Consider the following 71943-nt stretch of genomic DNA (forward strand, 5'->3'; position numbering starts at 1 on the left):
AGCAGCAGCACATGCCTCAAAGGGTGCAGATCAGTGCCACCACGCCAGCCCCCACCTCATTACTCCCCACCTCATTACCCCCCTCCATGGCAGGACCCACAGCAGCTTTGCTTTGTTTTTGCTTCTTCTAAATCTGCCCAAGTGCCCATTTGTGTGCTACACACCCCATCCACATCCTAAGCAGCGTCCTTGGCCCCAGGAGCCGTGCACGGGAAGCCCCCTGCCCCGCAGCACCGGCTGGGGCTGGACCCTGCCCACAGCGGGGCTGCCGTGTGCACCGTTTCTCCCCTGTCTTATCGGCGGTGGGGAGGAGGCAGCACCCAGGGAGCCAACCCCGGCAGCCCCAATGGGGCTGGGGAGGGCGCTGGGGCAGGGCTGGGTCACGCGTGAGCTGGGGTGACTGGTGGACCCAGGTCCAGCCCCAGCTGTTTCCTAGGGCATGCACATGGCAGACACCTGGAGGAACACGTGTGCCAGGTACCTGCTGGGATGTCCACCCCAAAAGTAGCACCACCGCCACGTGTGGCCAATACGAACAAGGGGCAGAAAGGACAGCGCTCTTCTAACAAGTCTTCCCTGCACCAGGGCATCAAAACAACAAAAGAAAAAAAGAAGATTGAAGGAAAACATTTTACTCATTCTAGAGAGCAAATCCCTGCCTTGCTCAGAAATACGAACTCGTTAGCTGCTGACTACGTGTCGGGGCAGCCTCCACCGTGGCAGCAGCAGGGAGCACCACAAACGTGCTGGAAAACATGCTTCAGTTCCCCATTTAGAACAAGGCAGTCGGGGGCGAATGCAGCCCCACTGAAATAGCGCTTCCAAGGGGAGCTAGCCCGGGCAGCCACAGTTTAAAAAAAAAAAAGGCCTTGAACAGAATGTCACCACCGTGAAGGCATTTTCTCCGGTCTTGCATGAAAAGCATGGCACACCTTTAAATGGACATAAAATGTGCCATTGGTGGGGTGGGATCTATTTTTAACCCTTTGGAGTCTGCAGATATGCACATCCCGTGTGTGCAGGTCTCGGCAGCTAGTGAGAGGTGTGCAATGAGCCATTTGGCTATTGGACTGGGAAGCGTCTGTGCAGTCCGAGGCGCCCCGGGGAGGGTGAGTTGCATGCTGGCGACCCGCTGGCAGCTGCCGGCGGCAGGACAGTGCTGCCACGGAGGCTCAGCCCGTCTGTTAGCACCGCTGCGAAGCCAGCAGAGCTGGATGCTGGCCATCCTGGCCTGTGGTCTGCATTGCCCTGCGCCCCACTGCCCCTTCTGCACGGGCAGCAAGCGACATGCACCCGCCAGCCTGGGCCTCCTACATTACTGTAATTAAACCGCTGGCTTACCTAGGGTGGGGGGGTTGTCTGCAGCCCTTCACGCCGTCCAGCATTTTGTGGAATTTTTCCCATCCTGTTTTAAGGGCTTCCTTATCACTTCCTCGGAGAAAGCCTAGCTGTTCAGCAAAACACAGTACCAATTTAAAATACAGAAAAACAAACTCTACAGCCTTTTCCCCAGGCCCCTCCAGATTAAAATTTTAATACACTTGTCTCCAGACACCTGTTTGTCCCCTCTGGTACTCTGCATCCTAAAATACTCCAGCAAAACAGCCTCCCCACAAGGACAGTCACCGAAAAGGCCATCCGCTCTCCAACGGCAGCTACGGACCCTGCGGCGTCCTTACGAAAAACATACCTCAAATCTGCCGTCACATGGCTCAGCGCCTGGATTTCGGTTCTTGGGGGAAGGGGAACAAGTGCAACCTGTGCCCAGCAGGAAAAGCCCCAGCTTGAAACACTGCATCCCCCCTGGGCACCAGAAATTATCTCGAGAATGGTTTTGACAAATGGATGCCCTTGAAAAAAACCTGTGCACCACTTGTGAGTGGCTCCCCTAGAGAGTGCTGACATCTGTGTATATTGTTTATAATGAATTATCTACTCAGCACGGGGAACCTGTTGGCTCTGGAGAGTGGTGTTAGGCTGACTTTCATCTCCCCAGCTTGCTGGTGTGAATCCAGCCTGAGCCGCCCATGAACCAGACCTCCCTCCCTGCACAGCCCACCATGGTGCCCTGAGCCCACGGTGGCACGGTGGGGGGAAGGCAGCTGGACCCCCGTTGTCCCATCGCCCCATGCAAAACAAACCGTCGGTGATCCAGAAACACCGCTGTGAGTGTCAGCTGGGCTGCATGTGGAAAATTACATGTTGGTTTCCTCTCTAAGCGGACCAAGGGTGCAGCGGTGGGCTGGTTTTGGACCAGCAAAGGAGCTGGCTGCGCAGCTTACCGGCTCCTGCCCCAGCACCGACACTCGCCTGCCACCCTAGTGGGAAAGAAATGATTCCCGCTGCACCCACCGCTGGCCCTGGATCAGGGCTGATGGACAACACGAGGAAATTCAGGGGATACAGAACTAAAAAATCTGTGCTGAGCTGAGCTCGCCGGAGAAGCTCAGTACCCGCTATGTGCTCGCTGAGAGGAAACGCGAGTGTTATCTACGAGCAAACTTGAGCTGTGTGTTTTGCTAGCAGCGGCTGACGAGGTGGGTGGCTTTATTCCTGAGAGAGGAGACTGGGAATCTGGGACTCTGGGTTGTGCTCCTGGCACTCCCACAGCCGGGCAGGCGTCCCTGCCCTCCCCACGGTCCCACTCCCCGACCCTGCGCAAGGGCAGAGCAGCATCTTCCTCTGGCTGTGAAATACTAATGCACTTGTAGTTGTACTGTTGTCTGCAGTACGGCAGTATGTGATTGCTGCCTTACACTGTCCCCATGGTGCTCAGACTGACTGCCTGCCCCGAGACCTCTGCGGAAGAAGGTGCTCAGCAAAGCTGAATAAATCCTACAGCAGCCTGGCCTTGCCAAGCTGGGCAGGAAAGACATTGCCTTCCTGTGAAGTCCTTCAGAGTCAAACAATGTCCACCAGAAAGCGATTAGCTCCAGGAGGCACACAGAGGGAGTCAAGCAGGAATAAACCCAGTACTTTCAGTCACTAAAGTCTCAGAAACAAGCAACTCTGCAACCCCAAGGAAGATTACGGACGTGCTAGACTTGCATACATTGATGTTCTTAATCTTACAGCTACCTCCTAAGGCTCCAAGGAAGACAGAGAAGTAGGTGTCCTGCAGAAATCGCCCTCCATCCCTCCCCCATCAAACGTCTCCGTGGAGAGGAGCAAGGCCACACTAACCCGAGATTCTCCCTGGACATTGCTTGGGGGACAAGTTCGGCCAAGGATACAAATAGAAAGAGCCTTCATTAAATATAGTAAACAATGAGCAATTTCATTTCCCAAGATATGGCAGCTGTGCCAACACAGGGCTCCATGGTCAGCTGAGGCAGAGGGGCACCGTGCCTGGCTACTTCAACGTCACCAGAGAATGAAATAGAAAGACCTCATCTGAATTGGTTTCCTGAAGAGGACTTTTGATTACCTGTTTTTTTGTACAGTCATTCCAGAGGCTTTTTGTGTCCCATGGAGTCTAAATACTGATTTATGCATAGGGAACTTTGTGTATGTCCATGTACGTTACCAGGCACACTGACTGCATCATCCTTCCTTCTGCGAAGGCAGACACGACCCTCAGGCTCCAAGGTGGCCCCAAAGATGAGGACTTGCGTGCATCCCACATTCAGCCCTGGTCTCTCGTTTGCCCAGTGCACTCGCAGATGACCACCATGGAAAAATGACTGTCAGGGAAAAAGATGATCCTGCATTCATCCAAACCACCCTTTAAAAACACTTTGCATATCTTTGTCCCTCTTTGCCCTTTGCCTGTGGAGAGGAGATGGGCAGAAAAGGTCAGGACTCCTCCTTCTGCATTTACTGGCACCACCGCTGTGCTCCCCAGTACAATTTCCACTGCGTATCTCATGCACCCTTGCCTCATCACCCCTGCCCTCCGCCTGCTTGATGGGGAGGTGTACACCACTCTGCACGAGTCACTGATGATTGGACATTTGAAGAAAACACCAAATGGGACTCCCTGCACAACCCAGCAGCTGCACACAAGGGGTCTGGTTGGGTCCTTGCTGGGGATGGAGGGCTCATGTCTGCCCCACAGAAGGCAGCGGCAGGCAGGGCACAGGGAGCCTTTTCCTCCCCATTGCAGGGAGGAACACGGACAGTGCCAGAGACCCTGTGCCAGCAGTTCACACTGACACAGTGTCTGGGAGGGCTTCTGCAGCCTGCCGTTTGGTGACGCGCTCTTTTCCCCGGCTGGAGCCCTGGGGAGGAGGGTGCAGCTCTGGAGATGTGTCTGCTCACCCTCCGGTGCGACTAAGCCCTGTCAGCATGGAGGCACCCCATGGCCGGCAGCCAGACAGCGGGCAGCGACCCGGAAAGAGCGCTTGTGTGCAGCAGGGCCCTGGGCAGATGCCAGCAGGGACCCCCACTGAGACTCTGCTCCTCTCCACTAGCAGGGGTAGGGATGAGTTCCAGCAGCTCCACATCCTCCCTGCAGACACCGTGCGTGGAGAGTGAACCACTGGCTTGACTGCAGTTGGGTTTGTGGGCATGCTTCCCCGGGATAACCTCGTCCTGGCCCTCCGCACATCCTAAAACACAGCCAGGGGCTCGGCCCAGATGAACCCTCGCTCTGCTCTTCTTTCCCCACCTCGCACCTGGCAGACTGAAGTTGATGGCCTGCACCTCCCGGATGTTTTCATGGTGAAAAAGCTAAGTGGCACATAAGCGCTGCTCTTCAGAAGGTGGTGAGCATGCGGAGATTTGCCATGCCCTTTCTAACTTCCCTTACTCTTCTAAATTATTCCCTGCGTCCCATAGTACGCCACCAGAATCCCTTCCCCAGTTTGGAAGGCTTATTTAGCAAGTCAGATATAGCAAGGCATGAATTTATAAATAGAGAGGGGCATGGTTGGGGACTCTGCAACGTGACTCATAAGTCAAACTGCCGGTGAAGAACTTATCAGACATTTGCTTTAAATATTCATTTAGCAATACCAAACCCTGCTCACAGTTACACTTACCATATAAAAACACTGTTCCCATACATGGTCAGTATATTTATGGTAATTTCTCCAAAACTACTCAGAAGCCACTTACCATCTTGCTGGTCAGAGATAAACCAGGGCTGGAAAGGAAAATACCTCCTCGGGGCCTGACCCTGCCCTTGCTTCCAGCTCTGCAACTCAGTGGTTTTTCCCAGTGCAAAGCCGATGGGATGACAGTTATGTCATAAAAAATTTTCTCCTTAATTTTTTTTTTTCCACCCATGTGTCTTATTTGTCAAAGCTACTACTCCTACAGAATACCTGCGGTCCAGACTTGGGTCTTAGCGCTTTTCAGTTTTCTTCTATACCCTCATTTGCTCAACTGGTCCTTAACTCAGACTGATTCTTCTACAGAGAATGGAAAAAATAGATGTGAATTACAAAATCATCAATAAAATCTCTACAGAACAGGCAACAGATTAAATGCATACATCTTACACATTTCAGGAAAAGAATATTTTTTTAATCTATTTCTTCCAGCTGATCATTTCATGGCCTCAAGCCATGCCAGGTCTGGACTTACAGCAATAAAATTAATTATTCTCTCTTCCTCCCTACTGCTTCCTCATATGATTGCTTTTATTGCTATGGCTTTGTTTCTTAATCTGGGACCTGATCATGCAAGCACTTAAACATTAACCAAATCCGTTGTCCTCTCAGCAGCTTCAGTGAGGATTACTTCCATGAATCAACTCCGGCATATTTGCAAATCGTTAAATCAAGGATTTGTCTAACCCAGCAGACGGTATCTGAGACTGGATAAATGGGCTGAAACTTTGCTGCAATGCTGAAATAGGCACAAACAGTAAAAATTAATAGAGTGCAATGCCAATACAGGACCCCTGGGACCTTTCTCCATCATTTCTGTGCTGCAGGTCATCCCAGACGCCTTCTCCTTACGTGGCCCCTGTGTCCACAACTCCCAGTATTTGTTCTGTCCTTGCCCAGACCCTCCTGCCCAGGCACAAGCCCTCCCCACGCCGCCTGCTGACCTTGCAATATTTTCCATGTTATTGTTTGCTCTCCCCTTTTTATTTTTAAACAATGATGCACATTCAGCAGGTGTGCTCCCTGGGCTGCCCGCAGTCTTGCTTCAGCCTTTGCCTGGGGAAGCTGCAGCTGATGAAGAAACCAAGCACCTCCAATTTGGGCAGAGCTACACCTGGTTTCTTGATCCTGGTCAAGATGTGACAGGAGTTATATCAGGTTGCTTCTCCACACAGGAACATGTGCAGCGGGCACTAAGAAAAAAAAAGCAAGGTGTCAGCAGAGGTTAAGCACCTCAAGGATTAAATGACACCCTTTTTAACTTGGACTCTGGATTTTAGCACCAAGTTCCACTTAATGCCGTATTTTGCTGTCTAAGCAGATCAATCTTCCTTATTAACCTGTCTGGCATTTAACCCCTCACATGTGAGCAGTGGGATCATAACCCCTCGATCATGCAGTCTTGGCCAGGATGGGCTGGCTTCAGTGGGCTAAGAAAAGTAACGGAAAGAGGGAGTAAATCTTAGAGTAGTAGGTCTAAGATAAATGGCCATGTTTTTCCCAAAACATTTATCCCAAGAGAGATTTCTCATATTCTCCCTGAGTCGACTGGACTGTAATCCTCCTAAATTTGCCACTTTCATTGGGTTTGAAAAATAATCTCATCCCACAGGGCTCTTGCAGGCCAAGTACGGATGCATTGCATCTAGAGCAAGGACAGAAACTGCTGGTGTTTCAGGCTGCTGGTGTGAACAGCTAGGGAGGGAGAGAGCAGCCTGGGCTCTCAGCAAGGCGATGGACTCTCCGGAGGCACAGCTGGAGATCCCCGGCACCACCAGCAGCTACTGCAGTCTCCAGCCTGTGGCTGCGCCTGGAAAACATTCAGATTTCAAGACTTTCTCTGGTATTTGTGCCAGGAAACTGGGCTGCATGACTTTCAGAGCTAAATTTAGGATTGCAAGTATTTCACATTCCCCAAACACCTTCTATGACAACATCTCAAAACCCTTCATGAACATTAGCTATTCCTCATTATCTTCTTTGAGATGGAAAACAGAAAAGACACTTTGCTAGCAACAAACAGAGCTGCGAGTGTTGACTTGCTCATGGTCACAGAGGAAAACCATGATGGGATGGGAAGAGAAAAAAGGGAAAGAAAACCAACCTCCTAATGTAAACTGCTCAGTTTCTGCAGTCACAGAAACATGGCATATCACCTGCGGCAGTGCTGCTGGGATTAGATAGGAACAACACCATCTCTGCTTCAAAATGCCTGGTGTTAGGGAGCTCTGGCAGCTGTCTGTTGGGGTTTTTTTTGGGGGGTAGGGGTTTCCAGGACAAAAAATCCTTATGGAGGAAATATCCTGTTCTACAACCTTTTGAAAAGTGCCTCAATTCCTGCACGATCACTCCGAATAACTCGTGGCAAGAAAGTGGACAGCCTCAGCACCTGGACCACACTTCATTTTCAGCACAGGACGTAGTGCAGAGGGCGCAGAGGTCCCTGCTGTGCCCTTTGGCGGTACTCCACCGGTGGATAGCCCAGTGGCATTGTTCATCACCAGTAAACTCAAACCAGTTTAGATCCTCATGCCCTGTAATCTTAACCATTCTTTGTGATTATGGTTGCTAAAGGGGATTAAAGAATCTTACAGAGGCAGATACAGTTGCCCTGGGAAACCGTATTGGCTTCTTTTAGGTTGACCTGCTTTGGACCTCCTCCTGCTTGCATGGTCCCCCATCCCTCCCTCTGCAGACAGCCATCTCCCTGCAGCCACTGGAGGTTTGGGAAGGGCAGGGCTGTCCTGTCATCGTTTGCTCCCCCAGCACAGCTGGCAGTGCTGTGGGTCTTGCACCGTGCTGGCGACCAGCCCTTCCTCTGCTCTCTGGGTGTCCCCTTCCCATCCCTGTCCCAGCCAGTGCAACACCAGCAAGCGAAGCTCAGCACCGGCCACTGTTAGTGGCAATGTAAACTCATTTTATTTTGCACTCAAATAGATTAGGTGATGTCTGTGGGACCAGTAGGTGTGAGATGAAGGGTCAGCATCTCCAGCACCCCAGTGCTGCTTGTGGGAGCACCTCTGTCCCTACCTGCCTGCGCCAGGCACTAGGGCAGCTCTTCCCCTGGGAAAAGGACAGAGCTGCAGCCATACAGAGGTCCCCCTACACTCATGTGCCTGAACCCCCTCTCAGAGCACTCTTGCTTTGGTGAAAGAGAGCAACCTAACCAGAAGAGCTACAAGGCATGATCTTTGCAAATACAACTCAGGTCCTCATGGAAGAGCCCAGCTGCATTGCAATGAAATAAACATGCCTCCGTGAGCCGGGGTCAGGCACCGATGCCTGTTGCCATTCTTTTTATGCTGCTCATCTCTGAGCATGAGTGAGAGCTCTTATATAAGGTGGTCCTCCCCCTTTTCCCTCCAGCAGTGATAGTTCTCAGCTTGAAAGCCTTGTTTTCCCTGGAAGGGAGAGAAGCTGCTGGAAGCCAAGCAGCGAGGGTGCAGGGGGGCAGGGAGAGCATGTTTGGAGGGTATTAGGGGTGGGACGGATGTGCCAAGGAAGAAAGCTGCTTCCAGGGATCTATATATATGCAGGTCCCTGAGGTGGGGTTACAGAGAGGCTCATTCCCGGGCTGCCTGCGGCACTCCCTGAACAACCGCAGCCAGAGCTGCCTCCAAGCCGCACGCTTTAGTTTCAGAGCATGGCCTTGAGCAGCCAAAACAAGACAGGGCTTGGCTGTGGTCCCTGCAGGCACAAGAGGATAAGCTGCCCAGGATCGCCGCAGGGCTGGAGGTTTGCACGCTGCTGGCCCCAGTTCTGCACGGGGCAGTGTAGTTTCAAGGTTGACAGGATGCCCTGGGTGGGGGAAGAAGGAGACCCCCTGGGCAATAAAAGGTTTCTCCATCACCTGCTCATCCCCATCACACACAGCACACATCCCCAGTGTGAGCCAGCAATACTCCTGGCTTTCCCTGCTGCATAGCTATCAGAAGCTGCTTTATTTTTCAGGTCCTGAACAAATAAAAAACAGAGCCTTTGCCAGCTGCAATTACAACTAATTCCCCAGGTTTCAGGCCGGACCCTTTTGGTCCCCTCAAAGGCTGTTCTGCCCCTGAGGGACTGAAGAGGATCCCCAAAGCTGCCAGCAGTTCCTGCGAAAGAGCATGAGACAGGGGGATGCTCCAAATGGCCCTGTCGCTAAAGCTGCCCACCCTGACTGGCATCTGTCCCACGTAGGAGCCTTCCTCACCAGCACTGCCTGCAATTATCCATTGGTTGATCCGTAAGTTACAGTCACCCTCACGTGCTCCTTTTTCAAGCCCCAGGAGATGCACCATAGAAATCTCCACATCTGAATAGCTCTTGTAATTATTTTTTGAAGAAAAATGCCTGTTCAGTTCAAAAAGAAAGAAAGAAAAGAAAGGGAAGGGAAGGGGAAAGGGAAGGGGAAAGGGAAGGGGGAAGGGAAGGGAAGGGAAGGGAAGGGAAGGGAAGGGAAGGGAAGGGAAGGGAAGGGAAGGGAAGGGAAGGGAAGGGAAGGGAAGGGAAGGGAAGGGAAGGGAAGGGAAGGGAAGGGAAGGGAAGGGAAGGGAAGGGAAGGGAAGGGAAGGGAAGGGAAGGGAAGGGAAGGGAAGGGAAGGGAAGGGAAGGGAAGGGAAGGGAAGGGAAGGGAAGGGAAGGGAAGGGAAGGGAAGGGAAGGGAGAAAAGAAAAAAGAAAGAAAGAAACAAACCAACCCTAACAGGCAATGTTCCATTTGATTAAATTTTTCTGTGGATTAATGAAATAGAAACAGCAAAAAATTTTCTTATAAAATGGAAGCATTTGAAGTTTTGAACAACTGTGCTTTGAAGGGCTTCATTTTAATGCTTCATCTTCAAAAATAAAGAATGCCACAGAATTTGTTGCTTAGGAGTTTTCTGTGAAAAATAATGGTAATTTTCAAGTGGCCTCTATTTTGTCCTTTTACTAAATCTCATTGAATAAATATTATTGGCCAACTGCCCACGGGAGATTCACAGTCAACTGAGTACACAGTGGAGTTGCACTGCTGTCGGCGCTGAGAGGGTGTTCAGGTCCTCTCAGCAAAGCCAAACCCAGTAAATAATGTAGGTCAAAGTACTTTTTGTTTCTGCAGTTTTGGAGCCCCAGGGGAGAAGCACGTCTGGGTGCCAGTTCCCTTTCCCAAATGGGGGACAGAACCATGACGTTTTGTGGGAGGTGGCCCATCCTGGGCCACATTCTGCTTTCTGTGCAATGCACATTATCACATTAGCAAAATCTCTATCAAAATGAAATCAGGAAGCACCTTCAGTGCTGTCATCTTCTCCAGGATTCCCTTCGTTCTTCTGCTCAGAGGCTCCCTCAAGCCTGTCCCTCAGAACCTGTGTTTTCCCTGTTACTTAGCTTCTTAAATAATTTTGCTAATGGCCCAGGCATCTGCAGACCCTGGGGACGCTTACATCAAAGCCCAGTCACAACTGTGCCTCCTGAGCTCATTTAAACAGCCCCGCATAATTTTGTCCCCCTCAAGGAGTCTTTCCTTCTGCAGATTTTCCATCCTTTGCTGACATTTGCACCAGGGCAGCTTCTCGCATTGCCCACTGGGCGCAACTGCAGAGCCAAGCTACGGAGGGTTGTCCTGCACTGGTCCAGCCCCAGATGTAGCAGGCTGCAGAGCAAGCAGTGAGCTACAGCCCCGGAGGATGCTGTTGGTGCAGGTGAGAGCCATTCTGCCATTACCCTCCCTCCCACCGCACATCAGTGTCCTGCATCCTTCCTTCTATTCCCTTTTAATCCTCTGCAATCACATTTATTCTTTTGCCTCTCTCAAAATAGAGAGTGCTGGCCCTGGGGGTCCTTCGCCTGCTGCCAACAGCACTGTTACAGGCGCAGGGAGGAGAATGGAATTCTCGAGAAATGCACAATGAAGACCAAACCAGGACTGCTGTGCACAAGCGAAATTTCCCAAAACACCTTCACACCACCAGGGCTTACAAACCATGTGAAAATTCAACTCCCCTGTTTCCAAACAATCTGTGTCTTCAATTGCAGAAAATCCCAAGCCCAAATAAAAGGCTGGTTTCAGATCAAAGAATGAGTTTTGGTTTGAAATTAAAACCTGAACAGGTTTGGTTTGGTAGGCTTAAAAATTCATTCCATCTCAGTTCATTGATTGAGTAACCAAAACAACAAACCAGTCATTTTTTCCAGCTGTAAAAATGCACTTTTTGGCACTTAACTTCAACAGGATGAAATTGGCAGTAAAGCTACTGAGAATACCTAATGTTGTGGGTTAGTACGAGACAAAATGCTGCCGTTAGCGAGATGGCAGTGGCAGCATCAGCCTCCCCATGCAAGGCAGTGCCCGTGCAATGCCCTGGCTGCTGGAGGATTCCCCTCTGCCCATGGCTGTGCTCACGTGAGCAGTCCTAAACTCAGGTTTGGCACTGCAAAATCTAGGTCTTCATTCAGAGGGAGCAAGCATCCTCTGCTCCCACTGATTTTGATCAGGCTAGAGGGAGGCTCAGCATCACTCGCCCCAAAAATCAGCCCCTTCCATTGTGGGTTTAGGACCCTAACTTTAATCACGCAGGTGGAAAAGCTGAGTCTGTGCTGGTACCCCACAGCAAGCGCTGTCTAATTCAGGAGGCTGCTTTTCTAACTTATCTTTTATCTGTGCTTCTAAAACAGCCTTTTAATCAAATAGCAAAAGCAGGTCCTAAAATCCATCTCATAACACCACTTAAGCCACAATTGAACTTGAGATCAGGGGTCGAGTACTGAGGACTTAACGTTAGTTAAGCATCTCCCCAAATCCCAACACAGAGCTGTCAGATGAAATATGTGCCACTATGCAACAACTTGCACACATGGTGAGTAAAAGCTCCTGTTTGGTTTTTAAGAAGCAACCACGTTCCTGCTTTCCGTTCCAACCGCAGTCACTCAGAGAGGGATCTTGGCTCAGGAGTTCCTAGGGCTGCCCAGGGCCCTCCCTGCCCCCACATACCAGGGAAGGATCAGGTCAGCTACTCCCGCAGGCTTTTCCTTTGGGATAGGGCTACAAAAAAGTGTACTCATATATGGGTCTCACTTTAATGCAGATAAAACCAGCCAAAATGCAAAAGAAGTGCAGCCTTAGCATAGTCGCAGCAGAGCAAAAAAACTTCCTGGGCTGAAAGTTTAGCTGAAAATCATCTTTTTTCCCAGCGCTGCTGTCTTCTGCAGCAAAGACAGAAGTACTACATTTTTACCAAAGAAGTTTACCAAAACTCAAGTGCTACTTTCCTGCCAGGGCCCTGTGCTCCCGGAGTCCTCCTCCAAAGGGGGCTTGCTCCTGCACATGTGCCCGGACCCAGGGAGCTGTGCCAAGCCTGGCAGGGCTTTAGGGTGGCTCCCCAAGGGACCTGAGCACCTGGTGGGGTGGGGTGGATAGTGGAAGCAAAGGGGGGCCCCAGAGCCCTCCATCCCAGTAAGAGAGAAATGAGACAGGCAGGGGCAGCTTCCCCAACGTGCACGCTGCTCTGCCCCCTCAGAGGCAAAAAGGCAGGCAAACGCCTTTGGCAGGGGGAAGCCTCTGGGAATTTCCTTCGGGAGCCCAGGGAGTCCCTGCTCGGAGGATCTGACCCTGGGAGAGGGTGGTCTGGGAGGGCAGAGGAGGGGGTGGGGGTGGTCCCTTTGCAGGCAGTCCCTCATGTGCAACCACAGGCAAGGGCAAGCGTGTCAGGCAGGGTGAGGAAGTGGCCCTGGCTGCCCTCGGCCCCCTGGGCTCCCCAGGGACAGCGTGGTGGCAGGCAGGCTTCCCATACGGGGAGTGGAAAGCTCTTTATTTAACCTGCACCCGCCACCTGCCCTCATCCCCAGCCTTGCCTCCATCCATCACGGCTTGGAGCTGCATGAGCATGCCAGGGCTACTTTTTTGGCAGGCTGAGCCAAATGAAATCCTTTGCAAGCCAAGGCTCCAGGTAACCCTTTCCCCCCTGGGTCTAGGAGGAGCACATTGCAGAGCAGCGGGCACCCGCCTTGCAGCAGCATGATGCAACACACAGCCACCCCCAGCCTGCTCTCAGCATGGCCGAGTGCTTTGCAACCGACAACCGACGCAAGTCAGGCACAGCTAGCCCCTCAGGCTGGGGTCCTGTCCCCTCCCCAGTCCTCCTCCTGTCTGAGGAGTTCCAGCCCCGCCGCTCACTACCCTCACTGTTAGACGACGCACTACATCAGCGAGTGATGGAAGAACCCAAGCAAATGATGACAGAAACAACCGCATTAGGGGTGTGACAGAATGACTGGTGATTTAATGCTTCTTGAAGTTTTTTGTTTCCTTCCACAGGGCATTGGTTTTAAAAACAAACAAAATGAGGTAAAATAAATTAATTTATGTACACTTTACATACACTGTGTCACATGGAGCTTTGCAGCAACAGTAACCAGAAATTGTTACAAAATAGAAAGTTACATGGCTGTTGCAGGTCCTCGGCAGCCTGCAACCTAGAAGGTTGTCATCCTGAGCGTGGTTGGCAAAGTGATCATGTAAACAAGTTTAGAAGCATTTGCGGTGGACAATGGACGGGCCAGCTTCATCGTATTCCTGCTTTGTGATCCACATCTGCTGGAAGGTGGACAGGGAGGCCAGGATAGAGCCACCGATCCAGACAGAGTACTTACGCTCAGGTGGGGCAATGATCTAGAAAAAGCCAAGAGAGCTGAGATCAGTAAACAAGCAACCGCTGCAGGTGGCAGGCACAGGGGCATGCACAGCCCTGCGCGCTGTTTGCAGGAGGGCAAAAGAAGGCTACTGCTGTGCCTGGGTCCTTCATGCTCCAGCCCTACCTTGATCTTCATTGTGCTGGGGGCCAGGGCTGTGATCTCCTTTTGCATGCGGTCAGCAATACCTGGGTACATGGTGGTACCCCCAGACATGACATTGTTGGCGTACAGGTCCTTCCTGATGTCAATGTCGCACTTCATGATGCTGTTGTAGGTGGTCTCATGGATCCCTGCAGACTCCATACCTGGGGACAGGGAAGGGGAGAAAATGAGGCACAAGTTAAGTGCAAAGCGAGAGTTCTGCGGCAGGACTCAGGAGAGAGGGGAGAGCTGGTAGGGTAGGAGAGAGGGAAGCAGGGCACACACACCAATGAAGGAAGGCTGGAAGAGGGTTTCTGGGCAGCGGAAACGTTCATTGCCGATGGTGATGACCTGCCCATCAGGCAGCTCATAGCTCTTTTCGAGGGAGGAGGAAGAGGCAGCGGTGGCCATCTCATTCTCAAAGTCCAGCGCCACATAGCACAGCTTCTCCTTGATGTCACGGACGATCTCACGTTCAGCTGTCAGGGAGGAGCAAAGGCGTCAGTGATTGCAAAGGAGGAATAGGGAACGCCTGCATCTCCTCCATAGGTCTGCTGGGACTCCAGATCCCCAACCACACACAAACTCCCAACAGGGAGCACTCATGGGGCTTGCAACGGGGCAAGAGGCTGCAGCATCCCTGGAGGTGCAAGGGTTGGAAGCAAGGGGGGACGTTTTGGGGGAGGGAATCGTGCTTACCTGTGGTGACAAAGGAATAGCCACGCTCAGTCAGGATCTTCATCAGGTAGTCAGTGAGGTCCCGGCCGGCCAGATCCAAGCGCATGATGGCATGGGGCAGGGCATACCCTTCATAGATGGGGACGTTGTGTGTCACACCATCGCCGGAGTCCAGCACGATACCTGGGCAAACAAAAAGCAGCCACCTGAGACGCAGCCCAGGAAGGGTCCTGCCCTAGGGGGCAAAGCACTTGTCAGCTGTAGGGGAACTGTCCTGGGCATCTTTGCCTGGGGAAGAGGGGCCAGCGGGACCCTTGCACTCACCAGTGGTACGGCCAGAGGCATACAGGGACAGCACAGCCTGGATGGCCACGTACATGGCAGGGACGTTGAAGGTCTCAAACATGATTTGGGTCATCTTTTCACGGTTGGCTTTGGGGTTAAGGGGGGCCTCAGTGAGCAGGGTGGGGTGCTCCTCAGGGGCCACACGCAGCTCATTGTAGAAGGTGTGGTGCCAGATCTTCTCCATGTCGTCCCAGTTTGTGATGATGCCGTGTTCAATGGGGTACTTCAGGGTCAGGATACCTCTCTTGCTCTGGGCTTCATCTCCTACGTAGGAGTCCTTCTGACCCATGCCCACCATGACGCCCTGCAGGGAGGGAAAGGGGGGAGCTCAGCAACCTCTCCACGGGCGGCAGCGTGGGGCTCCCCAGCGGGCCAGGCGTCCCCCCTCCACGCAGAGGGCTGGGAGGCAGCAGGGACCCGCGGCCATGGCTGTGGCAGGGCTTGGGGGATGCTCGGAGGGGGACGGCGCCGTACCTGGTGGCGGGGGCGGCCCACGATGGAGGGGAACACGGCCCTGGGGGCGTCATCCCCGGCGAAGCCGGCCTTCACCAGGCCGGAGCCGTTGTCGCACACGAGCGCGGTGGTCTCGTCCTCGTCGCACATGGCGTCGGCTGTCTGCGGGGGCACAGGGGCGCGGGCTGAGCCTCACGGCCGGCGGCAGCCGCGGGGAGGGGGCGGCGGGGCCGGGGCTTGCTTACCTGGGCTGGTTGCGGGCTCTACGCGTCGGGCCGCTGGCAGAGAGGCCTCCCGCTCCTCGCCGGGTAGCTCGTGGGCCGCCGCCGGCCGCAAAGCCTTTTATCGCGGCGGGCGGCGGCGGCGGCCGGCCCCCAGGAATGCGGCCCCGGCCGTCGCCATATTTGGGCGTCGGGCCCGGCGCGGCCCCGGCCCGGCGCTGCCCAAAGAAGGCGCTCCTGGCCGCGGCCCAGGTGAGCCGGGCCCGGCCGTATAAGGAGCGACTGCTGCCCCCCCGCCCCCCGCCACCCCGGGCCGGGGCCGAAATAATCCCCCGGCACCGCCGGGCCCGTTAAGGGCAAAGCAGGTGGGGGCCGCCGCGGCAGCCCCGCCGGGCGCAGGTCGGGGCCTTCCCGCCGCGGAGGCCGGAGCGGGCCCGGGCCCGCCGGGGCGTGAGGGCGGGGCGGGCTGCGGCCCTGCCGGGGGCTCGGCGGGGCCGGGGGAGGCGAGGGGCCTCCGGCTGTGCGGGCGCGACTTGCCGCAGCCCAGAAGTTTGGGGCTGCAAAGGGAAATGGGGCCCTCACGGATTTTTCCGGCCCTCAGCCTTTTTCTGAACAGGCAGGTACCGGCGGGGCGTTGCGAAAGGAGCCGAAGGGACCCGGTAGATCCGTGGTTTGCGCGTAATACCGTTGTAGGTGGTGACACATAACAGCCCATCTAAAAGCCACGGCTTCACACACCGAGTTAAGCTGTGCATTTTTTCTCTGCTGTGATTTAAAAATGGAAAATAAATGCATGAGATAACATCTGTTAGCCTGAAGAGAAACCCGGTGAAGCATTAATCCCGGTGACCGTCTGATCCCAGAAGCCTGACGTAGCGTGAATGCTGGTGCCGTTACCGAGTACCCATTGCTGGCGGCTGAGCTCGGCCGGCGACACGGCATCCTCCAGCTATCACTGCGGCTCACCCTCTCCAAAAGGAGTGCAGTCTCACAGGCAAGTCATCTCTGACGAGCTGAAGGTACCGTGCAAGTGCAGAGGAACAGCTCATCTCCTTCAGGTATAGATATCTGAGCAGAGATTCCATGTGGACACTTGGAAAATTTAATACAGAAATTCCGGTTACCGATGGAAAGAAGATGCATTAACACAAGCAGATTTGCAGCCCTGCCACTATGTCGATGCAAATCAACCTTCAAGACCTCTGATGGCACAACTGGCCAAGGGTAAATCCTTTTAAAATTTAGGGAGTCAGGAGAGGAGGAAGAAGAAATAGTAAGCCAGAAGCGCTCATACTGCAAGGAGTCTCCTGCAACTGAAGGCGTTTCTGCAGCTGATTTTCTCCACTGCAAGGCAGAGCAGAAGGGCCAACAGTGAAGCAGACAACTTTTCTTCTCCTCTATTTAATTTCTGTACCCTCCAGTTTGGCAGTGTTTCTCTTTACCTCTGGCTGCTCCCTATTTCATTCTGCTATAGATTTTAATTTCCTGTCAAGTTACTGTATTAAAGTACGCTGGGGATAAAACATGCTATTCTCTCATACTGTTCTTCAGCTGCTCGTATTATTCTTCAGTTCTGTCATCAACAACTGACAGTACAAAAATCGGAAGCCTAAAAGCACTTAAAGGCATTGCAGCCATCAAATCTATTTACAGAACTGTAACGCTCCGTCGTGGTTTCCAAAATATGGTCAGTTGTTTTGAATCAGAAATCAAGTAACAGAAAGCCTAACGTCGCTGAAAGATAAACATTCTTAATCCTTCAATGAAACCCGACGCAAGCATAAACCCACTTTACCCCTTCTGTTTCTTTTAATTTTCTCTCTACCCCAATCTAGTTTACAGCAAAATGCCTGATGGCACTATTAAATTCTTACAGTTCTGTGTAGAAGATAATTTTCTGCACTTAGATCTGATATTTAACTGGACTTACGAATTTGATTTTGGTCCCAAGTCAGAAAACATTTGAAGTTACTTTCCAGAAGAGAGATGGGCACAAAGAAGATCACTATCCACAACACATAGCTTCTGAAATTGATCACAAATGACAACTGATAAGCTTTCCTGCTACTCTGGTGACAACAGAGGATAGAAGTGTGGACATCCTGTACCATGTGTATTTTCCATTACCGAGAAAATGACTATTTAAGAAACAACATATTCGAAAGGAGCTATCCATTCTCCTTAAGCCATTTTAAGCAAAACGCAAATCTTTTTGTCCCAAGTTTATTTGGTTTTGTTAGCACTTGGAAACAACCTAGAGCTCTGCCGTGACCTTCGATATGCAGTGGTAAATGAAGGCATCCTCCCCATACAGTAATCTGAGACAGGAGTTCTGCACCAGAACAGCTTATTACATAATGAAACAGAGGACGGAGAGGAGGAATAGCCCCAAATTCCAGCCTCTTCAAGCTTCGCAACAGAATAGTGAACCAGCTCAACATTCCTAGTAGAAGACCATTAAACTTCAGTTTAGACATGGAAGTTATTTTAAAGAGGTTTTGTTTAAGTAAACTCATTGCCTGTAGCCTTCTGTTTTGGCAATAGTCAGATGGAAAGCCACTGTACAAATGCCAAATGCCTCCTAGCCCAGCAATAGAATAAAACATTAGTTGCGAAGCCTACACGGCCGATCGTTTCCCCGAGAACCCGGAGAATGCTTTTACACCAACCAGAATAAACCCATCCCAGCAGAGAAGCCAGGCACTTTGAAACAGATGGATAGCTAAGGATGAACAGAAACGCTTGCTTCTGGAGCAAGCTTTCCGGGGCTTACCCTCCCACTCCTGACAGAATACAGGTGGTTGAGAGTCTAGGAAGGGATGAGATACTCCCCACATGTTTTGCTGTGGATGGTCAATGAAGAAGATTCTGTAATCTTCTTCAGATGTAAGAGATTCCTCTTCAAGCAAAATCTAAAGAGTCTAGTAAAAGTTCAGGTAGAACACATTTCAGTAGGGGGTGGCAATCATTTGTTGGATTATTCCCTTTCTCCCAAAATGAGAAGTTTATCAATAATGTGAAACCACCTTTAAAATGACATTTAAGCAAGCAAGTGGAATTCTTCTAAGGCTTTAAATGGCCCACTCCTTTGAAGCCGCAGCTGGGACTTATACCCGCACTTCTTTCTCTCAGCCACGCGAGGCTGCAGAAAAGGAAAGTTTGCTTTTTAGAACAATCTTAGAAGATGACTGCTACTGCATTTCTTTCCCATATTAGTTAAAACCTCTCTAGATAAATCTATTCTTCCAAACATGTTCAGACTCTCAGCCCAGCTTACTGTATTAGTATGGGGAGGAGGGGAAGCCACAGAAGGGGAGCTGTGCTTTTAAAACTAGAAACGGGATTCTCTTCAACCAATTTAACTTCTGACCTTCTCAGCTGTTGGATCAAGTTGTTGCAGCAGGCATCGAGCCAGACAAGTAAAACACAAGGGCACGCAAGTTGCTCTGCATTCACTCTCTGGCTGTTGAGCTACTTGCAAAAGAAAGGTGCAACGTGTCAGACTGAAGTAACTTTTATGTAAAGATTAAAATCTGCTGCCAATCAGAATAATTAAAAGTGAAAAGTTAAATTGATTTTTTTTTATTCCCATGTCAGAGATAACTAATTCGGGCAGTGGGGTTAAAAAAAAAATAAAATTAGTAGCATGAACCAGTAGAACAAGTCACCGAGTAAGGAAGACCGTGCTGGACTCCCACACTTTCTTAACTGCTTTCTAGGTTCAAGCAGTTGCTGTGAACTACTGCACGGTGAGCTGTTAATCTCATTTTACATGTGTTCTAGAAATCTGTATGTAACGTAAATGAAAGTTAAATAGATAAAATGTGAAAATGTTTTGAAGAAGTTTAATCTTACAGATATAATCTGAAAGAATGGTATATTTACTGGACCAAAGGACTTTGAAAGAGAACTGTGTTTTATTCCTTTTTGGCACGGACAAGCTGAGTGACCAGTGACAAGCTAGTTACCCTTTTTCTGCCAGTAATTTCAATTTTGCATTAAAAATTACCTAGTTTCTACAGCAAGAAGTGTTGCACAAAGACAGAGTAGAGTTATCTTATAGAATAATCATTTGTTTCTTAATTAAGCTACACAGTCACCCAGCATCAATGTTTTCAGTATGTTCTCTGAACTGAAATCACAGCCCCAACGAAGTGAGAGCACAAGTTTCCACCTTCTGCAGTGGGTCCCACATTTCTGTGTATCTGTGTATCTTTGAGTCTCAGGCCGGACTCATACTAATGAGGATATAAAACGAAACAGCAAGTTTATGAAAATCTTATTTTTTTGTTTGCCTGAAAACACATCTCTGCCTCCCCTGACTAAATTGTCAATGTCTATAAATTTAAGACCAAGTATATTACGCATATAGACTTTATTACAAAGTTTTAGCAAAAAACCAAACATAACATTAAAAAGTATACATGAATTTAACAGTTCTTTAGAAAAAAATATTAAAAAAAATAGCGAGAATCAAGCTTGACCCTGAACATAGAGTTCGTAGTTTGCCTTTAACACAAATTCGAAGTAAGCATTATATTTCAAGTTGCCAAGTTCATTCGCTTGCAGCAAGTCCTTCACCTCCGGTAAATATTCACTTAACTGAACTCCTACAACACAAAACCTTTTATTACAGCACTGATAAAAGTACTTTGCATTAGCAGTTAAGATGATTTTTAAGTAAACACCTGTGCCTGCCTCAGAGTTAAATCACTCTTGGAATCAAGAATATATAATTCTATTATACATGTCATGAAATACAATAAAGCTTAAAGTAGCCTGTAAAACTGAGTTTTAAAAAAAAAATTCTTACACGAACAGAACTTCTCAGTGAATTTATGATTAAAACCTAAAATCCTTAAACCTAAAATCTAAGTCTTTACAGAACACTTCACCAAAATTAAATAAAAAAAAGAAAGATAAAAGAAAGATCAATCATATAATAAATACTTATCAGTTGAAACATTTCAGTCTGAGGTGTGAGAATCTTACAAAAGGAAAGATATTGACAGGATTGAACACACAAAACTACAACTGTTCTGAAGAACTTAATTTTTCTATTTTTGACATGGAGCCTCTCTGTTCTGGAAAAAGTTCAGATGCAGTAATATTTAAAAACAGACTTCGACTCTAAATTGCTTCCCTCCTCTCCCTCCCCCATCCAACTGTAATTTCCACAGTCATAACTTCCCCTGGTGAGCTTTAACTGCGGGTGGGTGTGTGTCCGTTATTTTTTTTGCTTTTGGGGAGGGAAAACAAAAAACATTTAAGCTGAAATTGATCAAGTTCTTCTGAGTGACAGACAAATCGTTATTAATCCCATATCTTACAGAAGATATGTATTTAACTCCAGAAGACATACTTTACTGTACAGTAAGAAACTGCTAAAATACGAAGGCTGCCCTACTGAGCAAATAATTTCACAGAATCACAGAATGACAGGGGTTGGAAGGGACCCCTGGAGATCATCTACTCCAACTCCCCTGCCAGAACAGGTTCACCTAGAGCAGGTTGCACAGCAGTGTGTCCAGGTGAGGGTACTAAGATTATAACCAAGAAATCTGCTCATCCCTTAGCCCCTCAACATTTTAGAGAAAGAATTAGCTCCATATGACTGTAATTATTTAGTGGAATGCATATGGAAGGTTTTTTTTACTCTGAGAATTTATTAACGCTCTTTCTTATACGTGTTCATCTTAAGCAGCTTTTGAAACAATTTCAAGAAGCTCAATTATATTTAAGTGCACTTTACCTTCTTTCAGTAGTTTTTGTAATATTTTCACAAATATACTATCTTTAGATGCTTCAATTGGATCATCTTTACCATCTGAACTGGACCACCTGCAAGTCAAAGAACAATTTGTGGCAAGAACTGCAAGGATGAAATCAAATGAAAACTAACAAGAAAAAATACGCAAGAAATTTGATAAATTATCAAAGGTGATTAATACATTTTCCTACGTAAGTATTATGTGCTTGGCTATAGCTCAAAAGAAAACATTGTTTCTTTCATAAAATCAAAAATATTATCCATCAAGATAAGAATTACCTATTCTCAGTAAGTATATTTTACGACTGAGATGATGAAAATATCGATCTATTTCCTGGTAGAATAAAGCAAGAGCAGCAATTTGCTAACACATTTGAGAAAAACAAAACAAAAAAGCAAACACTGAGAAAAGGAAGGAGGAGGAAAAAAAATTGTAAAATCTAAGTTGCAGGCCTGCAAAAGCACACACAGACACAAAATAAATACAGTTTGTCTTGCTTGTGATTAAATGTGAAAGTGAAGACTCAGGAATGCAAGTCTCATCTGTGATAGAAAAATCTGTTTGGGACTTTAAGAGAAAGATTATTTTAAATGACAATTTTTCATCTTTGCAGAGCTTTGTATGTAACAGTTTTAAGTCAACACCAACATAACTTCTTTTGCTGTGGTTCTAACCTTTCAGTTGTTAAAATTTCCTGTTCCATGTTAAACTGCCAGAAAAAAACAGTTCTCATATCACTCCCTAAATCAACATGAACCTCCCTGGGCCAATGGGACATGCTTGCAACAGATCTGGACCTGGTTCCCAGAGGCTATTACTGACAAATCCTCTGTACTTCACTGAAACCATGGTTTTACCCTGGATGTCGCTTAAACTCCCAAACGTCTAGGACTTAATCTTTAATTCTACTGGGAAGAATGTCAGGGAAGGAGGGAAGGAAGGGGAAAGGGGTCTGGGGATTTCCTCCTCTTAGGCACAGAAGAGAATAGTGAGGACCCTACCAGAACGTCAGGAGCACGCTCAGCAAGGCTCTCCATTCTACCCAAAACCCTTACCACTATTTGTAGCTTTCAAGCTAAAAAACAGATGCCATCCTGAAAAGCAGGTACTGTAACATGTCAAACGCTTACTTTTTCACACAGATGAAAGTTAACACTACCTTTTTTGAAATAGCGAACAACCTCTCTGTAAGCCTTTGTGAGCCTTGCTGGACTGGAAACCCAACTGTGACATCAAGTTTTCTAAACACTATTCAGTGCAAAGTGATCTCAAATTGCATCTGGTTAGCTAGCGGAGTGGGCAAAATCTTGTCAGCATTATATATGATTGGAATGGTTTAAATATTATGTACTCTGTTCTTGGCCCAGGGTAGACAGGACATAAACCAATTACTGGACTGTACCATGCAGGAGTTCTGGATTCTTCTGTCTTGAAAATAATGGGATGGGAAGAAAACACCTGGAATAGTGTGAACCTGTTTCTGCATATTTTTTGTGTCACATGTGACGATAACTCAGTAATGCAATGAGGAATTTATTTTCTACAGACCACTGTCCTTTAGAATCTATCCTACACATAAGTGTAACTCCAAATCCTGCTTATTTCCATTTTAAACACAAATGGCACAGTGCATTTGGAACGTATTCTCTCCTCATCTTTTCTTCCTTAGGTCCTCATGGAACATAGATGGGAGCTAGAAAAGCTGGATAACTTCTGAAAATTAGAAAGGAAAGGGAGGAAATGCTATTTGAGTTGTTTAACCTGGGAGAGAACAGTAGAATTGCAGATTCTTCTGACCAACTGGATTCAGCCTGTATTTGGTGTTGAACATCCATAAGATGGATGGATCCATAAGAAGGCTCTTTTAAGCAGTATTAAAGGCTTCGATCTCTTACAGTCAAGAAAGCAGCTTTAACTCAAAAAGGTCATTAACTTGTGAGTGCAGTTCAATGGCCAAAAATAAGTGAAATAAAAGTTTGCAGGGGTTGCAATGCACATGTTGCTCTTAAAAAGCTTCTATCTGAGATGCTTCAAAGGAAAAAAAATGTTTCAGCATTGGTCATTTCTTTTACCCTAGCAAAGGGTTCAAGAATGAAAGCTGCACAGGTACATTTCCGTCTCAGGTGCTGAGAATGCATCGTAGCTTGCCAGTGAGCTAAACGAACAAAGTACTACAGATTTTTTTTGCTAGGGTTTCACTTTACAAATAAAAAGACACATTCTGATCAGATACTTTATAGTTTACTAATCTTATACTATGAAATTCAATCTTTTCAGTGAGCTAGAGAATAGTACACTAAAATTTAATTCTGGAAAAGCTATGTCACAAATACTCCCAGTAATTTATATTCATATTGGACTTACCCATCTCTTCGGAGAGCCTTACAGAGAATTTTAAGTTTAAGATCATTTACATCCACTTCCTCCTCCTTCAATTCATATAAGGAGAAAAGACAGGTAAGTTAAAATTATTTTTTTAAGAAACAATCATTCTGTCACACAGATTATACCAACTAATTAGATTCTTCAATTACTCAACATTGTTTTAAAACATGTTATTTTAACAGACGACCTGATCAGACTGCTGAAACACTAAAGACTGTTCATTTCCATTTGAAAACATGGCTCAGACTTTCTACATCACCACAGGACTGCTGAAGATTACCTACCTCAATTTGAAAAAGGGCATATTTTAAAGCACATGAACAAATACCAATTTGTAAAACAGTGGATTCTAGGCAAGTTTTGTTTTAAAATGTGCTAAATGGTGACTGAAGTCAAGGCTCTTTTTTCAGCATGGCCAAGCTAACTAGCATGGATTAGTGTCCACATTGGGATATACGTTTTACTAATATATTAGTAAATGTCTTCAAAAATACACATTTGTCTTGGAAAGGGCAGCCTCTTCATTGCACAGAAACTTTGAGATAATTGGTGTCAGAACCCCTTTTAAAATATAACGTCAGAAAAAAACATGTATTTTTTTCCACCTCTCAATGTCCCAAAGCATCACATCTACTTTAAATTCCCCTCATAATAGGTAAAAGAAACCATGAACACTTGAATTTAGAAGCCTGGAAGGAAGAGGATGGGTCTCGACTTTATGCTATGCTTTTGCAAGACAAAAGCAGGGAAAACTATGGAACAGCTCATTTTTAGACTCTAGTCTAAACCACCATCTCTACTTTGTGCTGAATGGTTCTACTCCAGTTGTTAGAGACTCAAATATCTGAGCAAAAAAATCATTTTGAATCTCATGTTTTTAGAGAGACGTTTATTTTATTTAGATGTAAAAAACCAATATAAATTGTCTCATTGTTCATGAACGGTGTTCACAAAATTTAGGAGGAAAACTAATTTAAAAGAGAGAACCAGATGAGTTCACTCAAGTTTATTTTACTGCAAAATACTATTATTTGGACTATTTATGTTGTAAAAATGAAGGGGGAAGTTAGAAAAAAAAACATTTAATTTTCTTTTTAGATTACAGGAGCTAACTCAGAGTAACATGCTACTCTAAGTAGTAATACTCTTTCCTCAATACACAAAATATAATATAGTACTAAACACAGGACAAGCAAAAAAACCCTAGTTAATAACAGTAAATAAATGTTATTAAAAAGGAAATTTGATAAAAGAAATGCAATTAAAAACAATATAAAATCAATATAGATTTTAAAAGCAATTTGGTTTGATAATTAGAAGTGTCTTTATAACTAAAGTTATTGAAGGCCGACAAAATGGCACAATGGTGTTCACAAAACACTACTACGGAGAGTATTTTAACCTGGAGCCCTACCCAGACTAGCAGGAATTGGGATATTCAGAAAAGAGCTCTCATTTTCAATTACTAAGGAATATTTTCGCTGAAAAAATACAACTTCCGCTTTTTAGCAAAGACTCTTAATTCAGATTTGATGCTCTTCAGAAGCTGATTTATTCATGCTTAGTAGAAAATTACTCCTGATAAGATACTAGATCGTACAACAAGATGCAGTGAGAAAGCAGATAGCAAATCTGTGGTTCAATGCTATTTACAGGTCAAAAAGCTGGTGACTATCCCATATTATCTCATGACAATCAGAGAAACTGCCAATAGGGGAGGCGCAAGAGCTAAACTACTGAAAACAGATAATCTTCATCCTGGTTGGAGAAAGCCTGTAGGGAAGCAAGGCTCTAAAAAAGAATTATAAGACTATAAATGGGAAGTGAGGATGAGGAGTGTCATTTTTCTTAAATGATCTAAACCACATTTGGCATTAAGTCTCCAGTGACTTAAACTGAAAAAAAAAACACATCAGGGGTTATTTTTAATTACCGTACACTAAGCTAATATGTTAACTAACTACAGATGCACCATCCTAGCTTAAATAATAATACAATTTTAAGAAGTCTCTGGATTAGAAATCATTCAAAAGCTTTTCCTACCTCATCAATATATTCCAGTAGATCAAGTGCTTTCTTGAAGTCATACTCATTGGCCCTTCTGTTCTCGTCACATACGTACATCTATGATACGAGAGATTAACGTAGAGAATTATTTTTAGCCTACAAACTAACGTAACTGATATCATGGACAACTCATTGTGGGAAGACCACCATGTATTTTCCACTTACATGACCTTCTCATGAAAATACGTCTTGATTCAACTGCAAGTATTTTTATAGTAAGGAATATACTTAAGGTTTTAGAACAGCATTCCACCTACATGACAATGGTCTGTGGACAAATGATATTGGATATAAGGCTGCTAGGTTTCAAATTTAAATGCCATTTAAGGCTGTAACATTCCTGGACTATTGTAGCCAGAGCTCAGCTCCACAAATAAGCTCTCAGAATTATTTCGGTAATTAAGCTCAAAGCAGTACTTCAGCACACGTACTGCCTTTAGCCTTTTAAAAACAGACAAGTTCACTATCAGTATTTCATCACTCCCCCACCCCCCAAATTCTAAACTAGTACTTTAAAGAAAAATTAACATTAATGCTCTTTTTATTTGTACTTTCTGAGTTTCATTCTCGCAGTGGAAGTAGCAAGTATGAACACTGGTTTGACAACAGAGAGAATTCAGAAGGAAAACCGTCGTGGTGCCAGTGCTTGCCAAGTCATGAGTGACACTTCCTAGTCTCCCCTAATTCCACAGATAGTCTCACTTAAAGATACAGGTAGTAACTTCAGAATCTGCTATTAGCATTGTTCTAAGAAAATGAGGAGAGTGTAAACAAGCACACTATCAACTTTTGATTTTCCACAGGATTACAGGAAAAAGTAAGGAGCTGCAAAATTGACACCTAGACAGGACCTGATTTGTTTTACAATGTATCATTTTTTTTCTCATTGAATATTTTTTGTGTGCATCAGTGGATGGTAAAAATACGCTGCCAACAAGGCAGAAACAATAAGGCTATTGGTTGCTGGCTACCACCAGAAAGGCGTGTGGAAAGGCAGTCAGCACTATTAGTGATTCCAGTACTGGAGCGGTTTATGTTTTTGTTTCAGTATGGGTTGGGTTTTTTTTAATTTGCTTTTGAAAAAGAAAAAGAAGAGGAGAAAAAAAAAGTAGACAGACTTCGGGTGCCTCTTTGTAACAGGTGACCAAAAGCCTTTTCCTGCTTCTAGCCCTTTCTTTTTCTAGATTGCAGCATCCTTCTCCACTCAGGTGGAATTCTTTGTTCCGTCTGCCTTCCAAGTTCTGCCCTACTCAGAATGCAGCAGAAGGTAAAAATTGTCTTATATCCAAAAACTGGCTTAGACCAGTAAATCAACTTCTGGCACTGATATGATTTGCTTTTTCTCCTAACAGCACTCTAAAGCACATGTTCAACAAAAAGAAATTTGAACTAAACCCAGCATTCTCAAGTTTGGCGCTGGCAGAAACTAAACAAAGATAAACAAATTCATATATCAGATCTTTAGGTGCTTAGCAAGTCATGTAAGGGATAAAGACTGCTGTGATCTTCTTGTTTATTTTATTGCAGAGAGGCAGAAAACATACTGGAACTTTACCTGTGTAATGAAGAAAACACAAGGTACTTACATCAATGAGCTGAGATGCAGACAACACTGGCATATCATTGAGGTTCAACTGTTTCTCTGCCAGTAATTGTTCAGGAAGCGTCTCCTGATGTAACAGAAAGCGTTCCTGTTCTGATATTTCTTGTAGTCATTTAAGGAAATGAATGTTTCATGTTATTAAAATATAATAATATATTCTGTGGAACAGTAATAACTGTCAAGTCACAATATTATTCAGGTCTACAAGTGTTTGTTATGAAGCATTCTATTTGGACACTTATCTATGTTCCTGAAGCACAGAAATACTTCCATTTCAATACTGTCATCCTGGTGAACTAATTCTTACTTTCCACTCAGGCTTCCAGTGTAATGCAGACTGATAACTCTTCTTTTTTCTCAAAACAACAAAATGAATACATAGGATTGGAGGGAAGTTGTTGCACTATGCAGGGAAGTTGGTTGCAATTATTAGGAGCTACCTTCTGGCTGAAGACTTGTGCCATGGACCTGCTCCGTCTCATGAATAATTCCATCTTTGATTGTTTTATTTTCCAGTATAATCTGCTTCAGGGTTATAAACTTAAGTGGAAACAATCAAAATGGAATCGTTTCAGCCACAGCATGTGAACCCGGCCCCCGCCCCCACCAAGTTCCACTGCATGGTAGGAAGGAGCATTTTATCTGTTTAAATGGATAAGCAGAACGTGACAGAAATAATTCTTCTTTATCAATAGAAAACTGATACACAAAGAGCATAAGTTTTAAAAGCTGTATCATGTGTCATACAGAAATGTGTAGCAAAGTCCAGACCAAGTTTTTGAGAGTCCATTACTCTACTGAAACAAAGCTTTGATTTCCTCATTTTTCTAGTTTTCCTATTTAAAGATGAGATTTTTCACATTAGCATAGGTTTTTCTCACTGCGGTGAGAAAAACAAATTTCAACTTCAAGATGTCATGCAGTGCTTTATAATTTAAAGGACAGACAATATATCATTATTATTACAAGCTAAAAATAATTTGTGAAGCCTACTTAGTTATCATAATTATCCCCAGCCTTTTTCAACAGATTTCATTTAAGAATTGTACAAAACATACATGGATAAATATGCAGATAAATAGAAGTAAGCTTGAGTCATAACCTTGAGTAATATTTCAAGGCTTGCCCCTGGTGGCCACTGTTAGCTTAACTATTAGTGTAGAACTGTTTTTTCCACAAACTCACAGCAACATGTGCTGCACAAACAGTGTCAGGAAAAGGGTATTTTCCAAAATGATAGGAATGGCAGACTAGTGGAACTGTTGCATTTGGCAATGAAGCAGAACAGGTATTCCTACTTTTCCCATTAACATCCTTTCAGCTAGAGCATAATGAAACACTGTCACTGTAAGCTTTCTAGATACAGAGAGAGTAAGATGCTGAGAAAGCACTTCTTGATCACAAATGTACGTATCTGCGGGTACATTATTAAAATGCAACATAGTTACAGGATTTTGTTGTACAGCCTAAGAGTCTCAGGACTTGAGAAGAATTCAAAATTGAAAGCCATTCAATAAAACAGGCTTTAAGAAATTAAAAAGCTTTTACCTTGCATCTGAAATATAAAATGCAGCTTCATCTATTCCAGAACTGCCTAATGACTTCTCAATAAGACTGTGCAGATTGTTATTTATGTCAATATTTTGTGTTTTATTAGAAAAAGTGAAAAGGTACAAATTTCCCTTGCTCATAGACCTAACTCACAGGTGAGGATGAGTACTAAGGTTACTGCCTTATGCTGTCCTCCTTATCCTTCCTGCAATGAGCAAAATCATCAACCCATTTATCCTTAGCACATTAAGTTAGAGCCCTCAGCCTAATAAATTATCAGCAAAGCTAACATGATTCTAATGCAATTACTTCATTAGTCTATTCTTCGCTTTGCTGTTTTTTCTTACCTTCTATTTTCTCTTGCAGTATATCTTCTGAGAAGTCAGATGCCAGTGCAGCTAATTTGCTCAAGCCAAGAAGTGTTTTCTTCTTTGCAAAATAACGGGTCTCCATATTTGCTAAAGTCTGCAACGTTCTGTGAGCCTGAAATTAATAAAGATGTTAGAAATCAGTTTTAGAATTTAACATCAGAAGGTTAACAGATAAGGATTTAATCTGAACTGCAGTCTCACAGCTATTTATTGTTTGTAATACTCTAACCCTTATTTTAAAAAGTGGTAAGACTTGCACATTAAAACTCTGCATTACACTCTTCAGGAAGAGATATAGATCTCTACTCCAACTATATCCAAAAAACATTTTCATTACTAATCACGAAAAACTATCTTATGATCAAAGGATAAATTGCAACTTCACGTATTATGCCTCTGGGATCTTATTCAAGGCTTCGCCATAAAAGCCAGGCAAATATGCTTTGACAGGACAACTTTGCATACGGATTGATTTACTTGTTAATTCAGGAATTTGAAAAACAGCATTATATGTATAACTGCTGCAGTAACCAAACACTTAGGCAAGAATTTATTTGTCTGTCAGAGAAAGGAACAGAAAATTTCTGAGCACCTACTCAGAAATAAACTATCCAGACTGAATTACTTGTATATTTTAGAATCCTTGTCCCCTCTTCATAATGCTTTGCTATAGAAGACAAAACCTCAGTCAACACAAGTGGAATATTACAAGACTTTGAGGGTGGGGTTTCAGGATTTTTTGTTGTTGTTGGCTGGGTTTTTTCTTGGTTTGTTTTTGGGTTTTGTGTGGGTTTTTTTTTTAAGGGCCATAAAGTATTATCAACCTATAATTTGCAGTAGGATAAAAGTTTCCATGCTCTGCATGCTTAATAAATATGCACATGGATTGAAAGAAGCCATTTGTCATTTGAATTAGTTTATTTGCTAAAGTGAAATACATTCATAAATCTAGCAGAAGGAAGGGAAGACTGACCAACAGGAAGTAGGGAAAGAATAACTGGGCAGCCTACAAGGCAACAAAGAATCAAGTTTAAAAACAATGTCACATTAACCTATCCACATGCACATTAGCTATTAAAGAAAAGTATATTGCTTTTATACTATGAATAAAAGTGATTAAAGTAATCAATACCTTTTTTACTTTTGTGATACCTCCAAATTCCTTTGCTTTAAATAGTTAGTTTTGAAATCTAAACTTTAGTTTTTCCCTTGCGGGATCATCTGATAATGCTATTAATATTCACCCTAAACTCCCAATTCCACCAAAGTGGTGATCATGTAGCCACATAAAACTTTCTTGATACAAAATATTAGTCACCAACAAGGGATGAAAAGCAGCCCTAATCTCCATTACATGGTGCAGTGGCTTATATGATATACCAGATGGTGCCTGGAGGGAGGCTTTTGGTACTCTGTTAATAATCCACGTCATCTCTCCTCCCTTAAGTCACCTAGATAAGCTGTCGTCTTTTGATGATGAAGAGACAGAACTAGATAATTTGCCTACTTGAATATGTACTTGACTCATTTAACATATCATATTTCAGTTTGGTTGTATTAAGAAACCCTACCTTTTGCAAATCCTGACTATTGATTTCATGTAACCAGCTCAGATGTTCATGAGCTTGCAAGAAACTGGCCAGCTGTCCGTGCTGAGCAATAGGCTGAGATAACAGCTTCCCTCGCTTTCCTTTTTCTAAATACCAGCGAAACAGGAAATCTGAAAAATTCTGAAGATAATAGGAATATGAGTAGATTTTAAAAGTTACACTTAAACATCTTGTTTGTCTTCTAAGGCAAAATGTTTCATAAAATACATGGTAAGATCATGGTAAGAACCTGGTTAACAAAACAAGACACACACACAAAAAAATAACATACTGTTGATGAAAAAACTTAAGAGTTCTGATAGAAATAGCATTTAAAGAATTCATCAGCTACTGTGCAAGAGATGCTGATACACACAGCCGGGTTTATCCTTCAATGGAAGTGACTAAGTGCCAAATGTAGACTGTTCATGTTAACCCACAAGAATGGAAACAGATATCACATCACCTACAATTCTAATCTTAATTTTTCACCTGTTCCTTTCCCCCCACTCAGAACTCTGTGCTTACTACTTCCTTTCATATATGTTTGCTTCTGCTGTCACTGTTTTTGAAACATTCCCTCCTATCTCCAATGGAACCTACAACCTTACTTCTCTCAGTCATTGTTAAAAACTAATGTGTTTTTTTAAAAAAACACCTATTTTATCATCAAAAACTTCAACATGACATAACTAATCAGGGTTTACGTTTGAGATTTAACTTAATCTTTTCAGAGCAATTTTAGAATAATGCTGAATTTTAACTGCGTTTGCAATTTAAAAAATAAAGTTTGAAGAGGCCACCAGTGTGATATACTATCCATTAGACTTGACCTATTCAGCTCTACATTAGCTAAAGTAACTTTTTTTTTCAGAAAGTGTTACTTTTTTCCTTTTTAAAAAAAAAAAGGCAACTAAAGAGAACAAATAGAGAATTTACCCCCTTCCTTCTTTGGCAGTATGTGTATTTAATCCTCACTATTAAAAATATTTACTGTAATGTCTTTCTGTTATTTATACTTTTTCTTGTTCTTACTAAATGACCTTTCTGTACTCTCTGTATTGGGAAACTTGTAGACTGCAGGATTTCTCTTTCCATAGTTGTTGCAGAAACCCAAACAAATTGATCTCACCAACTCTCAAATAAGGAAACTTTTGTCCCAGTCCTCCTCACTTTAAGTAGTCTCTATTGCCTTTTCCTTAAGCTTTCCAATTTTTTGGCACACTTAGAGGTTTTTACACCAGATTTTGACAGACATTGAAAAGTTGTCCAACAAGTACCTGGCAGGACAATAAAAAAAGACCACAGCAACATCCCTATCTTCCTACTCTTTTTAACTACTTTTCTATTTATACGTCTAACAATCTCATCTTCTCTTTTGGAAATTATCCTTAAATTTATATTACATTAGTTCAATAAAACAACAGCAGACTGACTACAGAGCCTCAGTGAACATGTCACAAAATGCCGAAAGATGTTGAGAGTGAGATGATGTGTTTGGGGCACAAAAAAGGTCGCACAAAAAGCCACTGCTCATAAAGCTAACACCCATATTTCTGCTGAATTGCTTTGCAGTCTCAGGGTAAAATATGCCATTGAGTTCTGCACAGTGAATACAGACTCCAATTCTCCCCATTACCTCCGTATGTGTATGCAAATACACATACATTAATGCATTAATACATTATATGCATTAAAAAAACCCCAGACACACCCCACCCAAATCATAACCTTTGCAACACCTCAGGTGCAAACGTATTATAAAACACTATTTAAAGGATTTAGAAAAAAGAGTTACCTGATCTGCAAACTGACTCATGTAACGTTGTAATCTGGCCTGATTGTCTGTCTGCTCACACATTTGCACCAAGATATCAAAGTCACAGTACTTCTCTGCTAAAGCAGCTGCCATCTGATACTGTCCCAAGGAAACTAAGTAACCAAGAAGAAAAAGAAGTTATATCAAATAAGCTCATCTTTGGCTGTTGGATGACTGAGAGCAGAGACCAAAAAAATGAAAACAAGTTTCAAGGGTTTACATCACAGAGATACTTACACATTACACAAAGAAACATTCACCTTACTGCATCCATACCCTGTGCACAGGCAAACTCACATACCTTCCACCTCTGTCCCCCAATACAAGAGGGAAGAAGAGAAGTTTAGAATACTAAATGGCCAGTATACATCCTATTTTCTCTGCAAATTAGCAGCATCTACTATTTGTGCTTTTTTTTTTTTTTTTGGGGGGGGTGGGAGGGGGGGAGGGGGAGAAATCAACCCATGACTTAATATCCTCATTATGCAAAGTGACAAAGGAGCAGGCAAAGGCTTTTGATAACAAATAGAACAAGTAAAGATAACGTACTTTGAATACAAATCCTATTATTAAAAATCTTTCATTTTGGTTCAATCAAATACATAAGAGTTAGCAGAACATGTTGTTACAAACAATTGTTTGTAAGGAAATACTAACTTTAGATTGAATGTAATGATATAAAATGTATTTACAAGCTAACAGAGCCCATGAATGTCAGTAAAACTGACAATGATAGCTTAAGAGACTTTTCTTAAGGTTAAAGAATGTTAAAAGGCAGTGATTATTAGACTGTTCTATTTATGGCATTCATTTTTAGTCTAAAAAATTACATTTTAGTAAGCTTATAAAGTTTATTTGCTCAAGAGTTATTTCCACTGAATAAGGGGAAGTTAAATAATTATTGTTAAATAATCAAGATTTGAAAAGTAACTTTTTCTTGATAAACACTAAACAAACTTTCAGGCATATAAATTTATGTCAACTAGCAACAATATAAACATTTAGAAATCCATTTATAGGTTATTTTCAGCCAGCTGGCACAAGATAAATTCCTCTCAGAAAAATGTAACAAGTTAGCAAACAAAAAAAATTCAAGCAGCAACGTGTCTTATTAGAGGTATGGGCATGGGTGCAATCTTAGAAAATAAAAACAGATTACAGAATTGCATCCAAATATCCCATTAAATCATAAAAACAGTCATTTATTCTCTGAAGGCAAACATGTAGAACAAATAGAATTCATACATAGATGAATTCTATTTACTCCACCAGATTTGCATCATTTCCTCATCGAGTGGAACATTTAATCCTGGCATTAAGGAAGACAGACAGTACTTACGGAGAGGAGACAAGAGTTCTGATCTTTTCTGCACATATTCCATTTCCACATTGCTGTATCTCTCTTGATCAGCAGGGCGGTCCACAGATTTCAGCTGAGAAACATAGCCATCTAGAAAACAATCCAGTAGTGCCACCAACTGTTCAGCCACAATGCTACGGAGGTTACTGTCCACCTGGGGATACACCATCTTCAGAATGATTCCATGCTGACGTATTATTGCTGTACGAAGGCCACTAGATGCTTGGGAAAACAACACGGTGAACATTAAAACAATAATCCTATCACCACAGGAATCTATGCTGAAATATAACAAAAACATTACTACATATAATTGAAAAAATAGAAAAAAGCAAATAAACATTGTAATTTTAAAAATCACAGCAATACTATTAAAAAAAACCCAAAACAAACACATACTCCCATCTACCTTTACATATTAAATTTGGCCAAAATGTAGTAAACAAAAAAGAACAAAACCTTCCTGAACTACAGAGATCTACACTGTCAACTATCAATACCAGCTATTTTTCCAGAAGAAAAGAATCACTTGCACAATCTGCAAGCAAGGTAGAGAATACACACGAGGAAAAGGCAACTTCTGTTAACCTAATTTAAATACTTGGAGGTAGTCATCAAGATGTAATACACCAAAATAGCTTGCATGGGTCCTGCTTTTCAAAAGATTTTTATCTTAGGAGCACTAAACAAGTGTGTTTTGTACGCAGAGGCCACAGGGAGGCTTAAGCACCAACTGGAAGGTGCTTGCTTCTGCAAACATTTGTTCTGATAGTTTTTCATGTTATGAAACCATCAAAACAAAACACTTAAGTGGAGAATCATCAGTCCTTTTAAAACAGTTATAGATGACATTTTATGATTCACTTTAATGTTATGTATCCCATAGGTCTGCCAAACAGAACCAATGCATACAAAAAAAAGTTAGCTTTGTTTCCCAAACTTTGTTTTTGTAGTCAAATTTGCAATGCAAGTTTTAAAGAATTATCATCAATACTGGACAAAATAAGTGTTCATTGATTCATTCCACTTCATTTCATTCATTCATTTCATTTCATGGCTTGGATGGGTGCACTCTTCGCTGGGTGAAAAACTGGCTGGGTGGCCAGACCCAAAGGGTTGTGGTGAATGGAATTAAATCCAGTTGGCGGCTGGTCACAAGTGGGGTTCCCCAGGGCTCAGTATTGGGGCCGGTCTTGTTTAATATCTTTACCAATGATCTGGATGAGGGGATTGAGTGCTCCCTCAGTAAGTTTACAGGTGACACCAAGTTGGGGAGGAGTGTGATCTGCTTGAGGGTAGGAAGGCTCTACAGAGGGATCTGGACAGGCTGGATTGATGGGCCAAGGTCAACTGGATGAGGTTCAACAAGGCCAAGTGCCGGGTCCTGCACTTGGGTCACAACAACCCCATGCAACGCTACAGGCTTGGGGACGAGTGGCTGGAAAGCTGCCTGGTGGAAAAGGACCTGGGGGTGTTGATTGACAGCCAGCTGAATATGAGCCAGCAGTGTGCCCAGGTGGCCAAGAAGGCCAACGGCATCCTGGTCTGTATCAGAAACAGTGTGACCAGCAGGAGTAGGGAGGTGATGGTGCCCCTGTACTCGGCACTGGTGAGGCCGCACCTCAAATACTGTGTTCAGTTTGGGGCTCCTCACTACAAGGACATCATTGAGTTGCTGGAGCATGTCCAGAGAAGGGCAACGAAGCTGGTGAGGGGTCTGGAGCACAGGTCTTATGAGGAGCGGCTGAGGGAACTGGGGTTGTTTAGCCTGGAGAAGAGAAACCTGAGGGGAGACCTTACTGCTCTCTACAATTACCTGAAAGGGGGATGCAGAGAGGTGGGTGTCGGTCTCTTCTCCCAAGTGACTAGTGATAGGACAAGAGGAAATGGCCTCAAGTTGCATCAGGGGAGGTTTAGATCTTAAAGGTCTTTTCCAACCTAAACGATTCTATGGTTCACCAAATGAAACCTTTAGCTTCTCCTATTCTTACTGACAACCTTGTAGCAGCTTTTAACAGTAAGTTAAACAGTCAGACTGAAATTCTTGTGTTCTTGTGTTTCATGTACTCACAAAAAGTATTTTTGTTTAGGGTAGAAAATTAATAAACTAGTAAGAATAATTTCTCACCTGTCCACGGAATATATTCAGGTTCTCTTTCCGGAAGCTCTCCTGTTTTATACAAAGAGGCTCTAGATTGACGATACTGACAGGCAGCTTGTAGCATGTCCTATTTAAAGGCAAGGACATAAGTATTTTAAAGGCTACCTGCATATACGCAGATTATAAAAGATGTTGTTTTTTATAATTCTGAAATATTCTTTTAATATCCCCCTTCTTTCTACACCACTTTCTCAGTTGTATAGAAGAGCACCTACTTTCTGAGCAAAAATCTCAGTGCTCAAGCATAAGTTCTTCACTCTTTGCTACATACTCATGCTTTCACAACTTCCAACAATGCTGCAACTTCTCAAATTCCCTTTAGCAGTGGCTCAGGAGGAAAGGGAATGTCCCTAATTCTGCATGAGACCATCTTGTCTTTCCTAATGTATTTGGACATGTGAAAAGTGCATTCACTTTTGTTCTCCTATCAGTAACTCTTCAGTATTTACCTTCCCCTCCCACAAACATTTTCATTAATGCAGTTCTATACCTTAATGATGTTGTTCACATCGACAACTATCTGGGCCCACTCAATTGATTCAATAGGCATATCTTTCAGGATTTGTTCCTCCTCTTCTAGTAAGCATTCAAAGATGGAATCTATCTGGGACACCTTAAAGGTAGAAAGAAAAATTGCTCTGAGCACAAACATATCCATTACCAGCTGATACCTGAAAGCCAAGTTATATAAATATCAGTAGAAACCACATCAATAGCCAAAAATATTAAAAGGTATCAACTACTCAAATGGATAATGAAATCACCAGCTTATATTTCATACAATACTCAGAATTGCAGAAATAAGGCAATTCTTGTCATGAATCTGGAAGAGAAAAAAAAAAATCCTCTTTTTTGAAGGCAACTCCATAAACTTTCATTAAGTATATTGCTCTATATCATACTGAAACATTTGGCATTAGAACCTGTTAGGTAAAGTATACTGGATAACATACCTGCTTTAAAATAGCAGACTATTATTTCTATTTTCTTTTATATTTATTTTTCTCCATTAGCAACTACTATCCTCTACAGGAAAAAACTACCTAAGATAAATGTTTTGTGTATAGTTCTTCTCAAGAAGGAAGAAAAAAATAAAGATTGGGTGCTTGACTGGACTGCAGCATAAACTGAGAACTAGCTTAGATTCACTAATGTTAGCTTGTAAATACATTTTATATCATTACAATTATGAGACACTGAATTGATACAATTCCACCCAGGACAGCTCATCAAAGCAGCTCTCCTATCTGGAAAGCTTCACACTCTTCAGTTCACCCCTTGAAAATGATGTGCCAGAGAATTTCACTTGTCTTTTTCATTGCTCATCCATGTAGGTTCGTTAGAAATCATAACAACTTTACTTTTGCTACATGAAATTTGTCAGAATTGCTGCTGACATAAAAAAAAGTATGTACACTGAAGTGAGGAAAATACTACCACACCAACCCTATTTAAAGGGAAATTGTGTAAAGTTGAATTGATTTTTAAAGGGAAAAGTTTCAAAGTATACATTAAAGCATTGCAACTTTTACTACCTGCGATACTATACAATGACTCAGAAATAAAAGGTTCCTTACCTCTCGAAAGAACACATCTGCAGGGGTAAGACTTGGTGGAATGTCACACTCCCTTTTGTTTAATGCGATCAGTATAGCAGCATTCACTAGATCAGGCAGCCTGGAGTGGTGATTCTTGAGAACAATAGCTGCTGCTAGTTTCTCTGCGTGTTCACAGAGCAACAATCGAGTTGCCATCAGCATCCCTCGTACTGGAAAACTGCCCAGGCGTTCAAATACACCAACCTTTTATTAAAAAACAAACACACACACCACACGCACTTTAAACAGTGTTCTAGAAGAATTACTTTAAGACAAAATACTACTCTACTTTGTGTGCTGATACCAAAAGAACAGTAGAATTTTACCTGATGAAGAAACTCAATGAAGAAGGAATGTGCTTTTGTCTTATCCTCTAGCTGATGAAGAAGAATGAGAGACGTGTTGCTGAAACCAGCTGCTTCTAAAAAGAGAAGAATCTTAGAGCACTTGGTATCTTGCTATTTCTTTGATAACTATTTTTTTTGCCTCTGAGGTAAACATATTTCTATAAATTTCTATAGTGTTACTGCACTAGTACTTTTTAAAATATACGCACACACGTTTACATATTGCCTACCATGCTATTTTTAATGCGGTTTCTGAACTCAATCATAGCTGAAGTAAAGCCTTTAGAAGAAATCAAGTATCTTTAGTTCAGTACAACTATTCTGAAGCACTCAATTCATTATGCTGCTAAAATAGCAGCTCACTATTAAAGTATTAGTAAGATTCAGATTCGAATTTCTATCTTCATTGTGGACTACCTATTGCTAAATTTGTTACGCCCTAGACCACAGCTACTACAAAATAAAGTGTTAACAGGCATTCAGTCCTAATTGACTCTGCGTTTCCTGCACAATTCTACCGCATAACAGAGGGGTTGCCCAGCACTGCTCTACTTCTCTTCTTCCTCAAATGAGCTTGCATCTGAGAAGCCAGCTAACATTTCTGTCAGGACAATGAGGTCCTTAAAGGAGTCAGTAAGGATGATGGAAGCTTCCTCCATGAGTATCCTCACAAGTATCTCACCTCAGCAGAGTTCTCCAGAGCCCAAGTTATTTTCCCATTTCAGAATTTTTTGTATATTCTAAGTGTGTTTTAAACCAAAAGACTACCAAGATACAAAAACTCAGAAGAACTATCACTATGAGAAAAATTAGCAAGACTATTTCCAAGAAGCTATCAATTTTCACTTCTTGCTTTAGCCAGGAATAAATGTAGATAAGCCGCCGAATTAAAAATAAAGTTGATTCAGAAAATAATAAGGAGCTGATGCCTAACAATTTCTAACTGGCTACCACGCAGAAACAACAGCAGGAAGCATCAGCCATCTGTAACTATTTATTACATGAACTTTCAAACTAAGTCTCTGCTCAGTAACTGGCAACTGCTACCTAGAGTCCTGGGGACAGTTTCAAATTAACACTGTTCATAAGAGACAGGGAAGCATGAACAAAGAAGTTTCTTGCTGAAAACGTGTCTGCTTTAATCCTTTATGTACAACAAATACTCCAAAATAAATTTCTCTAGTCCTCTTTTAGACAGACATAAATACCAATGCCCCAGAGGGATATGAGCTCACTCCCTACCCAGGATCTAAGCCCACCAGAAGCTTGGCTGCCATGCTGACAAAGGGCTAAGCATGAGCAAATAAACTCTTTGTCTAATCTTATCTATTTGCAGAAAATTATTCAGATCTATCCAAGCAATCATGGAAACACTAAAGTGACACCACCTGTTCCTTGCATAAAGTACCCTTCTCAAACATTTTCTTTCCTGTTTGTGTTTATGATATGAAATCAAGAACGAACCGCAGTAGACCGCAAGTTTATCGAGCGGTCTCATAGGATGCATCTTTCATCCTTTCTGGAAATATATCTAGTTGTGGAAGAGGGCAAGGGACACCTATGCCTTTTTTGCAAAGCTTAAATTGTAATTTTATCTAGAGTACTACAGACAGTTTTTCACCAAAAAACCCCAGAACAACCAACACCAAAAACCTCAACAAAAAAACCCCACACCATTATGTTTACCTTCAGGTACAGATTCAGCCCATCTTGGATCAGAGGCAGGGTAATCATCCATTAAATCCACACTGATCTGAGTCACTGCCCTATCCATTTCAGCATCAGAATCCAGATCTGCATTACTTGGAAAGAGCTCAACTACCATACTTTGTGCATTGACTATGTCTTTCCTGAAATAAAAGAAATCCAAAGTATGTGAAATAAAAACAATAGATAGGATTATAGGAACAAGAACCACTCAGTTAGTAGGATTTTCTGATATGCTTTTTGTAAAGCGCTTTAGACTATAAACATCAAGCATTGTTCGGGCTATCTTTGAACTAATTATGGATCAAAGGTATTCTGATTCTATGGATAAAAGGTATTCCAATTCTTTTAAAGCAAGTAGGCTGCACAATCTATAAAACAATAAAGCACAAGCCAGGAAGTATTTCAAGTCACTTTTTATTATTCCTATTATTAAGTGAAAAGAATCATCATACAGAGCTAAGTCTGGATGTCTCTGGTAGCTAAGTCACCAAATTTCTATTGCTTGCTTTAAAATCCTCTCAAGAGTACATGTAATCCTCCCACAAATAGCAACAGAATAAAAGCTCTTAGGAAAATGCTTCAGCAAATATAATGCATTATTCTTATTTCCTATAATTTCAGAGAATCCTATTCTATTCAGGTCAATAAGTAAAAGAGTAAGAAGCATCCAAATGCTTAAACCTCCAACATATGAAGTTGTACTGAAGAGCTCTATGTAAGAAATATGCAATATTCACAAAAAGCACTGATTTATTTTGTGACTAAAAAATATAGTATTCCAACTGAGAAGGGATACTGTGATTCCAATATGTTATCTGATTTTGGAAATATTTTTCATTAGACTTTCAGCTTGAATGTTTATATGACCAAGATATCTTGAAATGGTGGGTGCTGGTCTCTTCTCCCAAGTGACAAGTGATAGGACAAGAGGAAATGGCCTCAAGTTGCGTCAGGGGAGGTTTAGATTGGATATTAGGAAAATCTTTTTCACTGAAAAGGTTGTCAGGCATTGGAACAGGCTGTCCAGGGAGGCAGCTGAGTCACCATCCCTGAATGTATTTAAAAGATGTGTGGATGAGGCACTTGGGGACATGGTTTAGTGGTGGACTTAGCAGGGTTAGGTTTACGGTTGGACTTGATGATCTTAAGTATCTTTTCCAACCTAAACGATTCTATGATTCTATGAAATAAAAAACAGCAGTGCATCCAGAAATGGCACAAAGGTTTACTAAAGCAAACTATACTTTAAAAAAATGGAATGTACCGATTCTTCTATTAAACAACCTTCCATTATTTGCTCTGTATCAACTACTTGGCCATCTGGACAGGTCATTGCTACATCTGTTCTGTGAAAGATTTCTCCATTCACTTTACCATACTAATTTTCTGGAAAAAATATGAATCAATACCATACACACCAAATTATTGATTTCTTCTAGTTTCATAAATATAACCCAAATTTTAATCAAAATAACATTAAACTTTCATACTGTTTCACATTGTTTTCCTTACTACCTCCTACCTTCTTCTGCCCCTGTTTCCAACCCCCTTGTTCACATCCTCATTGACATCAACTTTCATATTCATGATCTGTGCTCTCAGACCTTAGCTACTCCATCCACCTCAGGACTACAGCCATCTTCAGCAGCAGCAGTTCTGTTTACTGACATGGCCACTTGTGAATACACATAGATTTTCTTTCTAAATTCTGTGCATGTTTACAGATCTCATCTTGATATCCTTTATTATATGTGCCTAATTCCCTTCATAATCTTCTTCCTGTTATCTTAAATCTGTTCTTTCCAATTTTAAGACTCTTCAAGATTAGTCCTAAGAGGGTTTGTGGGTTGTTGGGGTTTTTTTAATGATTATATATTGAAAACAATACCCTCTAAATATAATTAAACTAAGTCTACGCTCTGTTTATCTTATCTCTCCCTCCTTTGTTTACATCACTCATCTCAACATCAAACCTTTCAGAGGCATTGCATGCCTCCCAACAGTCAGGTTGCTTTAATCAGGATAGTTTGACTAACAGTGTATTTCCTTCCACTCCCATTCTCCCCATACCAGTCAATCTAAAAAAGAGCTATCATCTTGCCTCAGAATCTGCCATGCTAGTTATTCTTCATGGCTGCATAAATAGTAATTAAACATATTCGAAACTACTACTGAAAACAGCTATGCAAATAAAAGAGGAAGAAAAGGAAAGAATGTTTTTTAACAACAAAACACTACTTACTAAAAGAATAATGAAGTCAAAATAACAAAGTTTAAAGTTTTTCACTGGCAGTAATGTAACGTCACAGAATTTATGCAGAGTAAGCAAAAAGTCATTGAGATTACAGAAGTCTGCTCCTTTTAGCAAATATAACTTCACTAGCTCAAGATGTATCTAACACTTTCCTAATAAAGATGTGCATGTGTCATTAAAATAGCTTTAATTAAAACAGCACAAGAGTGTATTTACCACGACAATCTCTTACTCAAATATCAAAGTGCCTTCAAGAATAGCAAACAAACAAAGCCTCAAAAATCAAGTGCAATTTCTACCTGCAGTACTGTAGAAAAGCAGCTTTCAGTAATTTAGTCTTATCTTCTTGAGCTATAATTTCTAGCCTACTGGTTGTGTCAAACGCAGGACTCTGAAAATGCAAAGTAAAAACTTCAGCTGAAAGACAAATATCAATCTTCATTATGAATTGAAAACAATTTTTCTAAGTGGCAACAACACAGATTTAAAATAAAAATGCCACCTGGAAGCAGTTGTGTTTATTAAACCAAACATAAGCCCATAAGATACTTTACAATGAAAGTCACACAGTGGTTTGACCTCAAGCATTTAAATATAACTTATTTCACCAGTCAAACTTTTTATGGTAATTTTAAATATTTAAAACATTCAAACCCAACATTTTTGACAGAATTTGAAAGTTATTAATGAGTACTATCAATCACAAAAACAATATAAGTGCAGACAAATCTAACTAGAGATTAGTTCAGTAAGAAAAACATAGTTCCATGTGAGCAATCATCACCAAGGTCCTCCACTAAAATACTAGTTATTAACTGATTTAAAAGGTGATTTAATTGGAATAAGGATTGAAACTCACTATTACCCCATAGAAATATTCTCTAACTTATATTGTAACAACTTTTCTGTTATTCCCTCCCACTCCAGGGACATCTCCAAGGCACATACATTTTAAACAAAACGTGTTTGATATAAGTAAGAGCTTAATAAGTGCACATTGCACAAAATATCAATAAAAATAAACATTTTTATAAGACTATATTAAAAAAAAAATGTAACAGAGTAGAAACAGTATATAGCTGTTTGTAGTGTTTTAGCCACTATATAGCCCTTCTCAGCTTAGCTGCCAAGCTTTTCACAGCGTGATAAAAGTGTCTCTTATATGTATAACGGAACAGGCACAAGACTGAAGAAACCATCCTGATCAAAAAGTGAGAACAAAGTCTGAGTCTCTGCAGTAGTGTTATATCAGTCCTAGTGACATACAGTAATACATTTATGTGAAATAAAATAAAAATTTCATAGAAATCTCAACTTCAAAACAAAGGAAAACAAAAGTTACCCAAACTGGCAGATGTAAAATCTCTTGGATTTTGAGAACTTCCACCATTACAAGGGTTTAAGTCTCTATTTAAAAAAATAAAACCTTTTAAAACTCAAACAAGCTAGGATTTCCACAGTGAAAATTCAAAACTGCCAGAAAAACATTTTATTTCTACCCTCAGTTTTCAACCAGCCAAGCAAACAACCATTACCTCACTTCTTGGTCCAGCAACAGAAGAGGACAGGGAATCTTCAAGGTCCTCAGGAAGCACAGAAATGTTTTCCCTGGACAAGATGGTGATAAGTCCACTTTTTTTGGTAAAGAAGATGGGGAGGCTAGTACAGGAACCTGCTCCTAAAATGCTATCTCCTAAGACGAGGGGAGAGGAAAGAAAAAAAAAAAAAAAGAAAAAGAAAAATAGCACAGAAATGCCACTTTAATTTAAGAACAAAATGTACCAGTTTCATAGACAATTATTAAATTTTGTCATGAACCAACCAACAGTAATTGTCAACTGCACCTGACTTACAGAAATTGTGGATACTATTAGCTACTCAAGATGCAGATTTCCAGATACTGCAAGTTTAAAAAAAAAAGAAAAAAAAAAAGATTCAGGTGGTTCAAATTCTACCTATGTGCACATCCTACTTGAAAACACCTCTGAAAGTCAAGAATGACATACTTAAGAGATGTCTGACAAAAGCACCTAGTACGAATTTTAGGCTGAGCCTTAACACAAAGTTAATGTCAAGAAAAAAAAGAAATAAAAAACCCACAGTAAACGTTGGAAGAAAAAAACAAGGCAAGACAATCCACAGACAAAACCCCCACCCCTTTCAGATACCAGTGGGGATCTACTTCATTTTCATCCGAAATACTGTAGAGTAAGAAATAACAATACTGGATGTCATGTCAGCACTTTTTCCATACACTCATGAAAAAACCCCAACTTGAAAGATTTAATAAAAAGGAGCATAAATATGATTCTGCTCTCCAAGAAATCTAAATATTATAAAAACATTCAATTACAAAGTATCAATGAAATGTGATCCCCCCCACCCCGCACTTTACCTTGTATACCAAATATGATTTTCTCCTGTGGTAAAGAAATTCTTCCAGTTCCAGTGGAACAAGCAAACACTTCATCTTCCTTATAGAGGTAAGCAGCATGGCTGAAGTAATCTGGGACTACCAGACAGCACAACACTTCCTCTTCTGACTGAAAGCATTACATATGAACAATATCACATATATAATCAAAACCTTAAACAAACATATAACATTTTAAAGGCTGATCTGAGTTGCCTGAAATTTTTACATTTTTTAATAAGAAGATACATATATAACTTATAAACTCAAAAACCAAACAAAACCACTTTTAATTTGCCCTAAAACTTAAGATCCTGGGGTTTTTTTCCTTCCATATATATTAAATTCTTGCTAATTTCACATAGAGAGATACATAAACAGATCAATTATTCTACAGTTTTCACACTCTCCTTCCATTTCAAGATTAAATTTCAAGATGCTATTACAGGCAGGGGGGAAAGGGGAAAGAGTGGAAGAAATTTACCAAAAGAAAGTTAATGCCCAAGTTTATGCTTCCAGAAGAGGCAGCACAAATGAGGTACACTAAGGACAACCAATGTGTCCTCCCCTCCCAGCAAGCCAGCTGTCTAGCAAGGACCAAAATACAGGTCTCTTAATTCCTTGTGCTGCTACAAGAGTCTCAACGGAGTCTGAGATCTGTTCTAAACGGATTGCATGAGTATACCATAAAATTACTCTGTATAAACTTTCACAGACAGGACAAAATTAAAATAAATCAGTAATGAACAGACTTCTATTTTTGAGGATTTTTTAATGTTATTCTTTAAAATGTATAGCATGAACTTTAGATACAGTGTGCTGGTTTTGGCTGGGATAGAGTTACTTTTCTTCATAGTAGCTAGTATGGGGCTGAGTTTTGGATTTGTGCTGAAAACAGTGTTGGTAACACAGAAAGGTTTTAGTTATCGCTGAGCAGTGCTTACACAGAGTCAAGGCCTTTTCTGCTTCTCACACCACCCCACCAGTAAGTAAGTAGGCTGGGGTGCACAAGAAGTTGGGAGGGGACACAGCCAGGACAGCTGACCCCAACTGACCAAAGGGATATTCCATGATGTCATGCTCAGTATATAAACTAGGAAGAAAGCTGGCCAGGAGACTGCTGCCTGGGGACAGGCTGGGCATCGATAGGAGGGTGGTGAGCAATTGTATTCATTTGCATCACTTGTCTATCTTAGGGGTTTTTTTTTGTTGTTATTTTCCTTTTCATTACAATTTTTATTATCATTGTTATTATTATTTCATTTTATTTCATTTAATTTATTAAACTGTTCTTATCTCAACGCACGAGCTTTCTCATTTTACTTTTCCGATTCTCTCCCCCATCCTGCTGGGGCAGGGGGGTAGTGAGAGAGCGGCTTTGTGGTGCTTAGTTGCCGGCTGGGGTTAAACCACGACATAGGGTTACTATTATTATAAGATGCTAGTACACATTTTCCTCAGAATACTATGAATACATACTTCCAATTACAACCTTAAGACAGATACCTTGATTTTCCTTTAGACAAAAGTCTGCTAGCTGATTTATGTACAGGAATATTCCGAAACACTGTGCTTTAACTCAGTTTCAGAGCCTTCATTTGCATACCTGAAAAGATGGATTATACTGTGTCACCTCCACAACAACATCATCAGACATCTGGTAGCCTTTATCTTCTACTGTTATCAGAGTGTAGTAGACAAGACATGGACGATCTCCAGGATGCCATGCTGCAGCAAGTATCACCAGTCCATCACTATCCAACAACAGATATCACACCGCTGAGAGTTGATGATTACATATTTTACTTGCTCAAACTCTACCACTCACAAAAACAGATATTTAAGTAAAATCATAAATATTTTCCAATATTGTATTTTAGAAAGAAAGACTATGTTATTTGTTCTATCAAATGTTTTTATTTCTTACTGTTTTATTAATAGTATGCATATTGCAGTACAAAACTGAACCAAGGCAGTTGTGATTTTATGTAATTAAATTAAATACAAGAGATACTGAATTCTCTGCATTTGCTGGAACAAGTTACAATTGCTTACTTGCTGTCTTTGTAATATCAAGACAAAACAAATAGCCAAGCCTGATAAAATGACACTAAAAAAAGTTAAAGGAATTATTCTTAGGTAACAAATTTGTAATGCTAAAGAGATAACGATAGCATGAAGTATAGGATAACCTCATTATCTAATATGATGTGCTTATTTTATCAACAGTGGCACTCAAGTAAAATTAAATTCCAATGACTTGCACAAAGTTTTTGCAAGAAAACAGAACACATTTATCTCATTAATGTAAGTCTTATCAGATGCAAGTGTACTTCCTTACCGATTCTGATGCAAATCCATGTATTGTATATTTACTCCTCCTTTAATATCTTCATAGTTACTTTCAGAACCCTAAAATACAATACATCTAACTTATAACTATATATAAATAGGCTATTAAGTAAATGAACACACAAACCCCTTCCAGGTGAGCTGGCTCTTACCCAAATTGCATCTGTAATATGTTCTTTCAGGATCCTGTTGATATCCCAGCTGAGAATATAACGTTCTGATGAATCATCAATCTCCCATTTGATTAGATTTGAACTTGTTAGCATATAAAAGCTTGATCTCTCTTTATCCCAAAGAACGCTAGAAATCTGCATTTAAAAAAGAAAAAGCTAAAGAGGTTAAAGCACAGCCTTAATATTGGATACAACAATCTACATCACTCTCAGTCCACAAAAAAATCACTTCCTTGGGCAACCTACACAAGTTACAAGATGAGAGTATTATGATAACTTCCAAGAGAAGTTTTATTTTATAGGTATAAGAACATCTATAGTAAGTATGTTTCTCATACTTTCTTCCAACTTCTGCGGAGTTCGTTGACAAAGCTCAACCAATCACCCACCCTTGGCAACCCTAAATCAGAAACGTAAAATTACAGGTTACTGTTAGTTTCTTCAAATAGTAATGAGGCTATTACTAGTAAGGGGCAAGACACTGAATCATTGTGTATTCCCCAGGAAGTATTACTATTTTAAAATCTCCTTTTATTCAGATCTAAAGAGCAAGTCAGCGTTTTCCTTTACAAAGCATACAGATTTATTTGGTTTCTGTCTTTCTCTCAAATTTCAAAGAAATATAAATTAACATAAATGAATTGAGTCTTGTCTTTTTTTTTGGTCATCATACATCCTTACACAGTCTTCTTTTTTAAACACTGAAGCTAGAAATTACAGAAAGAAATTAAAGCATATTACTGTATGAATGTTTTTCAAGCTTACCACAGCATCTTGTCCAGGAGACAATATACCCAGAAGAGAAGAAACCTTTCTACCAATTCCAGAAAACATGCCCTGACCCTGTGGCAGGGCATGCTGATGAATCTTGCCAGAACTATCTGGTATCAATCGAATTAGCTGGCCTCTGGAAGATGATAAAATAAAGCTTCCTCCCTAACAAAAAGAAAAAGCAACTATAATAAAAAAAATTAAAATCACGTTCCTGAAACAATTCTATTGTCAGATAAAAGTTTTTATGTCAGCTCGTAAGGGTAACCACTAAACAAGAACAAGACACAAGGCATCCATAGTACTTGAGAGCTAACAAAGAAAATTAAAAAAAGAAAGCATTTATCACATAAAAAGACTGTTTAAACAAAATTTTCCACATTATTCTCTATGCTTGAACGAGTGAAGCATACAGCTCAGAGTATATTTTTTTTAATTTTAAATAATATTTTTGGAAAATATGAAAAGAAAATATATTCACTCAATCTCTAAAGGCACTACTACATGTAACATTCATATGTTGAATTATTAATTACATAACATACAACTTCCATATGTGCATTTAAAACTTGAAGTGTTATTAAGCACACTACAACTTTTTTTTATTTTTTAATAGCATCCTATCCTACAGGATACTGACCTAAATTAACTGCATAACAAATCTTCCATCTGGTTATGTCAAAAAAGACTGGGGTAGGTAATGAAAAAATGAATAGTGCATTAGTGAATATATAACTGAGAAAAGATATCACAATGCTGTTGTCAGACCAGGAAAGAAAACAATATGCAGATACAGAGAAAGAAGTTGTTTTCTGTTGCGGGGTTTTTTTGGTGTTTTTTTTTCCTTGGTTTTGATTTTTGTTTTGGGGTTTTTTTTTTAAGAAATAATAAACATTAGCACTAAGTCAAACATCTGACTGGTACTCAGCACTGGCAGAGACTCATTTTCTTATCATTGCATGACATTTTTATCCATGAATCTCCTTTTCAGTTTAACAATAAAACTAAAATCTCATGTAATCCTAATGATGAAAAATAGCGTTACCTTTGCACTAAGAAAATGTGAAAAAGTCTTGTGCATTATGCAAAATATGCAGTCCATTGTAGGTGCTTATATACCTCATTTAGGAGGCAGAGACTTCTGTTAGTGCATCTCTTGCCTGTCCTAATAGGCTCATCTACATTAGCAATTTAATTAGTATTAAGAGTCTGCTTCTGAAGCAACCTTCTGTGAGTTCCTACATACTACCTGCTGGATCACATCACATAGCAGTTTGAGTGTACCAGCTGTACACCCTTTGAATGAAACTACACTGAAAGATAGGCTCTGACTACTAACAGATACTAATTTCATGCAGCTAGGCTGGAACTAGTTTAAAATAACAACCCTCACCCCTCAAGTGACCAGTGTAGATAGTGGCATTGCCTCAGCACTAACCTTTTTACTTTACAGATTCTCAACTATTGCCTTTCACTACTTGTGACATACACATAGCCTTTGTGCCCCCTATCACCAAGGCATTAAAAAAAGGTGCCTTCAACTCAAAACTGATCAAAGTTCCTATGTTACAGGGAATGAACAAAGCCTGTTAGATGTACAATAAAAATGAATGCTAAGGGGCCTGGAGGTTGCTGAAAAAATGATCTGTTTACCTGTACAGGAAACGTTCACAGAACAAAATTTAAAAAAATTTAAAAAAAAAGCAAAACACAAAACACCATCACCATTTTCATCACCATACTACACAAAAATTTTGCTAAAGGTTAAATCTGCACCGTGACAGGGTGACTAATTAAGTACAGTTGTCATATACATAATAATGCAGCTTTAGAACATTGATTAATGAAAGGGTTCTGCTCTGAAAAAAAAAGTTCCTCTAGCTCTGAATTCACATCAATGTCAATGTTTCATCTACAGGTGTGGTAAGACCTTGCTTTCCTCATCTTGACACAGTGAACTTGGGCACAGTTCAACTCTAATAGGGTAGATACATATTAGTGTTTCTTAACATCTTGAAGCTCTTAAGAAATTTGTCATTAAGATCACTGTTTTAGGTTTACAAATGTTTATGACATGCTGATGCCCTAAAATATTTAGAATACAGGATATGAACAGTAGATGTTGAAAAGGTCATGAGATTAAATGTAATTTACTTGATAATCACTAGTTTTGAAGGTAACACATGTTGTAACACACATTGAATTTTTGGATGTATTCCATTTTGACAGTTTTCCCCATTTAGGCACATCAACAGCAGAAAACGTAATTTCTAAGAACAATTCATAATATACTTGTTCATTACTTTCATACAGAAATCTCTCAAATTCCATCAATAGTGAGCTATACCACAAGACGTTGAGTGTGTGGTCTGCACTGGAAGTAATCACAGTAGTTAATACTGACACTCCTCATAGGCTGAGGTACAAAACCAGTCCTGGAATCCTGCATGCTTCCCCGACTTTAACATTATTATTTCTGACTACCAGTCATCTCTGCCACTTAAAAGCATCACAATCATCAACAATCTCTGAAATTACTCCCCAGAATGTTTGACAGTTTCCTTTACAACATTTATTGAGAGATTTAGGACTGATAATGTAGAGCATGCTTTTTAATTTTTAAATTAGAAATTAAAGCAGTATTTTAATATAAAACATACTGTACTGTACCTTCACTGCTGTTAGGAAACTGCACAGAGAGCCTCCAAATTCTGTAAAAGTCTCCGTATAGGAACCTTCATGTGCAAGACTGGGCCAGTAGCGCACAGAACCTTCGCTGGTAGCAACCATTATTGCCAGAGACTTGAAGTGAGAAAATAATTAACAGAAGATGCAAGATAATAAGACTGCAGCCTTAACTAAAACATGTTATTTTAGATACCAAGATTATGGGTGACAAACACACAAAAATGCAGTAAATACATATGGGTGCACACTGACAAACCTATAACTGAATTGCAAAATGATTCTCTAGTATAACTTAACATATGCAGGGAATGTTATACTCGCTTATTTTGCTAACAGTAGTATTTTCTACTGGTTCTTGTTCCTGATAATTCAGTGTCTGCTATTGAAATGCAAACAAAACTTACAGTTGCAAGACAGAAAAGAGCCTGTGGAAAAGAGTTATAAGCTACTATGGAAGACTTAAAATGCAGACTATAATTTAACAAAGAAACTGCTCTAGTGTCATTAAGAGAAATATCAAATAGCACAGTGGGTCTTCTCTTCTTAAAGACATAAGCCCACAGTGTGCCTACGTTAGGGCTTCTGACTCAGAAATTCACTCAGATACCAGATTCAAAGCATGAAGCAAGAGACTGTGTTCAAGTACAGATTTAGACAGAAAGCATTGTACCTAATCTACTAGTTGCTGGAAAAAAAAAAAAAAAAAAATCACAGAGTAGAGTAACTGTAGCTGAGAGCTGTTATTGAGCTCCCTGGGGTTTTCTAACTGATTTTTGACTAGACACAGCTCTTCACAAAAGAAAGCAGTTGGCTAATGACCATCATAACAATTAAAAAACCACTACAGTATGCAATGCCCTTTATGATTCCTGACCATTATTTAATAATTTTCATTTTAGTGAAGTATTTTCTACCACTAATATTTCTACTTCACTCTGTAAAATCACAGTATCCATGCATAGCTAACAGGCTAAAGAAAGATGAAATAAAGAAAAAAAAAAATCTTGGTTTAGGTGTATTAATTCCTCTTAAGCTTCTTTGGATATGACTAAATCATAGGCCATTTAGTTTTATGAGCTAATCCCATGCTTTTCATCATCTGGAATTGTAGCACAATATCAAGTCAAAAGAAAAGATCCTATTACATATTCTGTGCTGCTTCTTCCTTCCAAAGACAACTGCTTATCCATTTTTATTAGAGCACCACATATATTAACTGAAAACCACACCTAAGCTGAAAATGAGAGCTTCTTTTATTCGTGAATGATAGCAACAGACACATTAACAAACTTTCAGAGAACTTAACTGATCTTCAAACCTCACCCTCTAGCACAGTATGTTATGAAAAGGCACTTAGGAAAGTAATCAGTCAAGACAGATTAAATCTGACCTCCCAGTGACAGCTTCCTTATAAAGACCAGCCAAGGGAGGGTGCTGGTGTTTGCTTCTCATCCATGTGTACTCAGAATTAAACCATTGCTGAACAACTTTTTCAGCCAGCATGCATTTAAATCGCACCTGCTTAGACTGAATATTTGATTGCCTTGGTGTTTGTTAACACAATACTTCTTAAGTTTACTGTATTTTTTTTTTGTTATGAAAGCATGCCAAGTAATCCTTAGGAAAACTATTATTTAATCTGATCCTATAACATGTAAATGGTGTAATTGGAAAAGACTAGCAGAACTTTATTTATTTCAAACATATTTATTGCCAACTATCAATCCTGACTTTTTGAATAGATAGTACAACACCAAACGCAGTTTTCAAATAAGTACTTGATAAGCATATATTCAAAGTTAGTCTAAAAGTATTTTTAAATACTAAAATTTAAAAGTTGATCACCTGCAGAGAAGGTGCTTCACCTGAGGAACTGAGACAAGATATAGCCGCTAAACTAGAACTCCACTGGAAGTCACTGGGTGGCAGCTGCAGTTCCTTGCACAGAGATAACTGTAAGAGCAAAAGAAAGAGATGCCGTAATAAATATGAGACTGGAAAAACTTACTCCTCTGCCACAAATTCTTTAGACTTTTTGACCCGGCTAAAAATTATTTTTCAACTAGCCCAGATGCTGTTTAAGGGAACCAAAAGAATGTCACAAGACATTTTCAGCAAGGTTGTCACAACCAGAAAAAAGCTGAAGAACACCTACTTGTACATTTTCAAACATCCCTGTTTTTCTTTAGTTATTTCTGAGTTTTTCTCACAACACTACAACATTGAATTATTTCTTTCAGAGGCACAATTATTTGACCGTTCCTTAATACAACATGCTCTCTACAAGTACTAGAATACCTGACACTCCACTGTAAGTGCAGAATCTGTATAATTAACATACGTTGCACTAATTGAAAGATCCTGATTTTGTAGCTACAGGTTTCCTCTGACCATACTTGCTATTCACTGAAATGATGCTGAAAGAAACACTGCCCAGAGGGAAAAAAAATAATTCTCGACATAAGAAACCTAGATGAAATGTATGTTCGGCACAACTGAAACCTTTTTTTCTTTTTTTAAACAAGTTGAAAATCAGTCCCAGAATCATCTAAACCAATCTGTAACATATCAACTAGTTTTTAACTATTAAAATAAGCTTTATCAAGACTATCTAACATAAGAGACACACCTGTTAAATTGCAAAGAAGTAACCTTAGTGTTAAGGTGACAATTTAAAAATTGAGAGGAACACAAAAATGTTAAGCTCCCTCAAAAGCTTGAGTTTCAGTTACTTTAAAAAACCCCACAACTGAATAACTTGTTCAACTAGCATAAAATGTAGAAGTTTTTCCATCTTGATCTTTCAGTTACCTTAGCTACTGGAGACTGACCAATCTTCCAAATAATCAGCCTGTCTTTATGGACTAGCCAGGCCCATCCACTTTCATCCACTTGAACGCTCAGCTGATCATCAGCTACATAAAAAGTAATTTTTTAAAGCATTCAGATTTTTAAAACACCGCAGAGTAAACTTAAACTCAATAAACTTTCATTCTCATGTGAAAATAAAAAATACATTTTCTATTAAATTAAATTCCATTATAGAATTTCCATGTATTTGATTAAGATACCAAATTACTACACATAGTTTAAAAATCCATTTGACAAACACTCAAGTTTTGAGAGTGAAAAGCAAGAAAATCCTAGAAGCTATTTCCATCAATTTACAGCAGATTATAGTAGCTCTGTAAACAACAGAATCAAAGCAAGTGAATCAAAACAAGTGAAAAAGGTGAGAAAGAACCAATAAGCAAAAGTTACTAACAAACCACTATTGGCTTTCTTTATAACCTTGGAATTTACGATATATTGGTTAAGACAGCACCTGAAGGATATTTACATGCATCCATACCCACATGGGTGTTATTACAATTATAGTTACATAGTTAACCAAGTCAGAGTCAAACCAAGGCACAAAGATTTCTGTTTTCACTGAAAAGTCAGCATTTAAATGGCATCAACAACATGTTAACACTTCTCTCACCCGTGAATTTTAATGAGAAAAACAACAGATAAAAATCAGTTCTTACCCTCAGCCTGCTTCAGGGCTTCCATGACCTTAACAGGCAGAGAGGATCCAAAAGCCTTAACATCATAGTTAATAGTCTCACTTGCTGAGGGATGCTGGATAACTCTGGTAGGAGTTGCTCTTAAACAAAACAAAGTTATAGTTCGTTTTTTTACTGTTTCTTCATCAGTTTCAACAGACATTCACTTCATTAGTAGCTGCTTAGAAATAGATGTGATGAAATGGGTCTATGTAAAATAAACACGCTCCCTCTGGGAGCACCATCTAAAGCAGTAATTGGGTGGCCTCCTTACAAAAGTTGCTAGCTGTCACCAAATGCCTTTGTTTTTCAAAGAACTGATTTTGAGTATGCATTCCTTCCCCAGCAACAAAATCACTGTTCAACTTCTCTACATTCTGGCTATCTACAGAATAAAGCTATCTACAATGCCAGGAGAAGCTCAGTTCTTCCCTGACTACAGGGCCTGTTTCCACCCCCAGTTCTAACCCTGCCAGGCAGTACACACTGTACAACACTGTGAACACCCATGGCCTAAACTTTGACTATTTTTTCTTCTTTTTAAATACAGAGGTTCTTATTATTTTCATATTTTTCCTGTACCAGGGATATATCTGAGGAACCCTCGAATTCAAATGCTAATAAGAGATACTTGTAACACTGAACATGTGGTATTGTATATTTATAGTTTTAATGTATAATACCACTTTTAAGGAACCTTTAAACTGTTCAGCTGTAAACTGTTTCAGTCAGAATTTGTTATCATGAGAACAGAGTATATCAAATTTCCTACAAAGAATCTGAGAGCACCTGAGAAACCTGATAAAGTCTAACTGTAGGAAAGTAAATAAGCAAAATGAGTAAACATAGATTTGTAATTTTCATGGATTTTTTTTTCTTTTTTTTCCTTTTCATACAGAAAAGTCATGCCTAACAGTTCTATCAGAATTTTCTGAAAAAAAGTCAGTGAATACAATCCAGAGAATATTAAGTACTTAAATTTCCAAAACTCTTTCAAAAAGATCCCTTGTCAAAGATTCCTAAAGAAATTGAGCTGGGAGATATGAGGAAAAGTCTTACTGTAGACCAAACCCCATATAAAAGAAAGCAATGAGCAAAAATAATACAGAGGAAGGAAAGGCTAATTTATACACTGCAGGAGAGTTTCCATTCTATAAATCTGTACTGGTGTCCAAAATCTTCAGCATAGTCGTAAAAGAAAGCAACAACCAGAGTGACAGTGTCTTGACAATACAATATTATTTAGGACAGTCAAAACAAGAAACAGAATATCCGAGGTACTAAATACAGAATAAAAGGCAAAACAGAAAACATGACAACTCCACATACAGCTTCTTGAGTACTAGGATGACCTAGCATGCACACATCTCAAAAGGATGTTGTGGAACAACTACTGAAAAGAGATTTAAGGATCACCAGAGATACAGAGTATCTTACAACACATCCCAACAGAAAAACAAATGGTAAAACTGCATTTGTGAAACAGCAATGTGGTAACCTACAATGGCTTGAGCATGTAAAAATGAGGGAGGGTTTGCAAAGAGAGATGAAATATTTTGTTAAGCCGTCTTGTACAGATAGTTGAAAGCAAGAGCTTTCAGGCAGAGCCCTCTCATTAGGCTCATTTAGAAGTATGCCTTAATACATTTACAGAGGCACAGAACCAATATAATCTAATTGCTGACTATTACACGTGACCAAGTGACACTCCCCCCCCCCCCCTTTTACTCAGTAAGGTTAAATGATTTTTATCTAAAAGCCTTCATGTCTGCATCTGGGTTTTGGTTGTGTTTGTAAGACTCAAGGAAGAGATTCAGATGGCAAGCACTTGAACACCTGGCTCTTTTTTTTTTTTTTAAATGATGATACTTTTTTTGCTACTTTTTTAAATCACTAGCCCAACTTCCTATTCGCTCTCTCAACACTTACTGCTACCTTAGCAAACGAAGGGCGAGTCTGTTCAGACCCTCAGTAACGGTACTCTAACTGTGTGTGGCAGACTCTTCCCGCGAGTAATAAAGGAGCACGTCCCCCCTGAACAAGGAGGCAGATGACAGGAACTGCAGTCGATCAATCTGCTCCGCACTCGTGCAGCAAGAGGTAAGGCCGCTTCTGGTCGCCGCGGAAGGGGTGGCCGGAGAGAGCCCGGCGGAGGAGCAGCAGGGCCCGGGGGACAGGACGGCGGGCGGCTCTGCCCGCTCCGCGCGGCGGGAGCTGCCGCTCCCTCCCTCTCCCCTCAGCGGGCCGGGAGGCGGCCGCACTGCGGGCAGCGGTACCCGCCAGCCCCGACTGCAGTGCCTGCCACGGAACCCCGGCAACGGAAGGCTCGGGTTTACTCCAGAAACGGGAAAGGAAGGGGGAGGGGGAAACCCGCAGGGTCCCAGCGGCTCGGCCCGAGGCGGGCGGGAGTCCGGGGAGCACCGGCCCCGCCTCGGAGCGCGCCGGGAGGGCCGGGGCCGAGGCTACGGCGCGGCGGGGGAAGGCGGCTCGCGCCCCCTCGTGCCTGCCCGGCGCCCGGCCGGGTGGAGGGGGCGGGACTCACCGGGCGGAGAGGGAGCCGCTCCTCCGCGCCACCGGGGAGAACAGCACCGGGGAGCTGGCTGCCGCCACGACGGCCAGGTTCTTCCTGCCGCCCGGGCGGGAGAGAGGGCTGGGGGCGGCGCTGCCGAGGTTCCTGCGGGCCGACCCGCTGGGGGTCCGCGGGGAGGCGGGAGCCGAAGGGAACATGGCTGGGGAGAGAGGAGCGGTACCGGCCCTGGGCTCCCGCCGGGCGCCGGCTGATTGCGTCACTCCGGGGCGGGGCGGGGAGGGGAGGGGAGGAGTGGCGCGCGGGGCGGCCCCTGCCGGGGAGCGGCGGAGACCCCGCGCCAGCTGCCCGCCCAGGCGGCGGCCCGGGCCTCGCACCTGGCCGGCCGCCTTCCCGGCTCTCCTTGATGGAACCCCGCAGCGGGAAGCTGCCCTCATAAACACATCGTAGTTGTTACGGACTCAAGCATTAATGTGGAAGTGTCCAGTTTCTACCTTAGGTGCAGCGGTGCTCCCGCTGTGCCTCAGAAAAGGATTTTTCCTCTCCGGAGGGGGAGAGCAGAAGGAGGCCGCTTCAGGCCTGCTGGCGCCTCGTGACCTTGGGAGGATGGCTGTTCCACCGCGCCCTCCGCCCCACACAGGAGCCTGGGCGGCTGCTGTCATCACTCGCCAGCTTAGGCAGCCAGTTGTGTCGGGTGGTCTCACAAAAACACAGGTCCCCTCGCTTGGATCTTCCTCAAGAAGGTTGGATACGCTTGGTCCTTTGGGAGGCTGCCAGAGGGACTCACAACGCTGGATTTGGGAACCATTTTGCACTGAATTCACGCAGTTCTGGCACTAACCAACTTGAGCAGAGAAAGGTGGCTGGATACACACAAAAAACTGCTCTTGAAAGACGGCTGTTTGGCACTTTGGAAGGACATGTTTTTCCACTAACAGAGTTGCCTAATCTAAAATAGCCTGTGCTGTAACCTGTGTTTGTCCCCAAATTGCTCATTTAAAAAAAACACAACAAAAACTTACTCTATGCAAACCTTGGTATGTTTTACATCTATGGTAAATAACAATTGTGCACTACAACTATTCAATGGTATAGAATTAGATTTTAGTCTTGAAGGGGAACTAAATTTTCTCATTGAAAGAAAATACCCAACTGCATTGATTTGTATGAAAAAGAGCTTTCAGAAGGTATGTATGTACTATCTACTTGGGGAAGAAGTTGAGTTGTATGTATATCATCAATGAAGCTAATTAGTTAAAATAAAATGAACTAAAAATAGAATATTCAAAAATTTCCCATCGTTTTCCAGAAATATGTTCATTAAAAAGAGTTATGGCTGTTAAGCTTTCTGTGCGAATTGTTGTCCAATATGACTGAACCTGAAGTGCAGAGGAGATAGATAAACTTGAGATGCTTCATCTGGCAGTGCTGAAGTATGAGGCACCTGTCTTGTTTCAGTGCTTTGCCTTTTAACTTCACTCTCTCTCCTTTTGCTTTGATTTTATGAGAAAAGCAAAATAGGAACATTTAGTGGAGCTTCACTACACTGTTACATTAATGTAGCATCCTTCTATATAGCATTCTCTATTACACTCCATGCAGCGATGCTAAATCATCATGTTACTCTTGCTTCATCAAGAAAAACAAATGGACCAAACTGAACCAGAAAATGCACACACAAACAAGCAAATGGGGAAAAACTGAGTAAAATTCAAGCTGCCATCCACATTTCCCAACATCCATGAACAGTGACATACAAAATATTTTAAAAACTGAAAGCTCCCCTTCACATCTTGTTTGTAAAATATTTAAGATGATGCAGTGTGAGCAGTCATTTTTTGCTGATTGAATCCTGTATACACTTTGCAATACTTCCTCAGAGAATTACTCGGCTTCCTTTTGCTGTCCCAGCCCTCTGTTAAGGAGCTTCAAGAAAGAGGATACAACTCAACCTTTAAATCACATTTTTTACACAGAAATACTTTATGCTGATATTAGTTAGAGACTTAACCAGTTCTTGAACTGGGACTCGTGTGGCATTTGTTTTTCACATGAAAAGGTGGATGTCCAGCAGGCAATTTTGACAATACTGACCTAGTGGGGACTTGAACTAAGAGAATGGAAATAGTGGACTTATATTAGAGCCACAACTCCAAAATATATGGGATTGATAATCTTTTTATTTTTTTTTTTATTTATTGATCAATGGATTGAAAACCAGTGTAGAAAATACGGCTTGGGGAGACTAGCCACAAATAGCTGCCTACCTATCCAGAAAGAAAATTAGTTTGAAAGGATAGCAGCAAACTCCATCTGCAGAGGAAACTAAATTCTCATGAATAGGTTAACTGAATATGCCTCATGGGACTATGTGGATGTTTAAACAAAGATGTGTATAAAAAATCAGTGCCATTTTTTTCTTCGTAAGATAAAAAATGTAATGTCTTGCTTATCAGAATAGAGAGTTCCCTAACAGGTCTGAGTATTAATCTATTGGATCATCGCATCATGAGTTTAAGACCCCTTAAGCAACTGGAAACAATTCTCCCCATACGAGACAGCTGAAATTGTCGAGTAGTGGAAATGCAAAGACAGAATTGGCAAAGGTCACAAAGGCAGGATATTCTCTTCTATTACTCCCCTAACTGGAATCCACTCTCTTGTCAAAGATTGAAGTATTGAGAGAAAAGAGGCTCTCCGTATCAGAAGATTAAAGCAGAAAGTTGCATTAACTACTTGAAACCCAAGCTGAAAGAACTTTAGGTCTTTCAGATATGCCAATCATTCACTGCAGTGATGACGTTGTGATCAGTACTCTATTTAAGCATTAAAATAAATAGTTTATTAAGTAATTTAAGTAATAAAGTTACTCAAGACACTTTATTTTCAGTGTCATATTTCTCTCAGGAAAACATTCATGCTGTCAAGAATCAGAAAACCAATTAGGAACAAAGTAAAGGGATTAAGCATACATTGAGAGCTGACCTTTCATTAAGTCTCCAAATACTCATCCCTAACTAATAAATTCAATTTAGCAAGGTAGTTTTGAAAGCAATTAGATACAGTATTTAAGCCCCGAAAGTCATGACTGGGTAGTGAAAGTTAAGGAAGAAAATAGTTCTGGCCTCCAAGGCAAGGGTGAAAAAAGCACTATTGATAAAAGACTTCAAAATGATGCCCATAGGTATCAACTAAAATATGGCAACTAGTGATAGAAACTGAAAAATGTTTATATTACATATTTGATATACGTGTGTGCATGTAAAATTAATTACATGTATTTTTGAATGTCTGGGAAATCATCTTTACTACTTTTCTACGCAGAGAAGATATGTTTAGGCCAAAGTTGAACCCTAGTGTGTGTGGCATAAAAGAGAGACGGTCTTATATAATGTGCTGCACCAGGGCTACAAGGACACTTTGAAACCTGTACCAATTCTGACTAAGGTCTGGCCTTCCCTCCAAGGAAGGAAATGCTGTGTAAGTTTAATTTGACTTAAATTATATTCACCTGCGATGAAAAGCATTTCTGAGTACCTTTTGGCCTTTGGAATACATTAAGAGTAGCACGGCTGAGCTGTTAATACCCCTCACAGCACTGAACCTCTTCCTACTACAGTAGCTTAAACAAAACAAATAGCAGATATATAGTATTACTAAAACCTGAAGCGAGTAATGATGGAAAATACAGTCAGTGAGTGTAAGAAAGTTTATACTTCTTTCTGATGCACAGTCAGATACTCTCACGTTACATCTTTTCTACCGTGCGTGGCCCCTTTTTGCCCTACGGACTATGCTACCCAAGGCAGCAGCATGAAATAGTGGTCCTTAGCAAAAGACGCCTATCAGGATTAGTAGAGATACACCAACAGTTTCCACCTTAGACAGGAAGGTCTTCAACTCTTCTAACAAAAAGAATGCAATACTTTAATTTTTCTCTTTTTTGCACCTTTTTCCTCATTAAGCTACTAGGGGTCCTACAATTCAAAATGCCACCATATCCAGTGTTGACCAGCACTGCTGTGGAACTATACAGAACGACATGTGCACACATCACATACATTGTAGGTGTTTAAACCACAAATCTGAAGTTGTTCAGCAAAGCTTTCTACTTGCAGATTACGAAGAAACTTTGTTTTCTCACCTTGTTGAGGTCTGTGGTTTGTTCCAAGGAGTATTTTGAGTGGTTCTAACCTGAGTAAAGTCTGTTATCCAGTGTACCTGTTATGACAGACATTCGCGTTTCTGTGGACTAGAGCTTTTCTATAGCTTTTCACACTTTTTTGTAGACTGCAACACCTGCCAGAACAACTAATGAACAAAAGACATAAAACATTCATTCAGTTCGGCTGCAAGTAATTCCTGTAAGCTGTGTAAACACATTAATAAAGGGACTTGTTGCATCTCACATAAGGAGAGATTACATGAGTAAAGATTAAAGTTCAAGCCCCTCTAAGTACCTTATGAAGAGTGTAATTGGTAGTCAACACTGAAATTAAACATTGGGTCAGTGGTATTTTTGGTATATCTTTAATACAGTATCTGCTTCTAAAAAAACTAAATCAGAAGATAAAATTACATCTGCATGTAATTTTATTTTCATTCCTTAGCATGTTTCATTCCTTTAGCGTGTTCACTATGTTCCACAAAGTGCCATTAATGGCACATCAGATAAACATTTTAAGCTTGCCCAGCACTAGGTATCTCACCTATTGCCAGTAAAGTCTTCCAGCAACAAGTTTTCCTAGCATAGATGAGTTTTAATGTGACCTGGAAAGTTTCTAGCTTTTTAAAATTATCCTGTGGGGTTTTACATCTTCAGAAAGTCTAGAGAGATTCTATTGGAAGAGATTCTTAAATTAGAAACATGAAGCCTATTCTTTACTGCCAAGTGTACCCTCCCTGCAGTTATTCAAATTAATGTAATGCTATTATTTTACTAGTTGTCCTTGAGAAGGTAGCTTACTACTTGTCCCTAATAAGACAGTTAGGCAAAACATGGGATATCTATGAATGAAATTTTAAGTAACCGCAAAAATCTTACATATGCCTTAAAAAAAGACAAAAACTTACATATTTAAGAATGTGTTCTTTCGGACGTCATCTTAGAAGAGAAGTGAAACTAATGAACTAGGAAAACAGAGAAGGGAAGAAAATGCATGCAAATTTTAGATTTTCCTACACTGACTTAATATACTAATAATCTAATACATTTCCTTTGTCCTTATGTAAAGTCAGTTAAGTTTTTTGTTTGGTAGCTTTTTTGTTGTTTTTTTTTTGTTTGTTTGTTTTTTAAAGAACTTTCCTCCAACTCATACTTCCATACTCTCTAAAATGTTTTCTCATATGTAATTCTCTACAGTAACTGTAGATGGTGATCATAATCAACTCTCACATTTCAGAACAAACGGTAACTGAAAGGACAGTCCAGTGGAAGTCAGACAGAATTTCAGAGTACATTAGTGTCACGCATTTTTGAATTCCAGCATTTTAAGACTACTGATAAGCACAGAAAAGTACCTTGAAAAGGAAAGAGACAATGATATGAAAATTATAAGATTGTCATTTAATTACCCTTAAAATACTGAACTTACTTGAGAATGCAGCACATCGTCATACAGTGCATTACAGCAAACAAGATTCTAAACGGTCTCAATTAACACAAAGCAGAAAAATCTATACACTGAAATTATATCAATGTGATAGACATTTTAAAAAGTTGCAATAATTATTAAAAAGCTTTCAATAAAAAGCTTAAACACATTTAAGTCTCAAAAGAATCTTTTGTACATTTTTGAAAAATATAACATTTACTTTACATAACTGAAACATAAGTTATATTCTTTGTAGTTTGGAAGCTTCCATTATTCAGACATTCTCTCATACATTTTCTTTTAATACATCCTTTTCTCTGGATTGTAAATCTAATGCAAAAATATCACTATTCTGAAGAAAAGCTTGTTTCTGCATTAGTTTCCTGAAAAGTCCATTTGGATTTGCAAGTAGTTCCTCATGTTTTCCACATTCAAGAATTTTACCCTGGCCAAGGACTGCAACAAAATCAGCATTCTGAATAGTAGACAGACGATGAGCAATAATTAGGACTGTCCTCCCTTCCATCAGCCGGTCCAGAGCTTCTTGCACTAGATACTCATTTTCAGCATCCAAAGCACTAGTAAGAAATGGGAAGCAGGGAGGGGAGAGAGGAGGGTATTTGTTATTTTAAGACAGGTTAGTTTTGTATGCATTAGGCTTATTTTGCTAAAACTTCAAACTCTTGCTATTGTTGGTGAAGATGAACCAATGGAACTGCAGGAAAGTTTTGTGAATATGCTTAGTGTACACATCCAAGTTATAGGCATGACATATTCTCATATTGCAAAAATCTCCATGAAGAATTAACGCTAAATTAATTCAGTGAAAAAAAAAAAGTTATACTACAGTATAATCATCTCTCTTTAACACTAAGATCATCATTTAAACTAAAGACACAAAAAAGCTTTAAGTAGATGTTTCAAGTATATATTACAAATTTAACTGCACAAAAAATTACAACACCGTGTACCACCTATCCTTTTCACGTTGCATGAACAACTTTTATCACAGGTCTCCTAACCAATTCACACATTCTAGAAAGCACATTCTTTTTGTGGGTAGAAAAAAATAAGGGGCTAGACAATTTGTGCACGGGCATGCAGAGAAAGAAAGAAGAGAGAACACCTCACTTATCTGAGTTTTACAGATAGATAATTTCCAAGTTTCTACTTATTTTCCTTCTTACCTTGTTGCTTCATCTAACAGAAGGATTTTAGGATTCTGAAGAAGAAAGTAAAATTGGTTATAATAACAATTAGACAAGATCTGAATATTTATATCCATAGAGAACAGGATTCATACAGCTTAAAACTCCCAAGTGTACTTATTTCATCAAAAGAACTGAGTGTCATTCAAAGCATTACTTGTAAGAAGTCTAAATGCTAAGAGGACAAAACAGAAACAACATTCTTCCATCTTCAAATTTTGCAAAGTAAAAGAACACTATTAGCAGATCACTATTTGAAAGAGACGAACTAAAGGTGGAAGATGATTTTTAATACTTGGCAGCACTGTGGTCAAAAGTTCAATTTCCTATTTACTATTCTTACGTGGATCTTTCACAGAGGCTGAGCTACCCTCTGCTTGCAGTCAGTCTGATATATATAACTGTATAGTAACAAAAAACCCCAAAAGCCTACTAGCAAGCAGTATTTCACCCACAGATGAAATAAATGCTAATTCTTAAGTACTATGTAAGAACTCTTCCCAATTAAATAAAAGATAATAATAATTAAGTATCACCAGGACTCAAATCCCTAAGAAGCCTCTCCTGAATTACAGTACATAATCCAAACTTGCTTGATGAAGTTGACAGTAAAAGCTTCAGACTATCTGGAAGAGAAGGGACTCCACTGCACCCCCAATACATATATATCAACTACTCAATTATTTTTTAAAACTTTTTTTTTTTCCCAAAATAAAGTCTCTACTCCCATGAACTGTACTTGACATGAAATGCAATCAGTTTTCAGCATTCATGGTAAAAGAGAAGTGGTATAATGAAAAAATTCCCAGTAATCTAGCAGAACCGGGCATGTTAGGATGCTATACAGACCTGTGCAGCTTAATGTGAATGTAAGCTGGGTTCAGCAAGGCTCAAAACTTCCAGCTGAGCATCAGCCCCAAACTGCCTCCCTGTGAGGCCCCGTGGCTGTCCCTGAACCAAACTCCTTGTCCTTCTGATCCTCCGAAGCCTCCTCAAATTTGCGCAGCATAGAGCCTACCCTAAAGCTAGACCCATGCCAACACTTGAAGAAAAAAATGACACAACGTTGTGCCTGAAATAGTATCTTGTTCAAAATCGAGACTAGCTCCCCTCAAAGCCAAGACAGGGCATCTATAATGCTGGTAAGCTGCAACCCAGAAAAATCAACCCATGAGTGATAGAGGTCTGAAAACAGAGACAGAAGTGTCATATATGAGTTTACTAGCACCACATTCTTAAAGTCTTCCTTCATCCTTGACCTGGTCTTATGCAAGTGAGCCATTATACAATGATTTACCACCAGACTTGGCAAGAACTATCCAAAAACGTGACTGAAAGATAGGAAGAAGCACTTACATAAGTAAATGGTCTTTAGTTAAACTACTCAGCCCTTACAAATTTCCTCATTAATGTAAAAGATAGAATTTTCTTTTTAAAAATATTTTTCCAACTCTCCCATTGAAAGACCTCCTCTTCTTTAACCCTTCCTGCCTCCCCACAAAGTAATTAAACAGCTATTTGGATGCTGGCTTACCTTGAGCAGAGCTCGAGCAATTGCAATTCGTTGCTTCTGTCCACCTGGGTGGAAAAGCTCAGTAAATTGAAATAGGAAAACAGATGTGAAGTAATTTTAACTGAATGCCTGGGCTGAGCAGAATTAGGCACATGTACTTTAGGGGAGGAATGGAGATGAAGGAGGGATTTTTTTCATACTTATGGCAGGCTGGAGAAAAAACTGGTAACAAAAAATAATAGAATTTTTACTTCACTCTATTATCAAGATTTTTTAAATAAGCAATATAAAGACGTACCTGAAAGCAGAATGCCTTTTTCTCCAACTACAGTGTCGAACCCTTTTGGAAAATCTCTGATAAAGCTAGCAGCATTAGCTATTTCAGCAACTTTCTGAATCTCCTCTGCAGTCACAGTAGAAGGATCCTCTGCACCATAGGCAATATTTTCAGCAATAGAACAGGAGAACAGAATTGGTTCCTGATAAATTCAAAAACATAACTAATATGGTAGCTCTGTAATTACATGCATGTATTGCCTACACCTCAAATAACATAAATCCCACTTAGAAGACCCAGCATTAATTTATTTTATATCCATACAAAAGAATATGTAAGCTAGAGTTAATTGAATTAAAAACAAATAAAAAATCCTCTCCTAACACCAAAATGGGCAGTCAAAACCAATTAAAAAGTAAGTTGCTTTTTTAACTGACAAAACATGACATAGCTCTCAATTCCTAATATTTGAGGAAGAGTTCAGAAGGAGCTATTCATTCAAATATCAGAAAACTTCCCCTTTGTACTTTACATTTGCATTTACATTTGCAACAATGATAGTTCTTCTCTTAACAATGTCTACACAGATTTCATGGCATTTTGTGCATTTAATTTATGTTAAAGATTGAAATAGAGAAGAGGACAGGCAGATAGGACAAGTGATGTACAAAGGGAAAATGTCTGAAACACGGTAAATCTGCTCTGTTTATAAAATGGAGACATGCTATAGTATGAATCTCCTACTGGTAACTCAAGTGGAATACATACATTCAAAAATAAAAATGCTAATGTGCCCACAGGAAAGTAATTTTTGCACAAAAGCTTTTGGTGGCATTATTACATAAAGCAGATATTTTGAAATGCAACATATACCCAGTTATCCTTATGCTTTTAATCAGAACATCAACCTAACAGTTAATTGCACTGTAAAGCATCTGGGAAGATGAGGGAAGGAACATACATAGTTTAATTGGTCAAATAGTTTATTTTTAAGAGACCACGCATCATCTCTCTGTACTTTCAGAGTCTTGGCGTTGCTAAGGATAGGGCACTACAAGAGTAAGTGCCAACAGTGCTGTATTTTCATGCTTTCCTAATGGAATTGTGTTTGCCTGGAAACAACACAGAGCACAGAAGGTCAGTTTTCAAACGGTTATGTAAAATATGATTGTGTAACTTCCATTAATACAAAACATGATTAAATGTTAAGCTTTGTGTTACTTTCTTCAACAAATCATAGCAAACATCAAGATAGTCATACCTATACAATTTGCAACAATGTACTTTCCAGCCTCCACATGCACACTTTTCTTTCAGGCTAACACTTTGAATCTCTGTGATGATGTAAAAATAGACTACAGAATAATGGGACTAGCTGTGAATACTTATTTTTAGAATAAAGCATGCACAACAGCAGTTACAGTTAAGAAGATGAAAAGCGAGGCACAGTTAGTTGATTACACAAAATTATTTCATTCACTTAGAAATTTTTTTTCTTCCTTACCTGACTCACTGTTCCAATCTTTTTTCTGAACCACAGTGGATTTAACTGACGGATATCAAAGCCATCAACAGTGATAGTACCTTAAATTAAGAAACAGTAAAGTCAAGCATGTTTGACAAATACTGAAAAGAGGCAGAAAGAACAGTTGAGAACAACAACGCCTGGGAAATCACATACTGGTGGATCAGAAATGCAAAGCTATGCAGGCACCACCACAAGGTAACCACACAACCCCAAAGGAAGCATGGTGCATCAGTGGAATAATCACATCAGGACCCCAAGCACAGGAACTCTGACTGGTTATAGGGTTTATGTGAGACGCAAAGCATCAGTTGTCACAAATGAGAGCAACACACAAAACATACCTGAGATAGGATCATACAGCCTCAGCAGAAGGGATACAATAGTCGATTTCCCTGTACCACTTGGGCCAACCAGAGCCATAACAGAGCCAGCTGGAATGGAAAGGCTAAAATCTTTGAAAATTGATATTTCTGGACGTGTTGGATATGCAAACTCAATGTCCTTGAATTCCAAAGCACCTCTGAATGTATCTTTGCCTAATGCGATTCCCTCTGTATAACAAAGAATAAAATACAGAAACGTGAATAGAAATCAAAAAATCAGCTCAGCCCTCCTAGAACTTGATTTACAGACACCCAACAGAAATATCTATCTCCATGTTAAATCTGGGGATAGCTGCAAGCCACAGTTCAGGGCCACAGGGGTTATATTTCAGCCATGACTGAATCAGTGTGGTACACCACTCGTTCCTGAATGCAATTTCAGGTTGCTCACCAGCAGTGAACCTGTAGGCTACCGACAGCAAGAGGGAGAATTTGCATCTTGCTAACACTTAACAACTGACAATGTTCACTTCTAGTAAAATTATCTGAATTTTAAACATATTATAAACAATTTAAGTTTTGTCAATTAGGAGCAATGAAATAAGATGGCATTGTTGGAGGCCAAAGTCCTGTTGCCATAGAACAGATGCAAAAAGATAAACATTGCAAATCACTGCCCTTTCACAGAGCCACAAAAGTCACCTGAAACACCCTCTCCTTTGGACAAGAGCAGTTCCCTCTCCACTACCTGTTAACTGTGCAGCTTTTAAGCAAAGGCTGTCACTGCTCCTAGGCTTTTTGCATTAATTGCTATTTTTCAGATTTTTTTTTTTTTTTAAGTGGAAAATATATTTAATAAATTCATGACAACAGTGTATTCAAAGACTAATCAGAGGCATAACTCTTAGGCAACAGTTCACTGAAACTAAAATTTCAGTTTGTGAAATACCATAACAAACCATCATGAATGAACAATTGCCAAAGTTAAACAAAACCATCTTCTTTCTGGAGTGCAGCATTTGATTTACACAATTATCTTAAAAGACTATCAGCACTAGAAAAAGCTTATAAATAGCTAAGACAAAGAAACAGAATTTCTTCAAGCCCTGTTAAATCCCAGCAACACATATCCATGCAAAGAAAACTGGGCAGTGGTGCTGCATTCCCGAAGGACAGAGTCTCAACTGATGAAGTTCCTCCCAGTTTTGTGAAAACTGGAAGCACCAGAGTAACACCTGACTAATGCTTCTTCATGCTAAAGACATGCAACTCAAAACCCTTAATTCTTTTCAGATGCAGCACACAAGTAACACCCAACTAGCCACAGCACATGGTAGTGCATGCCCATGCTCGGTTAAACAGTAACTGTGGATAGGAAACACAGACACCCATCAGTAGCAATCAAGATTTCACTAGTCCTGCTGTTCCTAGAGCAAATAATTTATTCTGCTTTTCTTCTTCCCAGATTCTCTCCTCTTCTCCAGGCTCTCAGTTTAATGGTAGTAGCATAAAAATGGAAAAGGCAAGAGCATACAATTTCAAACTCCTGCCTTGACTTTAATCCGTAGACATACACATTGTAACTTGTTTGTTAGGTAAAAGCACAATGGTCTGCAAACCTCCCTTTGGGAAAAGAAATGTATTTGCTAAACCCTGTGCTAGCAGCATAATCCTTATTATTACCAAAGTAACAAGTAATCGCTTATCTTTATTCTCAGTTCCAGTTATTGCACAGTCTATTTCATGGCCTGAAACACTGAAATCTACTGCAATACAGGAAGTCTGGTACCACAAGTCCTTCCTCTGTATATTACTGTAAAAATATCTAAAAGCTATATACAGGATTGTGCTTGTTTCTTGTTTGGATTCTAGATACAGGGAAAAAAGACATTATAATTTGTTCCTGAGATATTTGTTGTCACCAACAACAGCTGGAGTTCCACGAAAATAAAACCTAAGTAGTCAAGAGAATAGATGTTTCAGGTGGGTTTGGACAGTAGGGACCTAGTCTCTTGGTTTTATTGTCCGATGAGACAGAAATCTACTATAATTATTTTATGAGACAAAGGTTTATATCCTTTCCTATGTATTCAGTTTATACTGAAAGGAAACTTAAAAGAAGCTTTTTGTAAGCCTATGCTACATGGATGTCTGAAACTTTGTCCAATTTATGTTCAGTCTATAAAATAAAGATTGTTTTCTGGATGTCACTATTGGTATAATTGAACAATTCAATACCTTCAGTGGGAAGGACAACTTCTGCCCCAATACTACTGCTTACTGTGCACTGGGACCACTGTAAAGATGAAGACCACTGAAAAAAACCCCACCACATTCAAATGATGATGAAATCAACAGTTGCACTAAGTCAACGAAGGGCACAGTGTGGCACTGCTGTGTGGCACTGGATAGTCATGGCAGGAAGTTTAAGTCAGCGTCATTGCTAGACAAGAGTGTGTAGCTATCCCTTCACTAGACAGTTGGTAGTTACCTTTCAGACAAACGGCTGCTATTTTAAGTCTGTCTCCATCCACTGGAGACAATATTGTTACTTTTCACTGGCTATGTAAAGTCTATGCACATTGAAAAGCATCCTACAGACAGGCTGTCTGTAGGAGAGAAGAAAAATGAGACAGGCCAGACTGTGAGTTGGTGTCCATCAGATTAAGAACTCAAGGAATTCCAGTGCAGGGAGACAAAAGAAGAACAGAAATTTCAAGCACAGCACTGCAAAAGAACCCCTCTGTATCAACCAACTGAAAAGATAAAGCTCTATTCCCTAAAGCCAGACCTCACTCAAAAAATCTGTTAGTTCTATTGGATGTTCTTTTCTGACTCTTCCTCTTAAAGCAGCCCTTAAAAAGTTTCTAAATTAGAGGACCATACGAAACAGAGGGAAACTACAGTGTTGACAGCTCACCTGGATGCTGCTATATTGCATTTCTCAACAACATACAGAACTGGTGAAAACTCATGTACGACTTTTGCTTAGTGGGATGCAGCTGATTAAATAAAAGAGCAATTCACACAGAAAGTATCTTCTACAAGCAGCTCACTAAACTACTTTAATGGAGACAGGCAAACGCTGGTTATACAAAATATACTCAATATTGTAGGGCGTTGTCTAGCTTCCGAACAACAAAGTTGTAAATAAGGTGTTGCTGGCAATATATTTTTATTTACTGTATTTAAATATTATTAAATATTCTGTATTAATTAAAGGGAAAAAAACCCACCAAATTTTCAGCTTCTAAAATTTCTGATTAAAGGAAATCTTCATCATCTGTTTCATAGTTAGGAAAAGTCAGAAGAATTCCCACTGTATCTAGTTTTTTTTCAAGAGAACGTAAGTTGGTACTACCTTTAAGTGTAACACACCTCTTTCTGAAGTACTGGTGACCAATAAAAGAAAAATCAACCTATGAACAATAACAAGCCAAGGACCCACCATTAAATGGAAGTTGGGGCTTCCTTTCAATAAGTTCCCATAGGCGTCCACCAGCACCTAGTCCTTTCATTAGTTCGGAATAAAAGGAACTTAGACCTAAACAAAAAGCAGACCAGTATTACTCATTCATATGGAATGGAAGACATAGGAGACATTAAATTCACATTATACTTTTCATCACCAGCATTGAAGCATCAGACGTGTAGGGGATCTTTTACTCCAACACACTATCAGACATGTTGATTTAAATCCTACCTAGTCTCACTTCAGAGCTACCAATAACCCTTATTGGCCATTCTTATTTATATCTGTAAAACAAATCATTCTGAAGAAAAAAAATAGAAAAAGTTAATACACATAAGCTTGTGTACGCTCAAAAGCAAAGCAACTCTTCTTCATTCATCCGTCAGGAAGAACAGCATCCAACTTTAGAGAAATAGCCTTGCATACAACCAGCTGTATTTTCAAAATCATTCAGCAGAATGGAGCACTCTGAATGCCCTTCTTTGTCAGATAGGGTTATACTACTATAGGAGAGCCTGGCCAAGTCAGCCACAGGTGGGGGAGGGCACAAAACCTAAGGCTGAACTGACGCTTGAGAAGCTATGAGGAGAATGGACAATGTAAAGAAATATGTCTCCCAAGTCAGCATGCTTCAAACATTACTGGAGAACACAAAAGCCAGGGACAAGGCTTGCATATAGTACTGGGTCCCAGCCCTTAGGAGCTGTGTGAATCATCTTGGAGCTGGCATGGCTGAAGGGCTTTCCAGCTGTAATAAACACAGAAACCAACCTAGAACCAAAAAGTGGCTGAAGGGCCTTCCTAGAACCAAAAATGGAGTAAGACATAAATATAAAATGACTTATTTCTTCATTTTTTGTGTGTCTTCCAAAATAAAGTAACCAATTAAATGTCTGAATTCCAACAGAATAAACATACAGAATAAACCACTTCCACCTTAAAATGTCTGTAGTGTTAAGAGTGATTTCAGGAGGGCAGAAAACCCAAGGTATATTAAAATAGCTTTACTGGTTTATTCTTGCAGAGCAACAAGCCCAGCACAAGGTCATGAGCCTGTAAGTGTAGACAGGGCATTTCATCACGCTGCTGCTGAGGACTATCCGAAAGCTTGCAACACAAGGCACTAGCCATGGTGAGAAGCCGTCTGCTTGGAAAAAAGATCCAAAGCATCTACATCCTAGAGCAGGGCACAGGTCAGAAGGCATAAGCCTCACAGAGCGCCTTGAAACTGAGACACTGAGGTTTGCAAATTCACAACTACTCATAAAAAACCCATTACATAATATGGACAGCAAATACTAATTAGAAAATATTTCTAATATTCAAAACCTGTCTTCACTATTTGGTAGAAAACACAGCAAATTGTTACAACAAGAGGCAAAGTCCCAAATTGTGGAGTGAACTTCACAGTTCATTGCATGACCTCC

General features: G+C 40.9%; 3 protein-coding genes across 3 annotated transcripts in view; all 3 read right to left on the minus strand.

The window, feature by feature from the left end:
* Window positions 1-13264: 13264 nt before the first annotated feature.
* On the minus strand, window positions 13265-15629 carry ACTA1 (actin alpha 1, skeletal muscle). Its single transcript, XM_059835401.1, has 7 exons — window positions 15568-15629; window positions 15344-15484; window positions 14849-15173; window positions 14546-14707; window positions 14134-14325; window positions 13829-14010; window positions 13265-13682 (listed from the first exon to the last, which is right to left on the minus strand). Exons 2-7 carry the CDS (start codon window positions 15470-15472, stop codon window positions 13539-13541), a joined length of 1134 nt encoding a protein of 377 aa, XP_059691384.1. The 5' UTR covers window positions 15473-15484; window positions 15568-15629; the 3' UTR covers window positions 13265-13538.
* A 4359-nt stretch (window positions 15630-19988) lies between these two features.
* NUP133 (nucleoporin 133) lies at window positions 19989-56801 on the minus strand. Its single transcript, XM_059833476.1, has 26 exons — window positions 56617-56801; window positions 54057-54175; window positions 53338-53441; window positions 52372-52479; window positions 50509-50640; window positions 47833-48003; window positions 47047-47202; window positions 46884-46954; window positions 46149-46296; window positions 44525-44672; window positions 43665-43822; window positions 42429-42520; window positions 39852-40015; window positions 38145-38239; window positions 37798-38022; window positions 36711-36833; window positions 36188-36287; window positions 34039-34281; window positions 32679-32812; window positions 30863-31021; window positions 29268-29403; window positions 27353-27471; window positions 25743-25823; window positions 23679-23743; window positions 21296-21384; window positions 19989-20153 (listed from the first exon to the last, which is right to left on the minus strand). Exons 1-26 carry the CDS (start codon window positions 56799-56801, stop codon window positions 20017-20019), a joined length of 3462 nt encoding a protein of 1153 aa, XP_059689459.1. The 3' UTR covers window positions 19989-20016.
* A 5345-nt stretch (window positions 56802-62146) lies between these two features.
* The window catches only part of ABCB10 (ATP binding cassette subfamily B member 10), a 25647-nt gene continuing 15850 nt past the window's right edge, over window positions 62147-71943 (minus strand). The window contains exons 7-13 of the mRNA XM_059834189.1: window positions 70493-70588; window positions 67063-67272; window positions 66698-66777; window positions 65215-65395; window positions 64938-64981; window positions 63383-63417; window positions 62147-62773 (exon numbers count right to left, since the gene is read on the minus strand). Coding sequence (XP_059690172.1) covers window positions 62482-62773; window positions 63383-63417; window positions 64938-64981; window positions 65215-65395; window positions 66698-66777; window positions 67063-67272; window positions 70493-70588 — 938 coding nt within the window. The 3' untranslated portion in view covers window positions 62147-62481. The remainder of the gene's footprint in view (window positions 62774-63382; window positions 63418-64937; window positions 64982-65214; window positions 65396-66697; window positions 66778-67062; window positions 67273-70492; window positions 70589-71943) is intronic.

This window comes from Gavia stellata, chromosome 2 (assembly GCF_030936135.1).
Source record: "Gavia stellata isolate bGavSte3 chromosome 2, bGavSte3.hap2, whole genome shotgun sequence".
Lineage (NCBI taxonomy): Eukaryota > Metazoa > Chordata > Aves > Gaviiformes > Gaviidae > Gavia > Gavia stellata.

Bases quoted from the DNA above. Each gene is read 5' to 3' on its own strand.
- ACTA1 (XM_059835401.1), bottom strand. From the start codon at position 15,472: ATGTGCGACGAGGACGAGACCACCGCGCTCGTGTGCGACAACGGCTCC. The intron at 14,326-14,545 runs GTAAGCACGATT...CCTCCCTGACAG, and splicing joins CTATTCCTTTGTCACCACAG to CTGAACGTGAGATCGTCCGT. The intron at 13,683-13,828 runs GTAGGGCTGGAG...GGCTTTTTCTAG, and splicing joins CCAGCACAATGAAGATCAAG to ATCATTGCCCCACCTGAGCG.
- NUP133 (XM_059833476.1), bottom strand. From the start codon at position 56,801: ATGTTCCCTTCGGCTCCCGCCTCCCCGCGGACCCCCAGCGGGTCGGCC. The intron at 54,176-56,616 runs GTGAGTCCCGCC...GTTTTGTTTAAG, and splicing joins AGCGGCTCCCTCTCCGCCCG to AGCAACTCCTACCAGAGTTA. The intron at 36,834-37,797 runs GTAAGGAACCTT...TCTACCTTTAAG, and splicing joins CAGATGTGTTCTTTCGAGAG to GTGTCCCAGATAGATTCCAT.